Raw genomic sequence first — 72,089 nt, forward strand, 5'->3', positions numbered from 1 at the left:
GCCCAATCAAGTGAATGCTGCTTAATCATAAACTTCATTTTCTTAGCAACGGCTATTTGATCACTTTGATAGCCCTTATCAATCTTTTCCCAGATCTCTAAATCAATTGAGGAAAAGGGAACCTTAATCAGTTTTGTTTCTCCATCAGCGGTTATTGCTTGCCTTAGCGGTGCTTGTATAACCTCTCTGGTTTGTTTTCGGGTTCTTGATGCTATAGGTCCTTGTGGGGGAAGCTTAGGACCTGGTGGGAGGGGTTCAGGTTCATCCCACTCACTGTCACTGCTAGGCAGTGGTGGATAAAATTTGGATGGTTCAGGAGTGGGTGGAGAAACCCCTACCTCAATTGCTGTCCTCCTGAAGGAAGATGAAGCTAAAGATCAAGTGGGGGAGGTTGGAGTCGATGATGGTTCTGAATCTGAGTCCCCCACTACCCTCCTCCTTTTTTGCCTTCTAGGGGGTGGTTTAAGTATTTCTATTCACTCTAGGAAACCATACAGTGCAGTCAGGCAGTCCACCCAAATTGCTGGTTATTAATTACTTATCAGACTAGGTCCTCTGTTATGCCTTGCTCTTGACATATTGCTATTAAAATATGTTTAAAAATTGCAAGCAACCTTCCATACACAGTAGTGAGTGTGCAGCTGAGAGCTAAGCGTATCTCTTGCCATGCTGTAACTAAATGACAGATGGGAACCTTGCAAAGTATCAGCCGAGTTTCAGTAAAAATCTTGTGATTCCACGCTGTACTAAGAGCTGTACAAATTACGGTTATAGCCTGTTCTAAAGCTTTTCGGATTGCTGACCAAGTCTCTGCCAACCTTTGATCCAAGATGTTACAGAACACAGTTAGGAAAATTAATCCACAAACACCAGAGGTTTATGTCCAAAAAGGAGACAGAGGAGTCCTTTTACTTTATTCGAATAAAGGGAGAGGCCATGGGGCATTTCCCCTGGGGTCTCTCAGTTTTTCGGAGGATGCAGCCTCCTTTTTATCCTAATTTCCTGGCTGCATTTCCCTCTCTCTTTCCCCATTGGCTGAGGTACTTGAGAGGTACAGACTTCCCGAAATGCCTAAGACCTAAGATTCCCCTTTTAATTTATAACCCCCCCCTAATTTTTAATTTTTATGGGATTTATGGGTTTTCCCCATTGTTGCTTTCATTTTTCAATATTCAATTTCATTTACAAACAAATTTATGGTTTGTTTGTAAAGGCAAGTATCTTCTTTTCCATTCATCAATCAGTAGAATCCTTCTCATTGTTTCTCTTATCTCTCAGTGCTAGTTTTATCTACCAGCATACTCAGGGCTTGTTTGTAAAGACAAATCTTGTCATTCCTCTCAATCCCTCCTCTTTTATTTTAATAATTGTCTTTACAAATTTTAGTTATCACTGACTTAATTTTCTGTTCTTGGGTCTTTTTTGGTTTTGCAATTATTTGCAGTGTCATCAATTTCTGTCTTTTTGTAGCCATCTCTGGATCAGTAGGCATGGCTACTACCTGCATCCCTTTGATCACGTGTTGAATAAGTTGTACCAAGCAAGGGATCATGCATGGTAAAAAGATGAGAGTTGCTACAACACTTAAGAGGAAAGAAAAACATTTGTTAAACTCATAGTTCACTGGGTAACTATGAAAACATGTCCCATTCTACCTTTTTTTATGTTTGGACTGGCACATGAGCTAACTTTTTTATTCCTTTTGTTATTTGTTTTACTACTTTTCTATTGTCATCTCTTTGCAAACAGCAGTTTGAGTCATTTAATTTGCCACACACTCCTCTTTCTTCTGCTAATAAATAATCTAATACTATCTGATGTTGGAATATTGCATTTTTAAGCTCTCACATAAGGTTTCTACTTGCAGTTACATCCCAGATCTGTTTTGCTGGATCTGAACTAGAACCTATTAAAAAGGGTCCGAGTTCTATTCCGGTGTTGCCATTTCTACTGATAGTCACAGACAACATGTGTCCCACTTGTGGAATTATATCAGGGGTAGCTTAAAAATAAAGGGTAAAAAAACCCACCTTATCCTTCCCCACTGCTTTACAGCCTTCAAAATATTTTTGGTAATTATGGAAGGAACACCTTACCCAGCTACTATTAGTGAGCTTAACATGTGTTTGATTCTATCTGCCTTGATATCTGGAACAATCATAAGGAGGGCAGTTGGGGGGCTAACAATCTAAACTTAAAGTCCAGTCACAAACACTTTTCCCCACATATATGCTTCCTGTTCTATTTAGACAATAAATGCCTCTTTTAGAAGAATGAAGCTACCATGGACTTCCTTCTTCTTCTTAAAATCCTGTTCCATTATGGACCTCACTTAGGGTGCTAACCCACTATTTGGGTTTGACTGGGCTGGCCACCCATGGCCAGTCTTTAGGTCCCCCTGACCCTCTGCAGACCTAACAATTGCTAAGGTAAAAGGTTTTTGCTACCTCTTCTCCTAAGGTTAAAAAATTATTTTCCCACTTTTGGCCTTAACCTAACTGAAAATATAAAGGTAAGATTATTAAGAGAAACATTCTAATGGTGTAATCTAATCTTCTAACTTAATTTTCAGTTTCACATTGTCCTCTACACCACTTGTGGCGAGCAAAGGCACAGAAACAGCTTAACATAAAGAAAACAATGACAGCGAGGATTGGCCCCCAGTGACTGGAGATCTGAGAGGAGGGATGCCCACATAAACTATTTCAGCAAGCAGTCTGTGGGTAGGCACACGAGGCTTCCCCCTATGTCGACGCACTGGCTACTGCTCCAGTCCACTCCTGCAGAGTGTCAGTCGTGGCTTCCCATCCTTCTCTTCCAGCTGAGATGTCCAAATCTCTGGGGCCTCAGAGACCTTGACCCGAGTGTGGTGGGTCCACCCATGTTCTGCTGTCTTGATGGCTGTTTCTGTGGTCAGCTGTGTCCGGTTGTGTCCCCACTCCGGGTGGGAGCTGACCCCCAGCTAGCTCGGGTCAACACAGACACAAAGTTTCCAGTTTGTTTTGGCTTCTCGGCTTAGCAGCTGGACCCAAAGGTGACAGTCAACAGCAGCAGAAGAGAAAAGGCTGGCTCTCAGCTTAGCAGGTTAAAGGATGTTTATTAGCAGAGATCTCCAAGCTCCGAGGCGAGCGGCTGAGAGCTTCCAGGCTGAGAACCCAGCGGCTGAGAGAGCCTCTTCCTCCCTCCTACCCCTTATAAGCGGGGGAGGGTCCCAGGGAGGATACAACAAGACAACAAATCAGGGAATTCAGGGGGTAACAAGGTGTGCCCACCCCCAAGCTTCAGACCACTAAAATCCAGAGCCAAAGGAATTTCCCCCAGGCTACCTATCACCTGAAGCCCTCTGCCGGAGATTTCACAATCCGGGAGGGACCCTGGGAGTGATAGGCAAGCTGCCCCAGAGAGGGGGGTTGGGGCAGAGGGGATGTTACATGTCATGTGAGGTATGGGATGATTGACACAAAACACCTTATTATACAGACAACACAAAAGGGATACAGAATTGGGGATACAGTGAAACGAACCATAACATAAACTTCTTACAAAAATCTAATAAAACAGTTCTGCACCACCACAGTCAGCAACACTTGGAAAGGTCTATGCCACTTAGCCACTAGTGGTACTTCTTTCCACTCCTTAATTAGGACCCAATCTCCTGGTTGGATGTTGTTAACAGCAAAGTCCAAAGGTAGGGTCTGTGCCAGCTGAGCTTCCTGTCGAAGACATTTCACAAGAGACAGTATCCTGGCCACATATTGTTTTAAATATACATCACTTATCTCTACCCCCCCACTAGGCTGGGAATTGTAACGGTAAGGAATTCTAAACATCAGTTCAAAGGGAGATAACTGAATATCTCCCCTGGGTCTAGCCCTTATCCTTGCTAAAGCCAGTGGCAAGAGCCGTACCCATGGCATCTTAGTTTCTATTACTAGCTTCAAAAGGTGTTTCTTTATTTCTCCACTCACCCTCTCTACCCGGCTGGAACTCTGGGGATGCCAGGGGGTGTGGAGATTCCATCTTATTCCTAGAGCACTCATAACTCCTTGAAGAATTTTTCCTGTAAAATGAGATCCCCTATATGAGTCTATTGTTTCTACAATCCCATATCTTGGAATTGTTTGTTCCAAAAATACTTTAAAAACTGATCCTGTAGTTGCTGAAATGGCAGGAAATGCTTCTGGCCACCTTGTTAACTGACATACTATTACCAGAAGGTATTTAAACCTTGCCACTAGTGGCATTTCGGTAAAATCCACCTGGCATCTCTGGAAGGGACGTATAGCCCAAGGCCTCCCTCCCCTGGCAAGTTTCTTTGTAACTCTGTTATTGGTTTTAGCACAAATCAAACCTTCAACAGCTCGCTTTGCCAGGGTAAAAAAACCCACAGCAGCATACATTTTGAGAAAAGCTTCTGCCAGTCCTCGAGAGTCCCAATGGCTCCCTTTATGGAGTTGTTTTAATAATTGAAAGGCCAGAGCTTTTGGTATCCACTGTTTACCATCCCTTGCAAACCAATTACCCCGTTTTTCCTCTGCCCCACTCTTTTTAATTATCTCAAGTTCTTCTGGTGAAAAAGACAGTTTTTCTGGCAGTGATGCAGTTAATGGGAGCAAGGGGAGGATCTTAGAGATTTCTGGAGACAATGCAGCTTTTTGAGCTTCTTTATCAGCCAGTCAGTTTCCTATTGCCTCCTCTGAACACTTTGCCTGGTGTCCCAAATGTGTATTATTGCTACCCTTGTTGGTTAAGTTCACCACTTCTAATAGGCGGGAGATTAAGTTCTCATGAACTAACTTCTTTCCCCTGCAGGTTAATAAACCTCTTTCTTCCTATAGTTTCCTAAATGCATGTATCACCCCATATGCATATTTAGAATCAGTAAAAATATTCACTGTCTTATCCCGGTGTTATAAATAAATAGACCAAATTCGATGTATCAAAAATTTAGAATTTTATTGTGAGACAAAATATCAGTCTCAGAAAGCCACAATTAAAAGGACAGCGTCGAGCCCGGGATCGCCGCTGGGTGAACACGGATATCAGCTTCTGCCAGCCTGGTATCCCCCCAAGTTCACAATTTTGGTCTCCAGCCACCCTTTTTTATACACTAGATCGCGGAGTGAAGTCCGAGATTCTGACGTTATCCTCTTCGAGGCGTCTTCATTAATTATTCAAGTCCCGGTATCGGGAGTCTGAATGGACCGGTAGGGTGGAACAATGCAGCTGATGGCCGAGCCCGGGTGTGTCGTGGATATGTTAATTTCGACGGAGACGAGTAGAGATATCCATCTGAAGTGATTATCTTGGTCTCCGGACTTGTATCTCCGTCTTCCGTGGTTCTTTGTCTCTTTTCAGGGATTCCCGGCAGCGATAGTTTCAAGGCCCCCTCTCTGGTAATTCCAATCATACTTTCCTCGTGTCCCTCCTGTGCTTCCCAAGCTGAGGAAATTTTCCATTTTGGTTTCTACATTTTACTTTTACCTATGTTAGTTTGAGCACATCTTTGACACTCATATTCATACAGTTAACATTTACCCTTTATAATTTGATAACACGAATTAACTTTAGCACATATATCACAATCCCCCCTCTTCCAAATTCACCAATTTAATTCGTGTTCTGGTTATAGTCTTTTTTCTCTGTCAAGATAAAAAAGCCTCTTAACCATTATTCGGTTAACCTTTCCCCTGTCGTTTTGCTCCAATATGTTCTTTCTATGTTTCCCTCCTGTATCTGAGCTTCAAATTTTTCTAACACCTGGGCAGCAGTACTCTTTTCCTCAGTTAGGTTCATAATTTTTGAGGTAGCTTTGTTTTTGGCTAATCCCCCTGAAGCTAATTCGGGGTCCATAGGAAGGGCTGCTATTTGCATTCCTTGGACTACGGTGTGAATTAGTCTTATTAGGCAGGGTATTAAGCAGGGTAAGAACACTAATCCGGCTACAGAGCACAGGATAAAGAATCCCACCTTTTTCCACCAATCTCCTGCTCCAAATATTTGATCCCACCATGATGCTTTTAGTATCGAATTCCATTTCTGCACTGGGACATGTGCCACTTTCTTGATTTCTGCAGCCAAATCTCTGATAGTTTCTCCATAGTCATTTATTTCGATACAACACTCTGAGTCATTAAACTTTCCACAAACGCCCCCTTCTTCCGCTAATAAATAGTCTAAAGCTATTCGATTTTGGTATACGAAAGCTCTCATCTGCGAGTGTTGTTTGGCTAACAACTCCAGGGCGTCTGAGGTGTGGTTAGACACTATTTCTACTACAGCTTGTAACCTGATTAGCCGGTTCAATAAGTATACTGGGGTTCTGTATCCCCAGCTTCCATCCTGTGCCCAGGTGGCTGGACCATAGTATTCTATGATGCGCTCTGCAGGCCATTCTTCCTCTCCCCATTTCTGATTCCCTCCCACTTGTGGGAGTTCCTTCTTCACCTCTCGCTTTCTCCTGCTGAGGGTCTCATACAAAGGAGCCCCTAGTAAATTGCTACCAGTTCTGGGGAGTGTAAAGAAAGAGGGTCTAATCATACCTAGGGTACAGGACCCCTTCCATCTCCGGGGTAGCTCACTGTATGCTCTTTTCCCACAGATCCAATAAATTCCGCTGGGTGCTTTCCATTTAATATTTATATTTTCCGGCTTGTCCCAAAATTCCACCAACTCAGTTAAGGAGTAATAAGGGTTAGCGTTAGTGAATTCATGCCAACAGAGTTCAATTTCCTCTACCCAGTTACATTTTTCTTGCTTTTCCTTTCCCCAGTACCCATTAGGGGGTTCTGGTTGCCATATCTTGGATCTATTGTTGGAATTTACAGCTAGAGTGGATAGACAAGGAGTGTATCCCACTACATCACTGTAAACATTTCCTTCTCTGCTTATACAGATTGTTCCTATTACTCGTTCGTCCAGTGTCCATCCTCCTGGTCGGGTCAAAGTGTTTAAGATTTTGTTATCCCATTTTAGCAACTGTTCAGGAGTTAAACTCTCACCTTTCCAGGGCCATCTTTCTGCGGATTTTAATCCTCCACAGATCCAACAATTAGTCAGCCCTAATTCGGTAGCAATTTCTTGTACCAAATCCAGGAAAAGGTTTTTGCTGGAAGTAGCCAGGCTCCAATCATTAGATTGTTTTTCTAATTGTTCATATTGCTCACTTAGTGTTCTCATTCTTTCCTGCTCCATTCTCTTTTTCTTAGCTGCCAATTCCTGTCGTTTAAATTCTAGGGCTACCTTTTGTATCTTGTTCTCAGGGTCTAACCCTTCCTCATCTTTAGAAAAACAAAAAACTTTGTCCATTCTTAAACAAACCCTTTCATCATTTTCCCCCAACATATCGAGTAATATAGGTCCATTGGCTAAAGCAGCTGTTTGTAATTTCTCATTTTGTCCCACCCAATATGTTTTCCCATTCAAGGCACACATTTTCAGTTTTCTCTTATCATAACATAAGGGGTTAACTTGTAGATATCCCACAAAAGTACTTTCTCTTTTTCCTCCAATCCAGACAGTTTTGTTACATTCTTTGCAGGTTGTGATCAAAGGAAGACTGCTTACCTCCCTTCTTTTCCTAGCCATTGCCATCGGGTGATTGGATTTGTTCAATTTAACCCCTTCATTCCATTTGTGATTCTCCCCCCTTTTTAGTGTAAACCAGTCTACTCGTACCCTGGATTCTGAAACTCCGTTCCTGGTAAGGTTTGAAGGGACCGTGGAGAGATTAGTTCCCTTCCCCATCCCCTCTTGGGGTTTGTGGAGGCCATTCGTGGGGTACATGGCTCGACTCAGGATCACCAGGGTTACCCATAGACCTATCCCTCTGCTCCACCCTTCGCCCGTTGGGTTGCCACCAGCGGCGGGGTAAACCATCTTCTTGGCAGCAGGGATATTCTTCCGGGTCCCTGCCGGTGCTTCTCTGAGCGTATCGCCTTTTGTACTGTTCCCACCTAGTTCTTCTTATTTGATCTGCTCTACAGGGTACTTTCAACGTTCTCCTGCACTCAATTACGAGTGGATCCGCCCTTTTATTTAATCCTCCCCTTATCCCTTTAGTGAAATAGTGGAACCACTCAGGAGAATCCAATTCGAACAATCCCGATTCTGTGGCAACGTATAGGAATAGATTGGTAAGCCTGACTTCCTCCTCGTAACAAGGTACACACAAATTCCAAGGTCTAGCTCCCCGGACACAATGAGTTACCCAAACTTGCTCACAATACCCGCACTTAAAATGAACAAAAGGATAGCAGGGACATCCTGCCTGGGTGCAACTTATCCGATAAGTGCTGGTCATTGGGTGTCTCGATGAATTCTCAGCTTTAAATCTCCAGGCGCTGAGGTGATTTTCCACTGCGGAGAGCTGCTGTGTTGTTCCACCTTTTTCACTCGGGAGGAATGGGTCCAGCCTTTTTCTGCTGTTCTCACGGCAGTATCTGTAGTGAGGAGGACGAGGAAAGGTCCCTCCCAATGCGATGACAGCGGTGCTTCTTTCCACGCTCTGATCAGCACCCGATCACCCGGCTGGATTTTGTGGATAGCAAACCCCAGGGGGGTGCTTTGTGCTACCAGTCCACGTCTCCGGAGTTCCTGTAAATTTTTGTTAATCAAAACAATATAAGACTGGATCTGACAATCCTCTACCCGGGGGTGTCCAACTGGCATTCCATGCTCATAGGGCATTCCGTACAGCATCTCGAATGGAGATAATCCCGAACCTGAATGAGGTTGTGTCCTAATATTTAGGAGGGCTAGAGGGAGGCATTTAATCCATGTCATTTTAGTTTCCAGCATAAGTTTTGACAACTGTGCCTTCAGAGTTTGATTCATTCTTTCTACTTGACCTGAACTTTGAGGATGCCAAGGTGTATGATATTCCCATCTGATTCCCAGAGCTTCTGCCAGGTTTCTTATGACCTTAGATGTAAAATGGGTTCCCTGATCTGAATCTATGGAGTCAGGGATCCCATATCTGGGTATTATTTCCTCTAACAACCTGCGTGCTACCGTTTGAGCTGTAGCCCTGGGGCTAGGGAATGCCTCTACCCAATGTGTTAATTGATCTACTATCACTAGCAGATATCTATATCTACCTATTTTTGGTAACTCTGTGAAATCCACTTGTATTCTTCCAAAAGGACGATATGCTAAGGGGCGTCCCCCCAATGCACTGTGCCTGACCTTTGACTTATTAATTTTCTGGCATACTAAGCAACTCTGAACCTCCTGCTTTGCTAACTCAAAAATACCTTTGCATCCAAAGAACTTTAGAAATTGTTCTGCTAAAGCTTGAGTTCCCCAATGGGTTTGTGCATGTAATCTCTTCAATATGTTCCTGGCATAAGCCTTTGGAATCAATTCTCGACCGTCAGTCAATTTCCATTTTCCATTTATTAAACTACCCCCTATTTTCTTGAAATCCTCAATCTCCTTTTCTGTAGGATGAGGAGAAAATTCTCTGGGGTTTTCTGTTCTGCTTTCCGGGGTGTCCAGGGTGAGGAGAGCTGCTTTCCTAGCTTCCTGATCAGCCAGATTATTTCCACGTATTCTGAACTGCAATCCAGCTTGGTGACTTTTTACATATACCACTGCAATAGCTTTTGGTTCCCTTACTGCCTTGAGAATTTGCCTTATCAAATCCTCATGTATTAAACCTTTCCCTCTAGTGTTCACTAGTCCTCTCTCCTCCCAAATTTTTCCAAAAGTATGCACTACCCCAAAAGCATATTTTGAGTCAGTAAAAATAGTCTCTATTTTTCCCTTAAGTTCTTTGAGAGCTTGCAATACAGCATACAATTCACATGCCTGGGCTGACCAAGAAGTGCCCAAGGGGCCTGATTTTATTACTTCCCCAGTTTTTCCATCTATAATAGCATATCCTGATTTTCTTTTCCCTTCTATAACTCTGGCTGACCCATCTACGAACCATTTTTCCCCTTCTTCAAGTTCCTCGTCCTCCAGATCCTCTCTAATCTTTGTCTGTAATTCTATTAGGTCTGTACAATTGTGTATAGGCTCAGATGAAGCTTCCCCAAACAGGAACCCAGCAGGATTACTTGCTTGTGTTGTTTTTAATTCTAATTCTGGAGCATGAAGGAGGATGGCCTCATATTTCAAAAGTCTTGCATCCGTGAGCCATTTCTCAGCCTTTTGTTGCAAAACTGTTCTTACATTATGTGGGGTATAAACTGTGATGGGAGCCCCAAAAGTAATCTTTTTGGCTTCCTCTACCAATAAGGCAACAGCTACTATTGCCTGTAAACATGTAGGCCACCCCCTGCTTACAGGGTCCAATAGTTTGGAAAGGTAACCTACAGGCTTTCTATCTCCAGCCCATTCTTGTGTCAATACCCCATGTGCTGTGTGGTTCCCTACATTTACAAATAATTGGAATTTCTTATTTATATCAGGGAGGCTTAATACTGGGGCAGTTACCAAAGCACCCTTTAATTGTTCCAATTCTTTATCATCCTGTTCTGTCCATTTTATCTTTTCTGCAGTTAATTTTTCATACAAAAATTTAGCCTTTTCACTATACCCTTCTATCCATTGTCTACAGTATCCTAACAGCCCCAATAGCTGACGTACTTGTCTTTTGGTTTTAGGGGGGGGCAGTTCTATAATCCCAGCTATCCTTGCAGGATCTAATTTCTTTTTCCCTTTTACTAACCAATGCCCTAGATATTTCACCCCAGATTCAGTGAACTGTAACTTTTGTTTTGCTACCTTCAATCCTTTTTCCCCTAGAAAGTTCAATAAATCAATAGTGCATTCTCTTACACCTTCCTCTGTTTCACCAGCCACCAATAGGTCATCTACATATTGTAAGATCTTTGTCCCTTTCCTAGGGGAGAACTGACTTAGCAACTGTTCTAATGCTTGTCCAAATAAATTTGGGGAGTCCACGAATCCTTGGGGAAGTGAGGCCCACCTTAACTGTTGTTTCCTGTTAGTATCTGGATCCTCCCATTGAAATGCAAAAAAGTCCCTGCTGCCTTCAGCTAAAGGGCAAGTCCAAAATGCATCCTTTAAATCTATAACACTGTACCAAGTATCCTCCGGGGAAATCCTATTCAGAAGGGTGTAGGGGTTAGCCACCACAGGGAACCGGGTTCTTGTCCTTTCATTTATGGCTCTTAAATCTTGCACTAACCTATAATTCCCATCTCCCTTTTTAATGGCCAGAATCGGGGTATTGTGTCTGGACATACACGGCTCCAATATGCCCTTTTTTATTAAATCCTCTATTATAGGTTTCAGTCCCCGCCTCCCTTCTAAAGGGATTGGGTACTGCCTGATCCTTATGGGATCTTCAGGCTTCTCAATTTCAATTGATATAGGTTCCATAGCCAATTTCCCGGCTTCCTTCCCTGTATGCCATACCTTGGGGTTAATTTTGTCCTCATCTTCACGGGTTAGTTTGTATATGCTAACCATAATCTGTGAATTCCTTACAATGAGGTTAATACCCAGTGCAACAATCAGGTCCCTACCCAGCAGGTTGTAATCAGCCTCTTCTACTAACAACATGTCCCCCAAACAAATTTTATTCTCTGATTCAATTTCCACATTTTTTACTATGGGTACCTTAAACGGTTCCCCTTTAGCTCCTATAACCACTATAGATTCTTTGCTTATTTGGCATCCTGGGGGCAACTGTTTAAATGTACTTTTCTCAGCCCCCGAATCTACTAAAAAATCCATTTTTGTTCCTTTGGGTCCTATTTTTAATGTTATCAAGGGCTCTCCCGATGTTATGGACCCCAAAAGATAGAGCCCCTGACGTCCCTAGTCCTCCCGAAACATCTTTTCATCCCTTATCTTCTTCGGACAATCCCTTTTCATATGTCCCTTCTTTTTACAATAGAAACATTCCAATCCCTCCATCCGATTCCCTGAGGTCCCTTTCTGTGGACGTGTTGCCCCCTTCGGAGGTGCTTTCCTTAAGGGTTTCTCCGAAGCTTGTGGGCGTTCCTGTTTCTGGGCTTCCCTTACAGCAGCCACTAACACCCTAGCCTGTATTTTCTGTTTTTCCTCATCCCTTCTCATATAGATTTTCTGGGCTTCCCGCAGCAACTCCTGCAATCCCTTCTCCTGCCACCCCTCAATCTTTTCCAGCTTTTTCCTGATGTCCTCCCATGATTTTGCTACAAACTGGGTTTTCAACAGTACCTCCCCCACGGGAGAATCAGGGTCTGTCCCTGAATATATCTGGAGGCTTTTTCTCAATCTTTCTAACCATTCTGTGGGAGTCTCATCTTTCCCTTGACATTCCCTGAAAACCTTACTCAGATTTTGTCCCCGGGGCACGGCCTCTCTGATTCCCTGTATGATAATGTTCCTCATATCAATCATACTTCTCCTACCCTCCTCGGTCTGAGCATTCCATCGGGGATCTTGGCTTGGCCATTTCTGATCTCCAGGAGTGCTCTGAGGGTTTCTCCGCTCCCATTCCCTTATCCCCGCTTGTCTGATCATTTCTCTTTCTTCCGTATTGAACAAGGACCTGAGAATGGCTGTGAGATCTTCATATGAATAGATGCTAGTTCCCAAAAACTCGTCTAACTTTTCGGAGACCCCTAAAGGGTCATCCATAAGTTTTCCCATCTCCTTTTTGAAGGCTCTTACATCGCTGGTATTAATCGGGACGTTTACGTACCCGATAATTCCCGGAGCAGTGGGTATTTCCCTTAAGGGGAGAAGATTGGCTTTTTCACCCTCCCCTTCACTCTCCACCTCATTCATTCTCTTTAGCTGTCTTCTGGTCCTCCTAGCGGGAGGTGAGTGTTTTGCTTCTGCCCAACTCTGCTGTGTATTTGCAGGGGAACTAAAGAAAGCCGCCAAATCTAAATCAGGCAGCAGGTCATCCCGTGTTGGTGCAGGGGTGTGTGTACTCTGTGTCCTCCCTCCCAGTGGCTGAGGGACCTGCACAGGTTCTAGCGGGGGAGGGAGCCCAACCGGTGGGAACGGGGCCCCTGACTGTGACTCCAACGGAGGGGCAGATGGAAGAGACGGAGGCATAGGGACTCCCCGTCCCAAAGGAGGTCCCAATCTCCCAGGGTTTTGCGGATTATTTTGCTCTGGGAGGGGAGGGGGCGAGGGCACGATGTATGGTGGAGGTAAATTGTCTAAGGGTTCCCATTTATCCCCTGAGACAGCGGTAGGGTTTTTTTATCTTCACAGGTAACAATCTTGCATCTATTTTTCCCCAGACCCCAGCATATTCCTGCTCTTCCGCATTTCCCTTTTCTCTGACATAATGCACCAGTGCCTTACATATCCATTCCTCAAACGTTCCAAACACGGGCCAAGTTACGTGATCCCGTATTTCCACCCCTCCCCACACTTCTATGCAATAGTGTATCATCTGTTTCTTGGATTTTCTCTCCCTTATGGGACATTCTTCCCAATGTTCTAACATCCATCCCAGCGGGCTCTCAACTGGGATTTCGGGGATTCCTTTACCGGTTCCTCACTTAATTTTTCTTAAATTCCTTTTACTAGCCTTGCTTTTTGTTTGTCCCATGGTGTGGGGTTTTTTTCCAGATACTTACCCTTTGTGGGTGATCGCTCCCCCCCCGGGTTTTTTCTGGTGTGTGTGAGCTCTCCCTTCTCCTTACTTCCTCCCCGGACCGTTCCTGGTCCAAGGCTGAAAGGTTTACCAGTCCCCGGAACTCTTGTAAGGACGTAACCTTCCCTTTCAGCCTTCCTGTGACCGATCCCCCCTTTCCGAAAACTCCCCGAGTTTTCAGGGCTTAACGTGTGAGGTGCGTTCTACCCCCGAAACTTTCGCTTCCCCCGCAACCGACCACGTCCCTCGCGGGACAATGGAACTGCGATTTTGGGGTCCCACTCGCTTCGTGATAAAATCACGTCTCACTCACACGCTCGGTCACTCCCACTCAACCACGCAATACTTACGATCCTTTTCCTGCGTGGATTCTTCGTGCACGTAGATTTTTATGAGTAGATTTCTTCGCCGCGGCTCCGGAGGTTCTGCTTCCAAAGAAAAACCTCCCCGAGTTCCCCGAGAGCTCTGACCTCGCCTATCTCCCTTTTAAATGTGGCTTTTGCTGTTTTTGTTCGTCGTGTGGTTGATCGGTTCCACCCGGCTACCCCAGCTCCGCCAGGCCGCTGAATTCAGCAGGGCGCCTCCTGGTCAGAGACGGGGGTCCCACGGGGGTCCCGGTATCACTCCAATCACGTCGGGGTCACCAGAATTGTTATAAATAAAATGGACCAAATTCAAAGTATCAAAATTTAGAATTTTATTGTGAGACAAAATATCAGTCTCAGAAAGCCACAATTAAAAGGACAGCGTCGAGCCCGGGATCGGCGCCGGGTGAACACGGATATCAGCTTCTGCCAGCCTGGTATCCCCCCAAGTTCACAATTTTGGTCTCCAGCCACCCTTTTTTATACACTAGATCGCGGAGTGAAGTCCGAAATTCTGACGTTATCCTCTTCGAGGCGTCTTCATTAATTATTCAAGTCCCGGTATCGGGAGTCTGAATGGACCGGTAGGGTGGAACAATGCAGCTGATGGCCGAGCCCGGGTGTGTCGTGGATATGTTAATTTCGACGGAGACGAGTAGAGATATCCATCTGAAGTGATTATCTTGGTCTCCGGACTTGTATCTCCGTCTTCCGTGGTTCTTTGTCTCTTTTCAGGGATTCCCGGCAGCGATAGTTTCAAGGCCCCCTCTCTGGTAATTCCAATCATACTTTCCTCGTGTCCCTCCTGTGCTTCCCAAGCTGAGGAAATTTTCCATTTTTGGTTTCTACATTTTACTTTTACCTATGTTAGTTTGAGCACATCTTTGACACTCATATTCATACAGTTAACATTTACCCTTTATAATTTGATAACACGAATTAACTTTAGCACATATATTACACCGGTATAACTCACAGGCTCTCACAAGTGCATACAGCTCTGCTGTCTGAGCTGACCAGGTGGATGGTAACCTCCCCCCTTCCTTTAGTTGCTTTCCATTCACGATAGAGTATCTTGTAAATAGTTTCCCTTCTACTACCTTTGAAGACCCATCAATAAACACATTTTTTCTTCCTTTTGTTCTTACTCAAAGGCAAAATACTGTTTACTATCATCTGTAATTGGACACCTCCAGAAAGCATCCTTTAAGTCCAGTACTGAATAATACTGGTGTGAAGAAGGGATCTGATTTAGGATTGTATAGGGATCCGGAACTGTGGGATGCCTTGATTTGACAATTTCATTTATTATTCTTAAATCCTGCACCATTCTGTAGGTTCCATCTGGTTTCTTAACTGGCAGGATAGGGGTGTTACAGGGAGACATACACGGCTCCAAAAGACCCCCCTTTAGCAGGTGTGGTGGTGTGAGAATTGTTTTTATTAAGTTATTAAGTTATTTTTGTAAGATTTTTAAGTTATTTTATAATGGTTGAGTCCACTGTATACCCCTGTGTTCTTCATTGGTTTTCCCCTTATGAGTTAGGACGTTTTCTGTCATTTATTCCTTCCCTGCACCTGTCGCTGTCAATCCCCCCCCTCTCTCCTCGTGGTCGCCCTGTCTGTCACTCGGAGACCCTTCCCTGGCTTCTAGAAAACTCCGGGAGGGGTGTTGAGTGATAGGCTGGTGCCCGGGAGACCCCCTCCCATCATTTTGTGGTTGGTCCCCAGTTCTATGGTTCACTCCCCCGGTTAACCCCCCGATTCCTGTGACTGGCTGACCGGTTGTCGCCACCCCCGTTTCCACCCCCCCTTAAAAACTGCCGAGCGCCTGCCCTCAGGGTCTCTCCTGGGCAGCAGGTTGCAGCGTGCAGAGCCCCGCGCTCCCTCTGTTTCAATAAACCTACGTTACATCCTGCTCGGGAGAGTCCGCCTTTCTCTTAGCTGCCGGGGTTGCTTACGTCATCTACGTGCCCGTCGCTGGTGGTGGGATCCAAGTTCCCACAGGGAGGAAGCGGCGCGCTTTGTCTGCCGCTCCGACCATACCACGTTGCCGCAGTGAGACACTGAGCTAGCCTGTGGCCGCGCTGGTCAGTGCGAACTGGACACTGTGACAGCAAGCAGGGACTCAATGACAGGCTGTAACCCCTTCTTTCTCTCCCTTGAATGAGGGTATTGCTTTTTAGACACCACTTTTCCTGGTTGTTTCAAAGTAATTTCGAGAGGCTCTATGTTTAGTTTTCCATATTTTCCTGGGGCTGCCCACACTTCTGGATTTATTTCAGCATAAGCCTTCTTAGACATTTTACACATAGATATCACAGTGTTGGATTCTGTGTCATTTTTTACAATACTAATTTGCATTCCCACTTTAGCCATCAAATCCCCAGTAAATTACAATCACAATTAGGAACAAACAGGAATTCATGTATTTCAAACCTGTCCCCCACATCTATTAATATTGGTTGAATAAAATACACTCGTTCATCCTTTCCACTCACTCCTTGAGTGACTAATGATCTTTTTGATAATTCTCCCCCCAGGTATAAAATTTAAAGTGGATCGAGAGGCCCCTGTATCTATCAGAAAACACACCTCCTCTCGACCCGGACCCACCTTAAAAGTTATCAAGGGCTCCTGAGTGGTGGGTCCTTGATATAATGGGAGCCCCTGACACCCCTAACAATCCATTTCCATTATCCTCTGGACTTCCTCCTCCTGAGGGTCCAGCTGTTTCTGCAGACACTCCCTTTTCCAATGCCCTTCTGCCCAGCAGATAGCACACTGGTTCCTTCCCAACCGCTGTTTGGGTCACCTCTCCCCTGCCGAGGAGGGAATACCTCTGCCACTTCCTTGTGGTCTACCACGTCCCCTCTGTCCAGGGAGACCCCTTGGACCCTGTTGTTTATTCTTCCGTGGCTGCAAAAACTCTGCCATCATCTTTGCCTTAGCCTTTACCTTTTCCTCATCCCTCCTTACATATATCTGCTGTGGTTTTCTAACTAGTTCTTCTAGAGGCTTGTTCTGCCACTCTTCATCTTTCTGTACCCCTTTCCATATGTCAGGCCAGGCCTTTGCAACAAATTGTACCTTCAACAGTGTGTCAAAGGCTGGTCCCTCCGGATCCATCCCCCGTGTTTCCGCAAGGCCTCTCTAATCCTCTTTAACCAATGAGAGGGGCTTTCATGTTTCTCCTGTTCTAAGGACATAGCCTTAGCTATATTGTTACTTCTGGGAACTGCTAATTTAATTGCCCTAATCAAATAAGCACAGTGATTGCAGAGGCGAGCCAAACTGGTCTCCTCATTTGGGTTCCACTGGGGGTCCACCTGGGGGATGGCATCATCCACTGTAGGTACATTAGGTCCAGCCCCCCCTGCTGCTTGTGGATGTTTATCCTCCCACAGCTGCCGAGCTTTCTGCAGAATCATTCATTTCTCTGATAACCCAAATAAAATCCCCAGGAGAAAATCCCAATCCTTCCATGTATAATCCGCATTTCCCAAATATCCTTCTATCTTTTCCCCCACCCCTGTGGGATAATCCAAATATGGGGATAATTCTTTTTTCAACCCCCTTATATCCTGGGTAGTAAGTGGTACAATTACAAACCCAAACCCTCCCCCTTGACTCCCCAAAGGAACTTGGTGGAGTAGCATCTGGTGTACCCCTGTCTCTTGGGTCCGGGGGGCTTCTGATGTGCTCAATTGATTTCCTCTTCTAGTTCTACATGATGGTAAGATAGGCTGCTCCCTTCCCCTACACCATTATTATTCTCAGGTGGGGCCATAGAAACAACATTCCCCTGATCCCTTTGCTCTGGGAGTTGAGGATACAGGGGACTTGCAGCTGGTCCTGGTTCAGCTGGCAACACTGGAGGACAAGACGGGGGAAAGTACTGAAGAACATCCCAATTCTCACCAGTTCCTCTTTCCTCCCTTTTTTCCTCTTCTCCCTTTTTCTTTAACACATAGGTTTCTTTTGTTGCTTGTCTAAACCATATCAATCCACATTCCCTTTCAATCCATCCTTTCCAATTCTCCTCTAAATACTTCAACAAAATTCTACACAAACGAATTCTATCTGTTCCATAAGGTGGCCACGTAAGCCCCTTTGGCAACTAATACTCTGGCCACACAAAATAACAATATTTTACCATCATCTCCATAGTTACCTCTGGGTGAATGCATAGTCTGTCCCAAGACCTCAGCATTCTCCCCAAGGGACTCTCCAGGGGTATTATGGGATCGTCATCCCTTTTGCCAGGGCCCCTTCCCGGCTTTACCCTACCAACCCTCCATGGGTGCTGTGTTTCACTTGTGCTACCCTCCATGGGCGCCCTCCCAGGTTTGCTCCCCGAAGATCCCATTTTACTCACCAGTGAGATTTTCAGTGGTCCTTCCCTGCGGACGCTTCACAGACCCCTCTGGTCTGCCACTCGTCTGTCTCCTGGACAGTCTCGGGAACCCAATCGATCGCGCGGTGCCGGCCGCCACCAAGGGGAGCTGATCACCAAAACTGGGTGAGGCGCGCCTTCAGCTCCGCTCGCTGTCCGCCGCCCCGGACGGTGGAAATATCCCGGACGAGAGCCCCCAAATTGTTAGGAAAATTAATCCATGAACACCAGAGGTTTATGTCCAAAAAGGAGACAGAGGAGTCCTTTTACTTTATTCAAATAAAGGGAGAGGCCATGGGGTGTCACCGAGACACACAAAGCAATCACACACAGACAAGAGATTTTCGCAGAGGTTCTTCTGGTCCAGCTCCTAGCTGAGAGAGCCAAGAGAAGAGAGCCCCTTTGTTTATTTCTTACTTTTTATACATTTGTGGGTATAGCAGAAGATTGGCTTTTTGGGGTTTCCACCCCTCAGCCTCAGTGGCCAGACCAATTGTCAGTTACAATTGTTTTCAGGTTAGAAATATGCAAAAAAAGGCCAGAGAATGAAAAACAAAGGATTTGTTTATGTTACATCTGTGGGAAAGGTAGAAAACTGCTCTTAATATTGTACAATAACTAAAAAGATCTAACTCCATTTAAGAAAATCAAAAGGCTCAGAAAAACCAGGGTAACAATGAGGCATTTCCCCTGGGGTCTTTCAGTTTTTCGGAGGACGCAGCCTCCTTTTTATCCTAATTTCCCAGCCACATTTCTCTCTCTCTTTCCTCATTGCCTGAGGTACTTGAGAGGTACAGACTTCCCAAAATGCCTAAGACCTAAGATTCCCCTTTTAATTTATAACCCCCCCTAATTTTTAATTTTTATGGGATTTATGGGTTTTCCCCATTGTTGCTTTCATTTTTCAATATTCAATTTCATTTACAAACAAACTTATGGTTTGTTTGTAAAGGCAAGTATCTTCTTTTCCATTCATCAATCAATAGAATCATTCCCATTGTTTCTCTTATCTTTCAGTGCTAGTTTTATCTACCAGCAGACCCAGGGCTTGTTTGTAAAGACAAATCTTGTCATTCCTCTCACCAGGACCATCCTGCCTTTCCAGTCACCAGCCCCAGAGTTTCCACCGTTCCAGCTTGGTGCTCTCGGAGTCCCAAGAGATCAGACTGCCCTGGGCTTTGTGAAATAAAGCCCCTTGAGGTTTCTGGTTCTGTTTATTATTATTGCTGTAGTTGTTGTTGTTTGTTTGCCTTGTTATATTTACTAATAAAGAACTGTTACTCCTTTCCCCATAGTCCTGCCTGAAAAAGCCCATTTAATTTTCTAAATTATAATAACTCGGAGGGAGGGGATTGGAATTCCCCCATTCCTAGAGAGGCCACACCCCTCCCTAGTAGATACCTGTCTTCCAAACCAAGACAGATGTTGATTATGAGAGAAAAGTCCCTCCCACTGTAAGACAAAATGGGGTTCATGACCACCTGAGGAACATGAATATACATCAGTCTATGGGACCCAGTGAGATTGAAACATGATTTTAAAGAGTTGAGATTTTAGCTAAGGGTTAGAAGCAATTTATATTGCTCAAGATGTAAGTTAGATTAGCAAATGGTAGGTTAATGATTATTAGATGCCTAAGCTAGAGCTAACTGTTATAGTATGAGCTTGTTTATAGAAAAAGTGGAGTAAGTGAACTGTCATAAGAACAGATCGAAACCACTAAGAACAATGGCCAGCACCTGGACTTCATACCAATCAATCACGAAGCAGGGGACCTTGGATTGTGCCAGAGGGTCACAGAGACCTGATGAAGACCCTCCTGACTTCATCCTTTGAGACCACTGACCCAATTTGAGACCACTGACCCAATTCAAGAGAAGAACTGCGCATGCATGAAGGACTAATAGCCTCATTTTAATACAGAGCAGGGATGGGAGGTGCTGGGGTTATGCATATATATTGTATGTAAGATTGTGGAAAATAAATAGAGAGCAAAGAGCCTTGTTTGGGGTGGCCACGCCTTTCAGAGATGACTCCCGTGCTGTCCGCCAGTGAATAAACATACCGCTTTCTAACTTTAATTAGTTAGAGGGTCTTTGTCCGTGATTATATCAGTTTTCAATGACTCAAGATGCATCCTAGACTCCTGAGGGAATTGGCTGATGTAGTTGCCAAGCCATTCTCCATGATATTTGAAAAGTCATGACAGTCAGGTGAAGTCCCAGGTGACCAGAAAAGGGGAAACATTGCCCCCATCATTAAAAAGAGTAGAAAGGTGGACCCTGGGAACTACCACCCTGTCAGCCTCACCTTTGTGCCTGGGAAGATCATGGAACAGTCCCTTCTGGAAGCTCTGCTGGGGCATATGGAGGATGGGGACATGATTCAGGACAAGCTAGCACGGCTTCACCAAGGGCAAGTTGCTGCCTCCGCTGAGGCGTAGCGACCTGGTTCCAGGAATGACACGGCAGCCACACCCAGGCTGCTCGGACCACCAGCTCACAGACACCAGTGTGGTGGACGGCTAATGGCATTTATTAACTGGTTACATGGAGTTATAAAACCTCTGTTTGCTACATCACATCCGTCTGCTTACGTTACAAGTTAGGTGTTGCTTACCTTATCAAGGACACTAACCAACTAAGTATTGAGGGAGGGGTTCTGTCTGCCCGTACAACGCGATATCTTCCGACCGCCTGTCCCTAATCTCCCACAGCAAGTCCTGCCTGACCAACCCAGTGACCTTCTCTGATAGTGTGACTATATCAGTGGAGAAGGGAAGGGCTACAGATGTTGTTTGTCTGGACTTCTGTAAAGCTGTTGACACAGTCCCCCACAACATCCTTCTCTCAAAATTGGAGAGAGGTGTATTCGATGGTTGGGTGGTCACATCCAGAGGGTAGTGGTCAACAGCTCAGAGTCCCGATGGAAATCAGTGACCAGTGGTGTCTCTCAGGGGTCTGTATTGGGACCAGTCTTATATTCTCATTAGTGACACAGACAAAGGGATCAAGGACACCCTCAGAAAATTTGAAGATGACACCAAGCTCAGTGGTGCAGGTGAAACACCAGAAGGATGGGGCCATCCATAGGGACCTGGACAAGCTTGAAAAGTTCACCCATGAGAATTGCATGAGGTTGAACAAGACTAAGTGCAAAGTGCTGCATCAGGGTTGGGGCAACACCCAGTATCAATCCAGGCTGAGGGATGAACAGATCAAGAGCACCCCTACTGAGAAGGATGTCAGGGTGCTGGTGGATGAGAGGCTGTACATGCAGAGAGACCTCAACAATTTAGAGAACTGGCCAATCCCCAACCATATCGAGTTCAACAAGGGTAAGTGCCTGATTCTGCACCTGGGACAGGGAAACCCTGAATGTACGGACAGACTGGGGAATGAGATGCTGGAAAGCAGGGCCAGAGAAAGGGACCTGAGGGTCCTTGTCAATGGCAAATTGAATATGAGTCAGCAGTGCCCTTGCAGCCAAGAGGACCAACCATGTCTTGGGGTGCATCAGGCACAGCATCACCAGCCAGTCAAAGGGAGGTGATTGTCTTGGGGTGACTTTATGATACTGTATCCCCTATCATCTGCTTTATGCCTAGACCTAGGTCCTGTAGCTTTAAGCTAGGCCTGGGGAAGGTGGGAGGGGGGACCGGAGGAATTCTTTTGGTGCTGTTTTTGCACATCCTCCCCCAAGTTCTATCTTGACTGTGTTGTCTAGCACAGATAGAGAGAGGACTTTTGCTTTTTAGCTAGTTTCTTTTTTGTTAGCTGAGGCAAGAAGCTTTTTCCTGGGATTGTGGCTTCTTCTTCTGAAACTGTTTAACTCTGCTCTGGTCCAAAACACCAGAACATCGCCTGGAGCCCCATGTCGCAGCCCAGAGGGGAGGCCCTAGGATGCCACACCCCAGCTCCAGATTTTGGGAGAGAAAGAGCAGAGCTCTAAAAAACGCACCAGTTTTCTCCACAATTAGAAGGTTTATTATCTAACATTATTCATTTTCTTTTTCATGCTTGTGTGCACCCTGCTTGTTAAATAAAAAGGTTAGTTTTTTTCACTTTCCTCCAAGAAATTCCTTTTGAACCAGTGGGGGAGGGGCTGCTGAAACCTGCCTTTCATTAGAGGACACGCTCCTCTCAGGACATTTCCTCCTAATTTGTTTCAATCCGAGACATTGTCCCAATCTGCTTTGTGCTTGTCCTGGTTTGGGACAAATTTGGGAGAAAACCCCTGTAGAGGATCCCTCTAAGAAAGCAAGCCCAAGTGGCCCCTCCCTCCAACCGGTCCGAAAAAAAACCTCTTTGGAGAAAAGTGGAAAAAACTATTTTACTAAACAAATGAAGTGCATACAAGTATAAAGAATGAATAATATGAAACAATAAAACCTCTCCTTCTGAAGTGAGATGGCAAATTGAGAAAGTCCTTGCCGTGGGCGTAGCTCGGCTCTCTCTCGGACTCTCCTCAGTCCCAGTCTTTCCGGCGCTGCTGGAAAATGCCGAGGTCCAGGCCCCGGTGGGCCGCAGGTGCAGCCCCCAGTGCTCCCCTGGGTTTTCAGTCCAGAGTGGGTTTAAACAGTCCAAAGAAAAAGGAAATAAACAGTCCAGGGAACTTCTCTGCCCTAGCTAGCTGAAACTAACTAAAAGCAAAAAAAAAAAAAGATCTCTGTCCTGCAGTCTCTCCAAGCCTCCGCCGAACACGCTGTCCGCAGAAGAATGTGGAGGAGTCAGGCAGTTTTCTCAAAACAAACTCCGCGCTTCTCCTTGCTCTTAGAACCAGTCTTAAAGGCACAGGACTCAATATACAGCACAAACAGAACAGACGACTGGGGATACAAGCATCATAAAGTTACCCTAGGACAGTGCTGAGGTCGCCTCACCTCAAGTCCTGGGGGCAGTTTTGGGCACCACAATATAAGAACTATATAAAGGTAATAGAGAGTGTCCAAGGGAGGGCAACAAAGATGTTGAAGGGCCTTTAGGGAAGCCATACGAGGAGCAGCTGAGGTCACTTGGCTTGTTCAGCCTGGAGAAGAGGAGACTGAGGTCAGACCTCATTGCACTCTAGAACTTTTTCATGAGGGGAAGAAGTGGGACAGGTACTGATCTCTCTGTGGTGACCTGGCCTGAAGTTGTCAGGGGAGGTTTAGGTTGGATATTAGAAAAAGATTCTTCCCCCAGAGGGTAGTTGGGTGCTGGAATGGACTCCCCAGGGAAGTGGTCACAGCACCAAGCCTGACAGAGTTCAAGCGTTTGGACAATACTCTTGGGCACATGGTGTGACTCTTGGGGATGGTACTGTGCAAGGCTAGGAGGTGGACTCGATGATCCTCATGGGTCCCATCCAGCTCAGCATACTGTGTGATAAGTATTCCTATGAGCCAGCAATGTGCACTTGCAGCCCAGGAACCCCATGTCCTGGGCTATCACCGCTGCCAGAACCTTTGTGGTAGCTCAGTTTTCCGCAACGGACAATTTTGAGTGGGATACATCCCCCGAACCAAGCTACGGGCGGCGCGTCTCAGAGCTTTTTTGGCTCTATGGCTGGAATAATCTTTGCTTGGCGCAAGCTGGAAGCAAGGATTGAGAGAGAGGTCTGGTGTCTATGATCCAAATGAATTTATTTCCCCGAATCATCAGTGGCAGACAGACCCCAAGCGCCGGGCGCAGCAGGTTTTAAATGGACAGGATCCAAGGCGCAAGTAGCAGCTTCCTACCAATGAGGGGAGAGGGTGGGGAAACTCGGGAGAGTCTCAAACAAATAGAAAACCAGCAAAAGGAAAACAAATTATACGGACAAATGATATGACAGCGATTGGTAGAAACTTCAGGAAAAAGGTTGAGGTCTGACAGAACTGACAGCTCTGAGGGAGCAGACAGCTTTTGTGACAAAACCCCAGACTCAGACTAAACACAGGGTACAGAACTGTCCCGGAACAATACAATTTGAACAGACTGCAACACTGGGTGGCATCCAAAGCAGCATGGGCAGCAGGGCGACTGAGATTCTGCCTCTCTGCTCTACTTTGGTGAGACCCCACCTGAAGAGCTGCCTCCAGTTCTGGGTCCCCAGCACAGGAACTACATCAATCTGTTGGAGCAAGTCCAGAGGAGGCCACCAAGATGATTAGAGGGATGGAGCATCTCTGCTATGAGGGAAGGCTGAATTGGGATTGTTCACCCTGGAAAAGAGGCTTTGGGGTGACCTATTTGTGGCTTTTCAGTACCTGAAGGGAGCCTACAAGAAAGATGAGGAGAGACTATTTACAAGGGCCTAGAGTGACAGGACAAGGGGGAATGGCTTCAAACTGAGAGCAGGTTTAGAATAACGTGTTGGTTTAACACAGCCTGATTTTTTTTTTTTTTTTTTTTTTTTTTTTTTTTTTTTTTTTTTTTTTTTGGGGGGGGGGGAAGCCACAGAGGTGGCTTCTTTGAGAAGCTGCCAGAAACTTCCACTGTGTCCGACAGAACCAATCTCCGATGGCTCTGAAGATGGATGTGCTGCTGGCCCAATTAGAGAAGTTGGTAACACCTGTGATGACATATTTAAGAAGGAAATCAAAACCACATGCAGCTTTTTTTTCCCCAAGGAGTGGTGAGGTGCTGCTGCTGGGATCATCCTTGTGCCAGGCACAGCCATGTGGCTACAACGGCCACATGGCCACCACCATCTCGGCGTGGCCCGTGGTGAACTTTGCCTGCCTGGCTGCCCCAGCCAGCTGCACCACGAGCAGAAGGGCAGGGGCAGCAGCAGTGGCTTCTCCTTCCTGGCGCCTCACATGAAAAGAAGCATTGAATGGCACTGGCGGTGCAGTAGCCAGCATCGTCCATGTGGTCACGGTGGGGACCGCATGGCTAGCAGCGGAAACAGGGTGAGCGATTCTCTGATGCTGAACCTAGATGAAATCAACTTCTCAGTGGTGCGAGACACTGCAGAAATCTTTGAACTGACAAAATTTGTTAGCAGTGGTACTTTGGAGCAGTAGTTTTTTCCTCCTAGTTGGAGAAAAGAGAAGGAAGTGAGGACATGTGGAGAAAACCAACATGGTGACACCAAGGTCAGTGAAAAGAAAGAGTGGGAGGAGGTGCTCCAAACTTCAGAGCTGAGATTCTTTTGCAAGCCGTGGTGAAGACTATAAGAACACAAACTGTCTCCCTGTAATCCACAAAGTTCATGGGGGAAATGCAGAGATCCACTTGCAGCCCATGAGAAAAGGTGCTCATGCCAGAGCAGATGGATGCTGTCCTAGGTTACAATGTAAAATGTGCCCAAAGTATGTATTCTATCACCATCTACATGAAATGTTGAAACTAAGTTGTGCACCACTGTTTCCCTTGCCCCCTCCCTCCAGACTATCTTCTGTTAATGGCCCATCAATGCCTTCCTGCATGACTCATAGATAACTCCCTCCAGGAGCTATCTCTGTTTAATGGACAATCAAGGACCCATTACAAAACTGATAAAATGATATCAGTCCATTGTGAGATGCTCCGCCCAGGGGGAGGAGCCAAGCATTCCCACCTGGATATAATCGGGGCCTTGGGACAGCACAGGCAGCCTTACCCACTGTATTCCCAGAGGACAAGAGCTACCAGACCTTTCTGCAGGAGCACTGCTTCAACAAGACCACTTCATCTGGACTGCTACCACCACAGTTTCAGGTTGTATTCTGACTCTGTCAGTGATTTTTTGTACCATTGCATGTGTTTTATTTTATTTTACTTTTTTTCTTCCTCTCCTATTAAATTGTTTTTTCTGACTTGGAGTCTCTCGCTGGTTTTGCCTTCAAGCCAGCACAGATGCTAAAAAAGCTGTATTCCAGTGAGAGACCTGAACAGAGAGGGCTTTTGCTTCCAGAGATAGAGAAAAGGGGCCCTTGCTTCCAAATTAGAGCAGCTCATCCTTAAAAGACTACACTCCATGGACTAAATGACCCAAGCTATGCGGTTTTGGGAAGACTGTTTTGCCCATGGGAGGGATTCACGTTACAGCATGTCGGGCAGGACTGCTGCTCATGAAATTAAAACCACACTAAAGGAATTCACAGAAAACTATCTCCTGTGGGAAGGACCCCACGGCATTATAGAAAAAAAGAATCGTCTCCCTAAGCAAAGTGAAGATTTTGAATGAAGAACTGACCAAATCCCCCATGCCCTGTCTCCCTGCACTCTCAGTGGGAAGGAAGGAGGGGCTGGGGAGGAAAAAGGTGTTTTAAGGGCTTATCTTATTTCTCATTATTCTCTTCTGACTCTGTTAATAATAAATGTACTTTATACCTTTAAGTTTGAGCCTGTTTTCCCCTAAAGTGTTTTCTCCTAATCCTTAACTCATGAACCCTTCATTACGATTCTCATGAGTACCTGATATTTTAACCAATATCAAATCACAACAATTAGATATTAGGAAAACATTCTTCTCTGTGAGGGTGGTGAGGCACTGGAAGAGGTTGCCCAGAAAAGCTGTGACTGCCCCATCCCTGGAACTGTTCTAGGCCAGGTTGGATAGGGCTCTGAGCAACCTGGTCTAGTGGAAGGTATCTCTGCCCCTGGCAGGGGGGCTGGAACTAGATGATCTTTAAGGCCCCTTCCAACCCAGGCCATTCTATGATTCTATGATAGCGCTGCCTGGGCAGAAAATCTGGTTGTGAAAGTACATCACATAGATGTTCATGTACTCAAGGGTCAGGCCACCGAAGAATATCGGAGCAACCAGCAGGTGGATCAGGGTGCTGAGATTGAAGTGGCTCAGGTCAATTTGGATTGGCAACATAAAGGGAAGAGATGCAACTTTTAGTTGGAGGAGTCAACTTGTCATGGACACTATCACACAGGTTATCCATGAATGTGAAACATGCGCTGCAATCAAGCAGGGCCAAGTGGTTAAAGCCTCTGTGGTATGGAGAACAATGGCTGAAATATAAGTATGGAGAGGCCTGGCAGATTGACTATATCACACTCCCCCAAAGCTGTGACGGCAAGCACCATGTGTTTACAATGCTGGAAGCAACTACAGTCTGGCTGGAAATACACCTTGTCCCCCATGGCACCACCCAGAATACTGTCCTGGGCCTTGAAAAGCAAGTCTTATAGCAAAATGCCACATCAGAAAGAACTGAGTCAGGTAACAGGACTAATTTCTGAAACAACCTCAGACATTTGGGCCAAAGAACGTGGCACTGAGTGGTTGTATCGCACTCCCTATCATTCACCAGCCTCTGGAAACATTGAAAAATATAATGAACTGTTAAAGATGACACTGAGAGCAATGGCTGGTGGGATCTTCAAACATTGGAATACACATTTAACAGAAGGCACCTGGTTAGTCAACACCAGAGGATCTGCCAATTGGGCTGGCCCTGCACAATCAAAATTTTATGTACTGTAGAAGGGGATAGTTCCTGTAGTGCACATCAAAAACATGCTGGGGAACACAGTCTGGGTTATTCCTGCATGTACATAGTTGTCAGCTGGGGTTAAACCACACCACCTCCCTACAGTTTCCTCTCCCCTGTTATTGTATTTTCAGCAGACATCTGGTAAGTTGAAGTCCCCTGCAAAAACAAAGGGTAATGCTTGTGAGACTTCTCCCAGCTACTTATAGAGTGGTAGTGTGCACTTCAGGAGGACCCAGAGTATCTTAAAATATGTTCAGAGGTATTGTTCTGTATTTCTGAAAAGAAAGTAGCTAACCAAGCTTTTCATATATCTGCATCACAAATAAAGAAAAGTTCCCAGACATTTATTTCTGGAATTGTACACCAGGTATTAAAGTACAACAAATAGAAAATAATGCTAAAAAAAAAAAATAAAAATCAGTATTTATGTACAAATATTAAAACCAATGCAACAATAGCAACTTCCTCTTGAACATCTGATATTAAAATCATGTCCCGATTGTCACGAAATTTGTTGTTATGCACAAGGTACTTTGAATACCTGGAATTTGTTTTATTAAGAGGACTATAACCATACCTTCTGTATTTTACAATTGATAGTATTTTCCTTCTTCCAATGAAAAATAGGAATAAAAAAATAGTAACCTTGTCATTATTTTATAAATTAATGTATTTAGTTTCCCCATCTGTAGACAATGTGCTTGTAGTGCTGGGCAAATAGTGTCCCTGTTGGTCAGTTTATACATTAGTTTACATTCAAAGTTGAAATACTTACCTAAAGACTTTGGTTAAATTAAGTACTATCATTATGTTCTACTTGATCTGACGTTTTCATACATTTTTGATCCTCAGTTTTAAAAGTTAAAAACAGGAAACAATTACACAATTCACTGACCTAATAGTACACAATTTAGTACTTCGACCATGGCAAGAGGAAAACTAAACCTTTAAAAACCTACCATGAGAAGATGACAAAGTAATCAAAGTAAAAGTGTTGCTATAATCACAGCACCAAGTTACACTTCTAAATGAATCAGCTATACCGTTCAGATTCCCCGTACATTAAAAGGATACATTTACCAACACTGCAATTGCCCGTTATGGAGTTTTGGTTTGTTTGCATGAAAAACAATTGTAGCAGAAGACAAAGAATTCATCACAGTTTGTTATAAGAATTGTGCTTCACCATCAAAGAACCAAGGCAATATAATTTCTTCATATGGTTACAATTCAGTTATTTTCATGCTGACTTTCAAAAGACAATTCTTTTAATAAACAGTAACAAGTTCTCCATTTTAAATGTTTCAACTGAGATAAAAAAAATTAAGTCCAGCTTGTAAATGAAAAATTCAATAAATAGCTATTTTACATGGATAAAGTTATCGTGGTACAAATTTATGAATGTCACATCAAGCATGCACAAAAATGTTACTATACACACAAGTAGTCAGAAAATATTGAAATAGATATCTAAAAAGATACGAAGAATTAAATATTTACAAAATCTTGCAAATTATTGCCTCATTTTAACAAGGAATTAAATGATAACAGCTGGCTAGCCAACAAGCTAAATAAGATCAACATTTAGAAATCTATTAGACTAGCTGAAATTCATTTTTCTCCCATAATTTTCTGAATTTTGGTCAGAAGTCTTTATTAAATAACTAAAGTGTCCATTCAACTTGCTGACAACCCAAGGCTTAGACAAGTCTCTGTCTACATTAAGAGCCCAGCAATGCATAGATAAATTGAATATATTATGGCATCAGCTAATGAGAATGGGCATGTTCATTTAAATGCAACTGTTATAAGCATTCAGTCATCTTTGTATAATGATTTTTATACAGACCAGCCACTCACTGTAAACCCATAGACCTGAATGTATAACAATGAAGTATTATGACCAGTATTTTACAAAATTACATAAAATATGTTGATTCATAATGAAAAGAAACAAGGTACACAGTTCAGCACAAAACACAGCAGCAAGAAGCTGACAACTTGGCTAAAAATGTCAGAATACAACATGGGGTGGGGCCAAGGCTATCCATTATTTACTGTGTACTTACTAGAATTCCATATTTCAGATGCATAAGTTAAGAACTGATTACAAAATTATCATTACTTTTGTCCACTGTGCTAAGCTTATTTGTTTTAATATGATAAATGTGATATTGCATAAATGCTTTATAGTAATCTTCATTGCAGTGCTGTAAAGAAAACTCCATACACTGCATCCATAACTCAGAATGTCAATGCAGTTCACAGTAAGCATAATAAATACCCTCTTCCCTTTCAAATATTGAAGTCACTACTTTCTAATTACTTAGCATAACCTTGAAGCAACTATTACAGATATCAACAATGCAAGCTTAATCACCTTAAAAATCAAAACAAGTTTATGGCAATTAAATTTGTAATATGAACAGTGCAAAGAAAAAGTATGGAGGGAAAGGGGCAATCCGACTGATGTTTTCCCACAAGAATTAGAGCTAACATTTTCAAGAAAACGTCATGAATGGCTAAATTGCACTTAATGGTCAAAATAAAAATTTATTGAGTTTAAGTAGTTGCTCTTATGGGAGACATTTTCACTCATCCTTTTCTATTTGACCAAAAGTAGTGAAGTGCCATTTTTGAGCTAATGACTTGCTAAACAAATAAATGCAATTCACACTGAAGAAAAACTTTCAAATACATACTTCAAGGTTCTACTACTTCTGTATAAACTAGATAGTCCCTCAAAACTGTAACACTTTGAACTGCAGTGCTCCAAACAATTTGTCTTCCAAAATGCAGACTGTTTAGTGGTAAATCCTAAGGTGTTCAGACTGTAGCTTTATACATCAGCTGTCTTAGGAACATTAAGTTACACAGGTGCATTAATCTTCAAAGTTGTGGACAAAACTCATCTGAATACAATAGCCTAAAATATATCTGTTTAAGCCAGTAAGTTTAAAGTACACAGATACCTCTGGCAGCATAATTACTTCTGTTTAAGGTAGCCATGGCCTATTATTTTGCAACAGCCTCCAAGTGTAGGTCTTCATAATTTATTCATGTTATGTCCCTTGTGCTAGCTTCCACCAAGATGAAATTGCTGCTTTCTTAAACTGAAGTGCTCTAGTTGAGTATCACATGAGAGAAGGTTCCATTTAAAAAACATCCTTGTATGTTTGTGCAGTTAAAGAAATCCATGCTTGCCTTTATAAGAAAAAAAAAAATAAAATGCTACATTGAGCAGGGATCAGGAACGGTACCTGTAAACACTGTTATTACACTGCATCCATTATGGCAAAAGTAACTGACTAAAAAGCCACTCCAATCAGTTCAGAACTTCTGTGCTGGTTTTGAAATGGTGGCCTCTCTCTACAGCCTTTGAATTTGAAGCAGAGCTTAAAGCTGCACCATAGAGTTCTCTTAGTTCCAAACTCTGCCAAACATTTCCACATTTATGCACTGAAAAAAGAAATTACTCTTGGTAAATCAAGATATAGTTCTATACATAAAAAGACATCACTGATGTCAAAGTTCAAACTTCCAGTGAAAGACTAAGCAAACCTGATAGTTCCCATCAAGTTTACTACTACTGCATAAAGTATCTACTCTTTGTTTAGTTTTCCACAGTCATTCTGAGTGAAGGGCAGTATGTTGGTGAAGAGTATGGGTATTTATAAAACCATTTGTCTCATTTGCAGATAGACTGCTGAAGTCAGCCACTGAAACAGCCATTTTGGCACTGGCAATATGGTGTGCGTGGTTCTCAAAGTCCACACCAAGGTTGTTTACAGAGATATCATTCATGAAAGATTCTGGGACAGCAATCCCCATTTTCAACCTCTTTGCAGGTCTTTCTGCCTCCTCACTGCACATGTTCCCTGGGTTTAACTCTGAGTGATAAAAGCCAGTCTCAAATAAATTAAAACAATCACTTTCACCATTGCTAGGCAAGTTAAGCAATTCTTCTGTTCCAACAGGAACATGATTAACTGGTGCCCGGGGTAAACTGTCCATAGGAGGGAAGGCATCATCCAGGCAGTTCACAGCTGAAGTGTGACAGACTGTAGCTACACTGTTTGTCAATGCTGGAAAACAGATGAACATAAAATGTAAATGAAATAGTCGTTTATATAGTTACAACAAAAAGTTTGTGGGTTTTCTTTGTTTTTTTCCCCTTGATTTACCTGTCAACTCATTGGCAGTGATAGAGTTCAGAATGCTTAGCTGTTGATCAGGAATGCTTTCTGTTCGAGTATTAGATGTTAAGGCTGAAGAATGTACTGCTCCACCAAGAGCTTCTGCTTCATCTACCAAACGATCCATGTAGTCCCTTTAAGAATATGGCATTCATAATGGGTTATTTAACAAGAAAACAAGGCCTAAAAATGACGATGGATTTATTCTCAGTTGCCATAGCCACTGCAGCTTTACACTGCAATGATGGGAAGAAAAACTTATCTTTTACATTTATAATTTGCAACAGAAAGCATATTCCAAGGACATTTTACTTACGTAACTCCAGGATGATGGTTATACCTCTTCTTTCCAAATCTTGTTTGCTGAGCAAAGTAATCATAACGTTCTGACTTTTTCCACATGTAATAGAAAGCCACACACTCAGCAACTGTTCTGGTTCTTACCTAAAAGAAGGCAAGAAGAATTGACAAGATAAATGCAAAGCATTGTTTTGTCATCTTCCCAGTCCCCAAATTCCTGCAATATTGTTAGTTTTACTGTTCTAGTATCTGTAACAAATTAAATCAAATGACCTGAAAAAGAGATCTACAGTTTCAAATTTCTTTACCGAGAGGGTGGTCAAACACTGGAATGGACTTCCTAGAGAGGTGGTCAATGACTCAGCCTGTCATTGTTTAAGAGGCATATGGACAATGGCCTTAAAAACATGCTGGATCTTTTGGCAAGCCATGAAGTGGTCAAGCAGTTGGACTAAATGATCGTTGTAGGTCCCATTCAACTGAAACAGTATATTCTATTTTAAATAATTACTACATATGTTCTATTGTATGTATTATTGTTGTTTAGGTTTGGTTTTTTAAACTAGACGGAAACTGTATCTACACCTGAAGCATTTCAGTTCATAACCTACACAGCACTTTTTTTAACTATGGGACAGACTCTCTTAAGGAGTAAAACACTGAGCAACTGAATGACCCAAGAGAAGTAAAGCAGAAAAGACATTGGGTACTTGAAAAATTCTGGTCCATAGTGACAAACCAACTCATATGCTTTGTTGCACTTTGGAAAAAATATTTTTAAATTATTTATTTGTATCTCTGGTGAATTACTGTTTACGGGTAAGGTCCATTTAAAATTTGAACCACCCAGATATTTAGCATAGGACAGGTTAAGCCAAGTGTTGGAACAGGATTAACTGACTGTTGTTGAACAGCAACCACAATCCTATAAAGTTTACCTGAAATACAACAAAAGCACCAGTCTCCTAAAGAAAAAACTTGTGGTTTAACCCCCACCAGCAACTAAGCACCGCAGAGCTGCTTGCTCATTTCCCCCCTCCAGTGGGATGGAGGGGAAGAATTAGAAGGGCAAAAGTGAGAAAACTCATGGGTTGAGATAAAGACAATTTACTAAAAAAAACACAATTGCTAAAAAAGAGGAAAACAAAACCCAAGAAAAACAAGTGATGCATAAAAACCCAACAGCTCACAATCAACCAATTGATGCCCAGCCAGTCCCCAAGCCACAGCAGCCCCCACCCACCAACTTTCACCCCCAATTTTATTACTGAGCAAGATGTCATGGTCTGGAACACCCCCCTGGTCAGTTGGGGTCAGCTCTCCCAGCTGTGTCCCCTCCCAAGTCCTTGTGCACCCCTAGCCTCCTCACTGGCAGGATAGTCTGAGGAGAAAAGGCTTAGACTCTACATAAGCTCTGCTCAGCAATAACTAAAACATTAGTGTCTTGTCAACACTGTTTCCAGCACAAGTCCAAAGCATAGCTACTATAAATAAAATTAACTCTATCCCAGTCAAAACCAGTACAAAACCTCAAGGTGGTATCAAAACATACAGGAGATGTACAGAAAGTTTGGAAACGCATACTGGCAACTGTACCAAATGATATATATACTTGATTAAAAAAAAAAAAAGCCAAATTCCTATTCTTCAGGCACAAAGGAGTTAATCAGAAGCAATTCAGATCAAGATTAGAACTCCTTTGTTGGTCAGAAACCAGAGTACTGATGGATGACTACACTTTCTGAAAACACAAAGAGCTAAGCCCGTTTCTGTAGAATTACACCTTCTGAGTGAAAAAAATAGACGTATTTTCCCCTCTCACAGACATGGTAGGAAAATAATACACCTCTAGGAGAGACAGACATTATATCTAAATTTTAAGATAAATGCATATATGGAAGCAATATCAACATGAGTTGATTTCAAAGATAACATATTGATGCATGTTGCAACACCTAGCTTTTCCAATGGCATCAGAGGCAAAATTAGCACGGAAACACCAAGCTGGTTTTAATATGTTGGCTCTTATTTCACTCTTTTGCATAGATTCTGAAAAAGGCATTGCTTTTACAAACATTCAGCATCATATCATCTACCAATTCTTCCATTTAACTGTAAAATACTAACCTTGTTTTTCTGTATGAGATGAAAGTCTTTTCCATAAATCAGAAGTGCATGTTCAAAGCTTCTGCATTCTTCTTCTGTCCATGCTGTCATCTCTTCTAGGCAATTGCAAAAGTAGCATGATAAACTCATTTTCACTCACTAATCTTTGTGGTGCTAATGCCTGAACATCCAAACACACTCTAAGAAAAACCCAACAGTTCAGTTATTTTGACCCATGTTCTTTCCTCTAATGTAAAGATATCCTACCTGAAAGCTAGTATTCCTGCTTATAAAGACTCATAAAAGAGTCTGATTACTGAAGTATTTTACCCTGGAGAGCAAAGGACATTCAAAAGACTTGATTTATTAATTCTTAAGAAGTTTGTCATTAAAAAGCCCCAAGATTTGTTAACATTGTTATTTTTCTGAATGTTCCTTCTTGCATCAGATACAAAGAACAGTGACTGTTGGAACAAAAGAGTGAAGGAACAACCTCTGACTTTTTTAAGACAGAAGTGAATTTTAGTTTTACAAATTAAACAAAACAAAACACACTAAAAAGGAATAAAAGCTTTAAAATAAAGTAGCTCAAACTATTTGAGTAGGTCAGTTTTGTCTCAAGTATTGTTGCTTCCCTATCTTGATTATGGCTTTGTGTCTATATATAATAAAGGAGGGATATTTCAGGCATCTTACATTCATAGTAGTGATCTGTTCAATTGTCATTTAAAGCCAATGAGGGTGAAGAACAAAAAACAACCAACAATCAGATTTCAAAACATTTCTGGAAGCAGACATTTGAACAAAGACCTTGCTGCTTTCAGATGAAGGTGATAATCATTCCACTACAAGTCCATTAATGTTGCACTCCTTACTACAGAATTCTCAAGCTTCAAAGAGGAGATCCCCATGTAAAGTCTCACTGTTATGAAATTATCTTGGGAGATGTAGATTTTGAATGCATTTTGAGAATAGTAGTGAACTTCAGTGGGTATAAATCATTGCACAATGATTATTCTAAGAGACAGGAATCAACAGTATTATCATCCTTCACCATTTTTAATGAGGATATAAACCTCATCTGACTTGGGGCCTGGGAGAGGATGAGCACTAGACCCTAGGACAGAATTTGGGTCTCTAACGCACAGTCTCTCATAAAAGAGCTTTCTGAAATACTGCTCTGATATTCCTTATTGTTCCCTTCACTTTTATCTTAGATACTTAAGCTCTTAGAGCACCTAGCTCATAAACATTCGAATTCCCCTTGGATCCAGTTCTGAGTAGGGAATACCCACCAGAATACAAACTTATACCAGGGCTCATAGGCCATTTCTGCTTTATGGAACATGAGTCAAATTATAGGACAAAGAACTGTCTTTGCTAAATGATGCACTGATTTTTATTTAAGGGAATAATAAAGTTAGGGACAAACAAAATTGTTTTCCACTGTAAACTCAAGCAAAACTCTCCACACTCTACCATAGACCTAGAGAATTATAGAGTAGAACCAAGTTTAGGGTTGACATAGCACAATGTTAGCACAGTGATGAAGAGTGGGGCTCACTCATATTATCAGCTATGTTCTCCTGATTCTCATATAATAGTCATCAGTTTATAATTGATCATTATCTCAAAAAGGTACTGTAATGTGGGGGAGAACTGCCTTATGGGAGCAAAATTACAACTCCCCTCTTCTCCTTAGTCTGTATCATTCTTAAAATGGAAAAACGGAGGAAAGAAAATCTAAAATTTGATCCTGCAACCTTTATACAAATTGCAAACTTCTCTAACAGAATTCTCCATCTGGTCAACAGTCAGATTATACCTAATTTGAGTTATATACCTAATGGGAATTATTGAAAGACATCTGAAGGACAACACAGTCATTGATCGTAGTCATCAATCACAGTCATCATAGCCAGCACAGCTTTATGAAAGTCCTGCTTATCAAACCTGATTTCCTTTTATGACAAAGTTACCCACCTAGTTGATCAAGGGAAGCCAATTGATGCCATATTTTTTGGATTTTGTAAAGCTTTTGATACTGTTTCTCCCAGGATCCTTCTGGACAAAATGCCCAGCCCACAGCTGGATAAACATCATGCGATGTGTGAGCAACTGGCTCATGGATTGGGTGCAAAGGGTCATAGTGAATGGGGTGACATCAGACTGGCCACCTGCCACTAGTGGGGTTCCGCAGGGCTCCATCTTAGGCCCTGTGCTCTTCAACATCTTCATTAATGACTTGGACACAGGACTGGAAGGGATGCTAAGTAAGTTTGCATACAATACAAAACTGTGAGGAGCTGTAGACTCCCTTGAGGGCAGAGAAGCCCTGCAGAGAGACCATGACCAATTAGAGGACTGGGCAATCACCCAACTGTATCAAGTTCAACAAGGGCAAGTGCCGGATTTTGCACCTGGGATGGGGCAAACCTGAATGTACGGACAGACTGGGGAATGAGATGCTGAAAAGCAGGGCCACAGAAAGGGACCTGAGGGTCCTGGTCAATGGCAAGTTGAATATGAGTCAGCAGTACCCTGGCAGCCAGGACAACCAACTGTGTCCTGGAGTGCATCAGGCACAGCATTGCCAGCCAGTCAAAGGGAGGTGATTGTCCCAATCTGCTCTGCACTGGGGTGGTCTCACCTCGAGTCCTGGGGGCAGTTTTGGGCACCACAGTATAAGAAAGATATAAAGCTAATAAAGAGTGTTCAAAGGAGGGCAACAAAGATGGTGAAGGGCCTTGAGGGAATCCATATGAGGAGCAGATGAGGTCACTTGGCTTGTTCAGCCTGGAGAAGAGACTGAGGTCAGACCTCATTGTAATCCACAACTTCTTTGTGAGGGGAAGAGGAGGGGCAGGGTACTGATCTCTTCTCTGGTGACCAGTGATAGGACCCAAGGGAACAGCCTGAGCTGTGTCGGGGAAGTTTGGGCTGGATTTTAGGAAAAGGTTCTTCACCCAGAGGGTGGTTGGGCACTGGAACAGGCTCCCCAGGTAATGCTCATGGCCCCAAGGCTGCCAGAACTCAAGGAGCATTTGGCTGGATTTTTGGGGTGTCCTGTGCAGGGCCAGGAGTTGGACTTTGATGATCCTTGTGGGTCTCTTCCAATTCAGTATATTCTATGATTCTATGAGTAATCTGTGCTAAAGACATCATGGAAAGGGATATGCTTATTAATCTGAATCTTACTCGTGTTTTCTACCCCCTCCAAAGACATGTTTCTTAAAAAGCAGATACTCTCTCTTACCCTGAGATGCCTTTCCATTTGAGCAGTATCTCTCAATTGCTTCTTTAACATTATGGCTACTTTTGAGAAGTTCATAGAGTGCCTATAAAATAGAAGTCATCTTTAGAAATAGTTAAAGTTTCCAAATATCCTATCTAAATTTCTGAAACAAGCCTTTCAGTGAACATATCAAATGTAAAAAGAGGCTATATCTTTATACAGGATGAAAATGTTAAAATAATCAAAAGCAAAACCATCCAAATGTTAAGGCAAGGTTTAATTAGGCAAATGTAAAACATTATATGTAATAATTAGAAAAGCTGGATTTGTCAACAGGATGCCAATTGAAAACATCATAGATCACACTGGCAACATTCAAATACTCAGTTGTAAGCATGTATTTAAAATTACAAATAAGATCCTGACTCTAGCAACATCCAACTAAAAAAAAATATTGCTGCCTTTATAATACAAAGCAGAGAAAGAGAACACATTAATTACAAAGCAATGTGTCACAAATGGAACAGGATATAAAATATACTTGTTCATTGTCACGTGTATGTAGTCCTTCAGGTATTCTGCCAATCATATTTTCATTTCCTGCTCTTAAGGAGGTTTCAAAAAGGTATTCTTTAACTTTACTTTCTGAGATCACATCAGGTTTCCAAAGTAAATGGTCTTCATTTTCATAGGCTGTTAAAACAGAATGAATTTATGGCAAGTGTGACATTTTTAAGGCTAGAAAATAAAAAGCTATTTCACAAAGAACAGGAATACAGAAGTAATCAAATCAAATACTGTCATGCCACTTTCAAATTGTAGCTCATTTTTTCCCCAAAAAGCATTAGTTTAGAGAGAGACCGCAGTGTGGCATGGTGAAGAGATTCAGCTTCCATGAGGATAAGGGACTGGCTCTTGAGACAGAATCTCTACAGAGGAGCAACTTGCTGACAGGTAGATGATTCAAGTCAAATTATGCATATGTATTAATCTTCATATAAAAAAAACTAGCAAAACCACTCAGTTTTATTCAGATGTTTACAACAAATAAGCTATAGTTTACAATAAAAAGTGTACTTTAATATTTCAAATACTGCATATAAAATAAAAAAGAGGTGGCAGCTAACTGGTCATTTTCAACTAAAATTTGCTAAAACTTACTTAGCAGAATGGAAATCTAGGTCACAATGTGGTAATTTCTTTTTCCATTCACTAACAACTGAATGCTGTTAACAGGATGCAATCAGGATGTATAGTCCCCCTTCACAGTATACTGAAATCATGTGTGCACCTCTTAAGTAGCTTATTTGAAATATACTGGAAATATTCAAGAGTTGGCCTGAACCCTTGTCTATGCACACATTTAAATTCTAGATTAAACTAAATCCTTTACTCTGATCAATAGATGTGTTTACACATAATGCCTTATGTACTCTCGGCAATACAAATTAGAATTATTAAATTCAAACACACTCAAGTATAATGGCAGTTACACTAGAAGAGACGAAGAAGATTCTCAAATCTCTCATAACTGCAGGAAAGAATATTAAGCTAAGGTGAAGAATAAAATTGCATCTCCTTCTAAAGTTCTGTTATGACTTAAGAACATTGAAAGCTTTCAAAGACATGTTACAAGTGTAAGGTTTATAGAAGAGCAGAACTGCTTTCTAGCACAATTTCAGTAGCTGAGACTTCACAGCAGAAATATAAGCCCCTGTTTGCCATCAAAAGCTCTTCAGGGAGTACAAAAGGGGCTTTTACAGAATCCTCCACTCTCTCCAAGCATTGCTGAGCTCAGCTTCAATCTCCATTATCAACCAAGACAACCCAGTACCTTTTGCTGGAATCCATGCCTGATATTCTCAAGAGGAACTCCTCAGGCTCTTCCATCTGGTAGCTACCTCTTTGCTCCTGGCTATGCCAGTGAACAATATTCTCTCTGGTTCTCTCTAGCACCAGCTGGTTCCAGAGAAAGTTGTCAGATTAATGCCTTCCTGATCATTCTCTGGTTATTGGCCCTTCTCTATGCCATGACCAAGGAGAAGTCAAGATGTGTAAATAGTAAAAGGACTATTCAGATAAAACTGATTTTTACTCTTCTATTTCTTTCAACCAGTAAGCATCATGCTCAAATCATAGAAAATAGAAAACTTCCATAGATCTCTTAAGCAACACAAGAGATGTTCACTTGCTAATGCTTCCAGCCAGTGAAGGTTTCTAAAGGTACCAAATAAAACTCTATTAAATGAAGTTATTTCTTCTACTCTGGCACAACTTCAGTTTTTAATCTAAATTTACACAGAAATAACATCATACTTAAAACATCTTTTTTTTTTTTTTTTTTAAGACAAGGTATATCAAGACCTACATCTTCTATTCATACTATGGAAAATTCAAATAGTTCATTGCTTTGTTTTTCATAACCATTTTGTAACCCACACTGTTGTGCTTGCTAAAAAAGAAGCAAAAAAAAATACTGAAGGTCTTCAATGTAAACATATATGTTCATAGCCCAGTTATGATATTCTGATGAAAATATTTACTTCTTGACCCACAGTTTTTTGCCTCCTAATATTGCTAGATACTTCAGAATTAACACTGTAATCCACCCTCCTGTCTTCTTGAAAATATCCTCTCAAAGCTGTAGAATTGCACTTTTAAGATATAATTATGTGGTTGCATTACTTCAGTTGACTAGGGTTGGTTGGTTTGGTTTTTTTAACTGTCACTGAATTTATCTTATAAATTCAAATAGCATTTTTCCATCAGCTGCTATGTATAAATATAAGATAAAAACGAAAACAGAATAACTTACCCTTTTCATTATCACCATATCTGCCAAGGTAAGGTGGAATTTCAGCCTGATACTGTGAACCAACCATTATTTCCTGAAGGTATAACAAAAATCATAGGAAAAGGGTATTAATATTCTGTGCATGAAAGCATTACAAATTCCATTACCATGAGATTTTGCAGATAATTTCAGAATTAAGGTACTATTTTAGATATGTACTATAAATTTTAACACATTTTTTAATAGTAAAAGTTTTCTTAACTTTTTCTTAAGATATAGTTATTACCTTTCTCAAATCTTCAGATGAATTACCATTGTCTGCCTCTATGTCTTCACCATCTGATTCTTTATCTCCATCACACGTAGTGTTTGCTTCAGACACAAATAAGTTGGTTTTAGCTAGGAAGAATTTTCAGTTCAAACACAGAACTACAAGATATTCTTTACTTTTGAAAGGAGCCCTGATTTTTTTTTCTGAGACACTCATCACCAGTCTGTTGATCTACATTTCTATCAAACTAGAATGAAGTCAGAAAGCATTGGTGCTTGCATATTGCAGAACCGAAACATTTACCATTATTGCAACTAAGACAATATTTCTAACAGTCAAAAGGAAATTAGATCATTTTCTTCATTGATTTTCTTCAATAAATGCTTACACCTTATAGAAAAGGTATGAGAAAACCAGAAAACTTCCAGGGCTATGACTTAGCCATGGGTTAATCACAAAGCAAGTTGAAGGCAAGTCTTTATTACCTACTGAAGCCTTTCATCTGAAGTTTTGATTTGCAGTCAAAACATTCCTTTAAACAAGGCTACCTCAGCAAGGACTAAAGATATAGTAGATATACAGAAAACAGAATAATCAAAAGATAACAAAAGGCTGCTTACTCCTCTTTAATATTTTTTTCCTTAGGAAGAAATACAGCAGAGCACTCCAAGTAATTCAAATACAGTACTCCACAGAATAACTCATATGTTAGAATTTGGAACACTGTGGTTCTAGGTTCTGTAGTAATTCTATTTTTTTTATTTTATCCCCAGCAGAATGGAATCTATAGTTCTGATAAAAGCTATTTCATATTTTTAATTTTCAGTAATAACATGCTCATAAATAGGGTTTCAATTTTAGTTTCATCACAACTAAATAGAATTGTCAACATCAAAGACAATATCCAAGATGATAGACTGAGGCTCCTCTTCTGTAGTCATTACTAGAATCACCAGTCTATTTGCTGTTAGAAACAGCAGGCAAGAAGCTAACATGAATGCGCAAAACGGCAATATGCCTGGATAATAATATGCAATTATTTTTCCAATTAATCCAAATTTAACAAAATGGCCTATGTGTTAGACATGTTTATCTTAAAATTGAACGTTAAGAGAAATGGACAGGGATCAGAAGAAAAAAAGATGGAACTGTCAACAGCACAAAAAACTGACATTTCCCTCCTGACATGGTGGATATTTGATTTTAAAATGCCCAATCAAAAGTTCTACTAGAGAAATGGCAACATTCTGATAGAAAACCACAATAGCTGAAAGCAAAGATGACTATTTCTTAATCCTGAGTAAGATGAAGGGGCTAATAATTTTTTTCCATAAAGTTGCTACACTTTCAGTGTCATAGTCATTAACAGTTGATAAGTAACGTTTAAGTGCCAGCAAGATTGGGGTTTGCTTAACTAAAAAAGGGCATTATAATTTTTAAAGATTTTTGTATCTCTCTCAAAAATGCCTTACATTACACAGTCAGCAGCATGCAAAGGGCTTCAGTTGCTGATGATTGAGACAGCACATGCCCTTTATCATCCCCTTTCTCTAGAGGGATGAAATCCCCCAGAAAAAGCTCAAAATACTTGCCAAATTAAAACTGTGATAAAAATCCTCCACATTATCTATTGCAGTTCATTTGTTAACTGGTGTACTAGAGTTGGAGCAATGAGCAATATCTTGTCAAGGTTGGATAATTGATACAGTGGCTCTTGGATCTTTCCCATAATAGTTCCATGGGTAGTGAAATTTTGGTGGTCATGGGTTCATAGGCCTCATCCCATATAAAAACACTCTAGCTCATAAACTCCTATGGAAAACTATTGAGTGTATGAAGGGAAATAATCACAAAGAAATCAAATTCCAGTTCACATCTATAGGCTGAATAGAGGAGTCACTGGCTTAAAAGTAGCAGCAAAAATTTTAGTAGAGAAACACTAATTTAAAAGAATGGGTTACATATTGATGCCATTCACCAACACACAGAAAATTACAATGTGTTCCTTGACACACATTAACTATTAATTATGAAAAGCTACTGTATTTTTAGAAAAATTATTTGTGCTTGTGCTTTGAGCATCATATTAAATATAGGTCTTTTAGGTAATCAGTAATACCCACCAAAGACAATATTCATGTACAACATCCTGCAAAGCACTGTTTCTCAATCCCACTCTGCAATTTTGATATTTTAAACTAGAAAGCTGTATAGTTTATAGTATATGGTAAGACTTTATGAGTGCTATTATAAAATCAGGTTTCCTACATCTTAATGGCCGAGGAAAGAAGTCAGTAGCCTCATGTGAAGTAACTGATGGTGTCAAGTCATCAGCAGAGGACTGTGTTTCTTCATCATCACCTGACAAGAGGTCTTTAGCTATTTCCTCCTGTATCATTAAAATAAAAAAATAAAACTTCAGACAGACTATTAAATATGGACTGGTAAGCATTTAGATTCAGCAAATTGTAAGTCTCATTAATTAAAATGAATTATTTTACCATAAGCAATTTTAGCAGACTGTTCACAATTAAAAAGCTAATCCACTCCTAATTCTCAAAACAAATATAACCATTCATTTCAGAGTTGAACACATAGGTTTATTTCCCCCTTGTCTTCTATTAAAATAAATGCAGAAGTAGTAACCCCTGCAAGCATCAAATCTCAGATGTTCATCCAACTACTTTTAAAGAAAAAAAAGTGAGTGGAAACATTTTAAATTCTGTCATTCTTTACATCACAGATACCCCTTAAATTCAGGGGAAGGGGGGGGGTTATGGGTGAGCAAACAAAAGCCAGGCACTTTCATAGATTTTTCCGGAGAATTACAGATAATAGACAAAAGATAATAAGGGGGGGGGGGGGGGGGGGGGGGGGGGGGGGCAAGCAAGAACAAGCAAGGGGGGGGGGGTGAAAGAAAGGGAGAGGGAGCAAGAACACGCTTCCTCCACTACCAGACATGCTTGAACCCCTATGTATAGTGATTAGGGAGGCAAAGAACTGTATTAGACAAGAAGCAAAGTATATTTCTGTAGCCTCAACACAATGGTGACTCCTAATGAGAATCAGATGTGCAGAGCCATCATTATACTTTACTTTCTTTGGAGTTTATAATTTTGTCATGGAAAGCAAAAAACACATACTTACTACCTACAGATTTTATAATACAAACTACTAGCTACATGCCTTATAGCCAACAATCAGATTCATCTCAGAATTCAAAGTTAGGCTGTGAATCATAAAAACTGTAGTTTCGTGTTTCTTTATTCAACAATGCGATACATATAGTAATTGCACAGAAAACAATCTCTCTCTCATCCCCCAAAGATGAGATTTTTACAAATTGTATGCATTTGAAAGAAACATTCCAAAGCACCCAGTAGTGCACTTTTCGAGTTATCCACAAAGGTTTGATACATGACATATATGTTCAAAGCCAAAATTATTATTTCTGGACACTGCATACATTAAAATAAAATACAGAACTTTTCAGAAAAAAATCCCACTTCTATAAAATTAAAAAAAAGGAAATCTAAAGTTCTCTGAATGTGTTTTAGAAGAACCATTACCTTATTCATTTCTCAATTGTAATAATACAATGCCACTAAAGTTGTTATGCATTTGTGTGATAATTATAATTAAATTCAGATCCTAAATATCTTTGAAAAAGAATTAAAAAGTACAATCACAGAATCATTTAGGTTGGAAAAGACTTTTAAGGTCAGAGTCCAACCATAAACTTATCACTGTCAAGTCCACCACCAGTACAGTAACTCTTAATTGTATGTTGAAATTGACAAAGATATGTATTTTGTAACGTCAAGAGACAGTGAAATATAAGTTAAGGTCACACTGATTTCTACTTTTAAACCATAATACAGGGGAAAACAGTTCTGACTTACTTTATCTAGAGTCATATCTGGAAGCTCATCTGCAAGTTCACTTGGAGAGCTATCCACACTGGAACCAGCCATAACTGGAATTGTGGGTTCATAGCCATAGAATGCCAACAAATCTTCCAACGGCATGTTTCCTTCCTAATACAAGATTTACAAACATTTCAACATATTGCCAAATACTTGTAAACAGTTCAGGCCTAAAAGGATAAGATATATTTTGAAAAACAAAAGTAAAAAACAAACAAGAAAAGCTTAATTGAAAGCATGAATCTTGATTAAAGATCTAAAATATTTTCAGGCATGAGACAGAAATAATTCATAACTGTCTCTTGGCATATAATGAAGTCCCATTAAACTATTGAAGAAAACCAGTTAATGGATGAAACTAAAGAGTAATTATTAAAAATTTGCTCCTTATCTGACTCATACTATAGAATATGATTTGCCTATATTTCTTCAAGACAGAAGACAGACTAGGAACATTAACAATCCCCTTACAACAAATGCAGAAAAACTTGAAAACTTTAGTCCTATATAGTTACAGCTGCAAGTGTGCAATATACCACAGAAGTAAACCAATGTAGCAATCTTTTATCCCTCCTTTCCATCTTCTGCACAATACATTTTATAATGACTGTAGAGGTGTTGTAGTTTAACCCCAAGCAGTAACTAAGTACCACACAGCTGCTCACTCACTCCTCCCCAGTGGGATGGAGGTGAGAACTGAAACGGTAAAAGTGAGAAAGAAACTCATGAGTTGAGATAAAGACAGTTTAATCATTAAAAATAAACTTTTTTTTTTTTTTTCTGCAAGGAAAATAGGAGGAAAAAGAACAACAAAACAAAGAAAGAGGTATATAAAACCCAAGAAAGACAAATAATCCAAATGAAAACAATTGCTCACCACCAATCAACTGATGTCCAGCTAGTCCCCGAGTAGTGGCTTCTCGCCACCATTCAACCACTTGGCTTGTTTGATCGTGGCATATATTTAACATTCATGGATAACCTGTGCAGTGGCATCAAGTCAAGTTGACCTCTCAATTATGAGCCCATTTGTATGCTGCATCCCTTCCTACATATCCTGATGTACTATGGGCCCATGGAGCTATAAATAGGTCACCCTTCTGTTCCCAGTCCAGATCCACCTGAACCACTTCAATCCCAGCAGCCTGATCCACCTGCTTATTGTTTCAATGTTCTTCAGTGGCCTGACTCTTGAGTACATGAGCATCTATATGACATACCTTCACAACCAGGTTCTCTGCCCAAGCAGCAATATCTTGCCACAATGCAGCAGCCCAGATGGGCTTATCTCTGCACTGCCAGTTATCCTGCTTCCATCGTTGCAACCACCCCCACAGGGCATTTGCCACCATCCCTGAGTCAGTGTAGAGATAAAGTACTGGCCATTTTTCTTGTTCAGCAATATTTGTAGCCAGCTGGATGGCTTTCACCTCTGCAAACTGACTCGATTCACCTTCTCCTTCAGCAGTTTCCACAACTCGTCGTGTAGGACTCCACATGGCAGCTTTCCAACTTTGATGTTTTCCTACAATATGACAGGATCCATCTGTAAACAGGGCATATTGCTTTTCATTTTCTGGTAGTTTATTATATAGTGAGGACTCTTGAGGCCGAGTCACCTCCTTTGGCAACACTGAAGTTTCGACCAGTTCACAATCACTTTCAGAAATCCTGGGCGGTTGGGGTTTCCCATTCAAACTCGTGTGATCAGTGCAACCCACTTACTCCACGTAGCATCAGTTGCATGATGTGTAGAGGGGACCCTGCCTTTGAACATCCAGCCCAACACAGGAAATCGAGGTTCCAAAAGGAGCTGTGCTTCAGTACCAACTACTTCTGAAGCTGCTTGAACTCCTTCATATACTAACATTTCTTTTTGAGGCTGCCTCTTCTGATTTGCTCTCCTGCTCCCTGTTAGGAGAAGCTTCTTCATTTCTTACTAAACAAGTTGACTTCTGCTTCCATTGTTTCTGCCTCTTTGGAATAGCCAGGGCATCTTTTTCTTACCCCCCAAATATTCTATCACTTCATCAGGATTCCACACTTGTTCAGGAGTGAAGTTCCAGACCATTGGAGGTGTAAACCTTTCTAGACACCTGTCCATATTCTCCCACATGCCTTGCCACCCATAATCACACTGCTGCAGGGCCTGGGTCTTATTCCTTAATAGTTTGTTAACCTCATTAAAAGCTGAAGTAATATTCCTAAGAAATACAAATAGAAGTATTTAGACTACCCAAGGAGGTTCAAAATACTGAAGAGTTATTGTAACAAGGGAGGAAACATGACGAAAGGTGGTGGTGAAGGTGCCATTCTCTATTACCTCCACAAAATAAATCTCTCAGAGGAAGAAGTAGAATTGTTAATTGTCTCCATGAGATGGTACCTGAAGTACATTAATCTTCAGTACAGAGCCCAAATACCAGATTAAGCTCAAGGCTAGTGTTTTAATAATAAATTTTGCAGGCAAAACATCACTAAGCACTACAGAGCATAGCAAACTGCAAAATCCAACACCAATCTTTAACATGTACAGTAAAAAAAGAGAGTATGGCATTGATCAGAAAAGCTAATATCAAGAAACAGATAAATCAATATCATGACCAGGAAATGTTAATAGATGTAAATTCTTCTGAATGTTATGGTCAAATCTGTTATCTCAAACCATTTATGCCCTGTTGTGGCTTAACCCTGGATGGCAACTAAACACCACAGAGCCGCTCGCTCCCTCCCTCCCCCATAGGATGGGGCAGGGGGAAGAGAATTGGATGAGTGAAAAAGAAACTTGTGGGTTAAAATAAAGACAGTTTAATGTTTAAAAAGACATAATTTTTAAAAATTGTAAGGAAAAGAAAAAATAAAAAGAGGGAGGAAGTAAAGCCCAAGGAACACAAGTTATCCAAATGAAAACAATTGCTCACCATGAACTGACCATTGCCCAGCCAGTCCCCGAGCAGCAGGGCAGTGTGAGAAGCAGAAAAGGCCTTGGCTCTGTGTAAGCTTTGTTCAGCAATAACTAAAACATCAGTGTGTTATCAACACTGTTTAAGCACAAATCCAAAGCATAGCCCCATACTAGGTACTAGGAAGAAAATGAACTCTACCAGACAAGACCAGTACAGAAAGTAATAGGAGAAAACCAGCTAATGATACAGAAGCAAAAATCAAGAGAAAGGCTTAGTTTATAACTTCTTTTTTTCCAACAGCTTTTGATCAAATTATTTAACTAAATATCATCATACTTGCATCCTAACACAATTAACAAAACAAACTGTGGATTTTTTTTTTATTTACCTAATTCAAGTTATCAAATAATTAGAAATATTTTCCAATAATTTATACCTTTAAAAGTTATATTACCTTAAAAAAAATCTTGTTGAACTTATACACTGATTAAACTACTAGTTTTCTTTAATCAACTAAAGTTGATTAAATTCATGTCCAAGTCTTTCCAGGATTGGGACATAAAGTACTAAAGTGTTTAAGATGAGTGGCTCTCGGTTCTTTTTCCTTCTTTTATAGAAGCAGTAAGATCATTTTGTGGAGTACCAACTCCATTTTAACCACCAGACATGGCAAGCTGCTTTGCTAATATAATTGCAAGTTCATAATTAGCAAAAATATAACTGTAAAAGGTAGCAAGGCAAAATCAAAAACAAACAAAAACCCCAGAAGTTAAGAAAATTTGTTTTTAAATGGACTACAAAAACACAGCCTCCTATTTAATGCTAAAAATTACACTTTTCTGGAAGTCTGCTGATCAAAATCTGCAATTATGTTGAGTGGTATAAGTGGGTCACTGAATGGTAATGCAAGCAGCATCAGTTTGTGGCTATTTAGCATTCAGCAGGCATTTAAAATGGGTGATGCACTGACACAGATGAACAAGAGGTAGAAATAGAAAAAACATGTAATTAAAGAATATAAAAAGGAACAGAAAAAGCCAAGGAGCACACTGGTCATTTTGTACACCCAGCAAATGCCAAACTGACGAAACAGATATAGAACTACAATATATGTAGCAAATGAATGTGAAAAATGTATAAAACGGGACTGTACTTCCAGATTGGAAAACCAAAAATTGACAAATAGAATGAAACAGAGCTAGCTGTCACTTAATGTACAATTTAAACTTATTTCCAACTTATAAAAGTTAAAAGTGACAAGTGATATTAGATAATAAGACTTTAAAATCTGCTTCAATAATTTCTTTTCCAACATGAAAAAGTTATTAAATGAAAGACAAATCTGAACTTAACACTAATAAATTTGAGAAGCTAAGGTCAGCCTTTTTGTGAGGAAGCACTGCTATATCCTAACCAAACCCGATACTTTTTTCTTTAAAAAAAAATATTCCAAAGGTGTTTTGCAGAAAACTGCATGCATTATGCAATACAAACTAAAGAACAAGTTGAGTGTTCTCTTTACTAAAAAGCAACAACATACATGGACATTTAGGAGAGAGCAAGTCACTCTTACCTTTTCTAAATCTTCAATTTCAGAGCTGAAATTTTTTTCTTCCATCATTTCCTCTTCTTCATCAAGAGTTCGTTCATCATCATAATCATGTGCCAGCATTTCAGCAGAAGGGTCAAAGTCATGATCCTCAGAGGATAAAGAGCCAACTATCAAAAAACCCTAATTTGAGTAATTTTTTTTCCATACCAACATATGAAATTACATCACAGAAAAAAATAAGGCCGCATGAGTCCTTATATACATAGTTAGAACTCTCAATGGAATAAGTGGAACAAATTCTTAACTACCTGACAAATTCAACTGTTTTATCTGGCCTTCCCTTTTTGTATTGTAATAGGTACAGTTTTCTCTCTTGCAGTATAGAGTACTTGGGAAAAGTATCTAAACTACTGAAACAAAGTGTCAGAAAGTACAATACCAAATTAATATTTTAGTGAATAAAAGATTGTTTTAAAGATCCTGGAAATCATCATTAAAGTATAACATCCACATGTCACAAGATTTCAGATGCTGCAAGACACTGATTTATAGACTCAGATTCTATTTATATTATTTATATGGTAACTAGCATAGCTTTTCACTGATTAACAGCTAACTTAGGTTGCAAACCAGTTTCCTAACAACAGCAAAATAAGCAGCAAGACTCACTTCAGATTAGTCTCACGGATGAGATCTTTTAATATAACTAATTTAATTCTTATTAATTGATCTAAAAAGGAAGAACAAACATAGCAGAGTTTCAAGAAATATAGAGGAAAATATACCAGAAATAACAAAACATTTATAATGCATCACAGTAATTAACAAGTCATTATGACAGCTCTGTGGTCCAACAGACACTTTTTCATTACCCAAGAGGATACTCATAAGTCATAAAAAAGTAGTTGTTATTTTAAGTGCATTTCTTAGAAAGCACTATATTCAACAAGTTTTTAAGATGCAAATATTCTGTACAGCAATGTCAGTGTTCTACAATGAAAATTACTGAAATGCAGGGTTGTTTTGTTTTTCAGTGTTCACTTTCTTAAGACTTTCATGATGGAGAAGAAAAACAGACTAGGATATTTCTCTTTCACCTCTGGTTTCCCCTTCTAGTTCTTACATACTAGAGCTCAGCCAGTGCCAAGAGCAGGTACACAGAAGCAAATGCATTCCCAAAATATTTTTCAGGAGTAGCCCTGCTGATGTTAAATAGGCTTCCTTGTATAAATATCCCAAAGAACCTTAACAATTACATATCATTATGATTTTAAATGTTTTCTGATATTATCAAGAAATCAAAAATGTACACAACCCTGCAGTTATCAGCAACAGAAGTGATCTCTCTCCAGGCTATATGGTTTTACTGAGATGCTGTCTTAAAAATGCTACAAAACTTTATTTTCATTTTGGGTTCTGAGCAGCCAATTACTAACTGTGACCAGAAGTAAGGGGAGAACTCCACAGAGCAGATCTCTTAAAAATCAGGCAGGCAGTTAGTTATATGAACATGAAGCATTAGGAGAGCTACGAGGCAACAGAAGGTAAGTTTGGGAAGGAGGAGGAAAAAGAGAGCAGCGTGCAGGCAGCAGGCTAGGTACTAGGACAGAAGGTGGGCAAAGACGAACCTGGGCTCGAACTCCCAAAGGAAGCCTGCAGAGAGAGAAAAGAGTGAGATGAGACACGGACTCCATCCAACCCAGCAGCAGGTAGGTAGTCTCTATTTCATGCCCCCTCCCATCCTCTCTCCCCCGGAGCTGCTCCCTTCCCCCGCCAGGCCCCGCCCTACTCGCCCTTCCATCGTGTTCACCCTATTCCTCCTTCTCTCGCTCGTTCCCTGCCTGTCACTCTCCTTTTTTCCTCCTCCCCTGGCAAAAGCCCCCCAAGGAACCTCGCCTAACCCGGCGCTCCCACTCCTTCCAACCCCGGCGGGACATGACAGTGGCAGGCAGAGGGAGCCGGACCAGCAGCCTCTTCCCTGCTGCCAGACCAGGGCTCACTTCTCCTCTCTCCCACCGAGCGTTTTTCCATCGCCCGCGCTGTGGCGGCGCCGCCACTGGCCCGTCCCGCGCCCTCCGTGGCTCAGTGAGGCGACCGCGCGCCTGGCCACGGCTTGTCAGCCGCCCGCGGGCGGCGAACTCGGGACCCGCGCTGCTCGGCACCCGCCGTGCGGCCTAGTCACGCAGGCTCCCAGTGTCCAGGCGTTGCTGGTCGCCTCGCTGGCCATCCCGCGTCGCCGAGCCGTCCCAGAAGCGCCTTACGGGGATGGTGAGGCGGGCGAAGAAGGCCCGCCAGCAGCGGGACCCCGCAGGGAACAAGCCGAATTCCAACTCCCCAACCCACTTTCCCCGCTCACCTCCGCCATATTGGGACGATCGAGCTGAGCAATAGCGTTGCGCCGAGTGCCCGGATGAGGCCGCTAAGCCAATGGCAGCCGCCGAGTTCTAGCCGGAGACAGCCAGGGAGTGAAGAAACGTAGATCGGCAGGGCTGAGCTGGGGCGGAGGAGGTAGTATCGGGACCCCGCCTCCAGCGGCGCCGCGGCCTCCCACCCTGTCTAGTGAAGGCGCTCTGCCTGCCCGGCCCGGAGAGGGCGCTGGACGCCCGCCGCGGAGCCTAGGCTCGAGGGTGCGGCTGCGGCTCCGGCTCCGGCGCCTCGCCTCGCCTCGCCTCCAGCCCGGGGAATCCTCGGCCAGCAGAAGCTGCCCATCACGGGGCGAGGTGAGCGGGAGTCGCTGGGGCCCTGAGGCCGGCTGGAGCCAAGGTAACTCGGACGTCCCCTGGTTTCGGCGCCATGCCGCGCCTGTCTGAATCAGCTTGTCTGTGACTGCTGCGACTTGCAGTCCTATTCCGGGGCCGTCAATACTGTGTGGAAACATTACCCTGTGGCCAATACCCGGGTTTGTGACTTGGCTTTCTCTACCAGCAGACCCACAGTTTGTTTGTAAAGACACTTCCTTCTAATTTCTTTCAATCCCTTCTCTTCTTATTTTCTCAATAATTGTCTTTACAAACTTTAGTTACCATTAACTTAATTTTCTGTTCCTGGGTCTTTTCTGGTTTTGCAATTATTTGTAGTGACATAATTTTCTGTCCTTTTGTAGCCATTTCTGGATCTGTAGGCATGGCTACTACCTGCATCCCTTTGATCACATGTTGAATAAGTTGTACCAAGCAAGGGCTCATGAATGGTAAAAAGATGAGAGTTGCCGTAGCACATAAGAGGAAAAAAAAACATTCGTTTAATCCATAGTCCACCAGGTAACCACAAAAACATGTCCCATTCTCATCCTTTCCACATTTGGACTGGTACATGAGCTAACTTTCTTATTTCTTTTGTTATTTGTTTCACCACTTTTCCATTGTCATCTATTTGCAAACAGCAGTTTGAGTAATTTAATTTTCCACACACTCCCCCTTCTTCTGCTAACAGGTAATCTAATACTATCTGGATGTTGAAATATTGCATTCCTGATCTGAGTTGATTGATTGACAAGAAGGTCAAGAGCTATAGCTGTCTGCTTGATTATTATTTCAAAGACAGTTTGTAACCTAATTGTTTGATTTAAATTTTAAATGGGTTCTCTGGCGCCTGATATTAATTCATTTGGATTCCAAGTGGTTGGTCCATAGTGTTATATGATTCGCTCAGGTGGCCATTCATCTTTTCCCCAGTTTTGGGTGCTCCCTCCAGCCGGGGATGCATTAATTGATTGCTTTTCTCTAATTAGATCATCATATACCTTGATTCCTAACTGATTTCCCTGAACTTGTGGTAGCAAAAAGAACAACAGTTTAATATACTCTACATAACATATCCCTGACCAGTTTGGAGGTAACCTGCAATAAGCATGTTGACCACAAATCAAATAATGCCCTTACAAAGCCCAGGTCCCATTGGCAAAGGGGCTTTCTCAATTTTCATCATCAATTGGTGGGTCAAAATACAGCTTGTTTCCTGGGCCTAACGGTCCTCCAATAATAGTTGCCCCACCATAAGGATCACAATATTTGCATTTCCAAGCTCCCACATGAGGTTTCCACCTACAGTTATATTCCAGATCTGTTTTGTTAGATCTGGACCAGAACTTATTAAAAAGGGTTCGAGTTCTGTTCTGGTGTTGCCACTTCCACTGATAGTCACAGACAACATGTGTCCTACTTGTGGAATTATCTCGGGGACAGCTTAAAAATAAGTGGTAAAAAAACCTATTATTCCCCACTGCTTTACAGCCTTAAAAATCCCTTTGGTAATTATGGTAGAAACACTTTACCCAGCTACCATTAATGAGCATAACATGCGTTTGAGTCCATCTGCCTCCATTTTGGAACAATCGTAAGGAGGGCAGTTGAGGGTCCAACAATCTAAACACAAATATAAAGTGCAATTACAAACACATTTTCCCATGTATACGCCTCCTGTTCTACTTAGACAATATATGCCTCTTTCAGAAGAATGAAGTTGCCACGGACTTGCTTCCTCATCCCAAAATCCCATTCCATTATGGACCTCACTTAGGGTGCTGACCCACCATTTAGGTTCGACCGGGCTGGCCATCCATGGTCAGTCTTCAGATCCCCCTGGCCCTCTGCAGACCCAACAATTGCTAAGGTCAAAGGTTTTTGCTACCTCTTCTCCTAGGACTAGAAAACGATTCTCCCACCTCTGGCCCAAACCTAACTGACAATATAAAGGTAAGACTATTAAGAAAAACATTCTAATGGTGTAATCTAATCACCTAATCTAACTCTCACATTGTCTTCTGCACCACCTGTGGTGAGTGAAGACACAGAAACAGCTTAACATAAAGAAAACAAAGACAGTGAGGGTTGGCCCCCAATGACTGGAGATCCGAGAGGAGGATGCCCACACAAACCATTTCAGCAAAGTCTGTGGGTAGGCACACAAGGCTTCCCCTGCTGTTGACGCACTGGCTACTGCTCCGGGCCCCTCCTGCAGTGTCAGTCACAGCCTCCTGACCTTCTCTTCCAGCTGAGATGTCCAAATCTCCAGGGCCTCAGAGATTTTGACCCGAGTGTGGTGGGTCTACCTGTGTCCAGCTGTCTTGGCAACTGTTTCTGTGGTCAGTAACACTTGGAAAGGTGTGGTGGTGCAAGAATTGTTTTATTAAGTTATTAAGTTATTTTTGTAAGATTTATAAGTTATTTTTGTAATGGTTCATTCCACTGTGCCCCCCCCGTGTTCTGTAATGGTTTCCCCCTATGAGTTAGTTATATAACCAGACGTTTTATGTCAATCATTCCTCCCCTGCACCTGTCCCTGTCAATCCCCCCCTCTCCTCTTGGTCGCCCTGTCTGTCACTTTGAGACCCTTCCCTGCCTTCTGGAAAGATCCAGGAGAGGCGTCAAGTGATAGGCTGGTGCCCGGGGAATCCCCTCCTCCCCTCTTGTGATTCGTTCCTTGTTCAGAAGTTGACACCCCCTGTTACACCCCTGTGTTCCCTGATTGGCTGACCCATTGTCACCACCCCTGGATCCTCCCCCGTTTATAAGTGGCCGCAAGGCTTTGATCTATGCTCTCTCTGGGCAGCAGTTGTCTGAGGCGGAGCTCCTTGCCGGACTCCCCTTAATAAACTACCTTTTACCCTGCTCAAAGAGAGTCGACCCTTTTTCCGCCGCCGTAGTTGTGACGCCATCAGGTCCACCCGCCAGTGTGGGGAACCAAAAACCCACCGGGAGGAGGTTACTCGCCCTGCCTGTAACCCCGACCAATCCACGTTGCCGCAGTGCAGAACTGAGCTAGCCTGTGGTCAACACCTGCTAGGCGTGAGGGACACTGTGACAGAAAGGTCCATGCCACTTTGCCACCAGTGGTGCGTCTTTTCACTCCTTAACTAGGACCCAATGTCCTGGTTGAATGTTATGAACAACAAAGCCCAAAGGCAGGGTCTGTGCCAGCTGAGCTTCCTGTCAAAGAGATTTCACAAGAGACAGTATCCTGGCCACATATTATTTTCAATATACATCACTTATTTCCACACCCCCGCTAGGTTGAGAATTACAAGGATAAGGAATTCCAAACATCAATTCAAACGGAGATAACTGAATATCTCCTCTGGGTCTGGCCCTTATTCTTGCTAAAGCTAGTGGCAAGAGCTGTACCCATGGCATCTTAGTTTCTATCACCAGCTTCAGGTGTTTCTTTATTTCTCCATTCATTCTTTCAACCTGGCCCCAGCTCTGGGGATGCCAGGGGATATGGAGGTTCCATTGTATTCTGAAAGCAGTCATAATCCCTTGACAAATTTTTCCAGTAAAATGAGTTCCCTTATCTGAGTCTATTGCTTCCACAATCCCATATCTTGGAATCATTAGTTCCAAAAACACTTTCATAACTGATCCTGTAGTTGCTGAAACAGTTGGAAATGCTTCTGGCCATCCTGTTAACTGACATACTATTACCAGAAGATATTTAAACCTTACCACTCAGGGTATTTCAGTAAAATCTACCTGGTATCTATGGAAGGGATGTACAGCCCAAGGCGTCCCTCCCCTGGCAATATTCTTTGTAACCCTGTTATTGGTTTAGCACAAATCAAACAACCCTCAATAGCTCTCTTTGCCAAAGTAAAAAGACCCACAGCAACATAAATTTTGAGGAAGGCTTCTGCCAGTCCTTGAGAGCTCCAATGGCTCTCTTCATAGAGTTGTTTTAATATCTGTAAGGACTGTTAGGAAAAATAATCCACAAACGCCAGAGGTTTATGTCCAAAAAGGAGACAGAGGATTCCTTTTACTTTATTCAAATAAAGGGAGAAGCCATGAGGCATTTCCTCTGGGGTCTCTCAACTTTTGGAGGACGCAGCCTCCTATTTATCCTAATTTCCCAGCCGCATTTCCCTCTCTCTTTCCCCATTGGCTCAGGTACTTGAGAGTTACAGACTTCACGGAGTGCCTAATACCTAAAATTCCCCTCTAATGTATAACTCTCCTTTTATTTTTAATTCTTATGGAAATTATGGGTTTTCCCCATTGTTTCTTTCATCTTTCAATATCCAATTTCATTTATCAACAAATCTACAGCTTGTTTGTAAAGGCAAGTATCTTCTATTCCACTCATCAATCAGTGAAATCCTTCCCACTGTTTATCTCTTAGTGCTAGTTTTATCTACCAGCAGACCCATTACTTGTTTGTAAACACAAGTCTGTCATTCCTCTCAGGCCAGAGCTTTTTGTATCCACTGCTTACCATCCCATGTAAACCAGTGGGCTGGCTTGAAAGCAAAACCAATGAGAGGCTCCAAGTCAGAAAAACAATTTAATAGGAGAGAAAAATAAATAAAATAAAATAAAATAAAATAAAATAAAATAAAATAAAATAAAATAAAATAAAATAAAATAGTACAAAAGATCCTGGAGGGAGTTACATGAGTCATGTGGCAAGGCATTGATGGCCCATTAACAGAAGATAGTCTGGAGGGAGGGGGCAAGGGAAACACTGCCCAACCTAGTTTCAACAGCTCATGTAGATGGTGATAGAATACATACTTTGGGCACATCTTACATTGTAACCTAGGACATAATCCACCCCTTATTCTATGACCATCTACATCACACCCAAATCAATACACTTTTACAGATATATATATATATATATATACACACACACATACATACATACAGAATGAAACCTTACACACAGTTCTCAGTTAAAATTAGGTCTCCTTGTGGTACACAATGGGTTTCCCCATCTTTCTGCATTACCCATTAAGTGTAACCAGGTCCTTGAGCAAAAACAATCCCACGGATGGGTCTGCTTTTTGCCTGAGGTGAGATTAATCCAAACAGTCTTTCTTAAAATACCTTTCATGTGTACCACAGGGACTTTATCTCCATCCACTGTGTGCAAGGGTTCAGACTGGGCAGGACCAGCTCGATTGATCGACCCTCAGGTGTTGACTATCTAGGTGGCCTTTGCTAAGTTCACTTCTCAATTTTTGAAGGTCTTCCCACTAAGCGCCTTCAGGGTAGTTTTAAATAGTCTATTGCACTAACTTTCCTGGCAGTTGGTGCATGATAAGGGATGTGATATATTTATTCAATGCCATGTTCTCTAGCCCAGGTGTTTATAAGGCCATTCTTGAAATGGGTTCCGTTGTCTGATTCGATTCTCTCAGGGGTGCCATGTCACCACAGGACTTGATTTTCTAGGCCTAAGATGATATTCCAGGCAGTAGCATGAGGCACAGGGTAGGTCTCCAACCATCCTGTGGTTGCTTTCACCATAGTCAGCACGTAGTGCTTGCCTTGGTGGATTTGGGGAAGGGTGATGTAGTCAATTTGCCAGGCTTCCCCATACCTGTACGTCAACCATCGTCCACTGTACCACAGAGGCTTCACCCTTTTGACCTGTTTGATTGCAGCACAGGTCTCACAGTTGTGGATGACCTGTGAGATGTTGTCCATACTAAGTTCCTGTCCTAGGTTACAATGTAAGATGTGCCCAAAGTATGTATTCTATCACCATCTACATGAGCTGTTGAGACTAGGTTGGGCAGTGTTTTCCTTGCCCCCTCCTTCTACACTATCTTCTGTTAATGGGCCATCAATGCCTTGCCACAGGACTCATATGTAACTCCCTCTGAGAGCTATCTCTGTTTAATGGGCAATCAAGGACCCACCACATGACATAGAATGATATCAGTGGGAGGAGCCAAGCATTCCCACCTAGATATAATCTGGGATTTGGGACAGCACAGGCAGCCTTACCCACTGGATTCCCAGAGGACAAGAGCTACCAGACCTTTCTACAGGATCACTGCTTCAACAAGACCACTTCATCTGGACTGCTACCACCACCCTAACTAACAAGGTATCAGATTGTATTCTGACTCTGTCAGTGATCTTTTGTATTATTGTATTTATTTTATTTTACCTTTTTTTTTTTTTTTTCTATTATTAAATTGTTTTTCTAACTTGGAATCTCTTGCTGGTTTTGCTTTCAAGCCAGCACAGGTCCACTCCTTGGTCACGGGCCCATTGGTATGTTGCATCTCTCCCCTGATGACCAGATGCATCATGGGCCCAACGGGCTAGGAATACTTCTCCCTTGTGCTGCCAGTCTAGATCCACCTGTGATACTTTCACTTTGGCAGCTTTGTCTACCTGCTTGTGTCGGGGTCGGGTTACCGGAGCCGCGGGAGAAATGCCTCATGCTGTCATGGTCAGCAGATCTCACTTTATTAAGGTTGCATTACATTTTTATACTTTTCATAATTAGCTCATACATATTGCAAAAGCCAAGCTCATCATTGGACATAACTAATTAACGCAAGCATTACTTAGCATCGACCTTAATAATTGCAAAACAGTTAAAGTCAGTACATCATATCTTTAGTTTTCCCATACTTGACTAATTTCACATCCGGCTTACATCCTGTTCTTCACATAAGCCTTCCTTCAAGGATAGCATATCCTTGACGCCTAAATTCTTACTAGTTTAATCATGTCATGTCCCTTTTCTGCGAGCCACTGCTCTGATAAGCTCTCAACACTTCCCCCGTTTTCTTTTATGGCAAACATCGACATTTTTACATTCTCTACCATTGACATCATCATGCGTTGTATACATTGGAAAATGCATGGTCCTAAAAGTAATACTAACAATAACAAAAGCACAGGGCCGGCAAACATTTTAATCAGCCCTCCCAGCCATCCTGATATGCCTATCGAAGCAAGCCAGCTGTCTAACGGGTTGTTCGTTACTTGAATGCTTTCGGTATGGCTCTTAAGCCACTGCAATTGTCCCTGAATAGATGCAGAGTTTGAGGAAAGGTTAAAGCAGCACATACCCTCAAACTCTTCACACCCATGACCTTGAGCGAGAAGCAAAAAATCGATAGCAGCCCGATTTTGCAAAACAGCATGTCTTAAACTATCCATATCTTGGGAAAGTTCTGACAGTATTTCTGTAGTAACGTTAGATTGCTTCACCATCCAACAGGCGACCCTGGCAAGTGTGGTGAGTGCGTGTGCGGTTCCTACCCCTGGAACAAGTGATGCGAACGCTCTGGCTGTGGGTCCCCATAATTCGACTTGATCATTACAATTTGGAGATAAATTCACACTGCGACGATGACGCTGCCCTGTCTTGTTGAATAAGTAGTTGCTCACATCCGATATGTTGGGCATAAACAAAGTTAATTTTCCAAGATAGCATGGCCCTCCGTGAGCATATCTAGGAACTCCTTGCCAAGCACGGTCGCCACAGATCAGAAAAACATCCTTGGGTAATGCCATCGCACTATCATTAGCCCAAACCTTGGTGTCATTTATGTCCCATCCTTTTGACCCCCCATCTCCGCACATATATGTTGCGTTCCAGAAAGGGGGGGCTTTCGGGGTGAGCCACACAACGGTTTGATTGACACCCTGCCTCATAGCACCTAGCTTGACACATCCTGTTTCACTGCTTGCATTTAATTGCCTGCTACCTAAGAGGTCTATCTCTTGTGGATCCCATGGCAATGATGTATTCAAGTGGGCTAATAACTCAAGTGTACATTCACTGGTAGTTTTACCAGTGCAATTACCAGTGGAGTACTTGAGGAATTCCCTTTTGTCAAGGGCTGGGACACCTATCAAACAGGTTTGAAAAGGGTCAGTAGCAGATGCCATAGAAAGACAAAAGGAAGTGGTATTAGTTTTGTTGGCCCATGTAACCCACATATTCTGTCTAGGATTGATGCTTGTAATTGTATTGACGCCGCCGGGCATTATAATCAGCGAACCGACGGCACAAATAATCCCACTGATTAGGGAGCACTTGTCATGTTGTCGGAATCCTAACATCCTTCCCACATCTGACATCTAGAATGACAGACTTATTGGTAGCTATTGCCCGCCGTAGAGCGTGTCGTACTCCCCACAAAATCCACCTAAGTTCCAAATCCTCCCTATTTTCTATTCTCTGGACAGCAACGGGAAATGGCAGTCCTGTACTCTCAATTAGCGTCCTCTGAGGGGATTCTCTCTGCCAATCAAAGGAGCAAGTCAAACACCACAGTCCTCTTCCCAGAGCTCCCTGTGAAATCCAATAAATTTTTCTACAACTGCCACATAAAAGCTTAAGCCAAGCACTATGATTAATTTGATTACAGTTCAAACAGCACCGTGGCAAACAGCGCAAACAAGTATTTAAAGCTGGAAGAAGTCCAAACTGCACGTCCTCTCCAGAGTTAATTACGAACTGAGTCCCAGTCAGTCCCGGCAGGCTGTCAGCCTGTATCAGCAGTGGTTGGAGCGCCTTTCTTAAGCGATGAAGCCTCCTCCCTTCGGGGCTGTTCATTTATTGCGGCTCGCGTCCATCTAGCAGGAACCCAGGCGGGACCTGTTGGGGACGAAACACAAACATATCCTCGGCCCCAGTAAAGCACTTGTGCGGGGCCCTGCCATATTCCTGTTTTTGGGTCCCTATACTGGACAAAAATAGGTGGTGTGGGAGGGGACGCTGTCTGGAAGTGGGTAATAACAGGAGGGACTGTCCTATCTCCAAAAAGACACAAATGGTTTAACACAAATAAGCATCTCAATAACTTCTCTTTCGGCTCTGTAATGTCTGAGAATTTGAGCAAATAGCGTTTCAAGGTCCCGTTAGCCCTCTCTACTACGGCCTGTCCCGTGGATACATGCGGGATTCCCCGTGTGTGCTTAATATTCCAAAACTGCATGTATTGTTGTATGCGCTGGCTACAGTATGCCGACCCATTATCTGTTTTAATGTTCTGAGGTACACCCATTACTGCAATACAGCTGTTAAGGTGCTTTTCAACATGTTTGGCTTGTTCCCCTGTTTGTGCTGTAGCCCACAAATAGTGACTAAATGTATCGATGGTGACATGCACATACTTAAGCCTCCCAAAAGCAGGAACATGCGTGACATCCATTTGCCATAGTTCATTTGGAGACAATCCTTTCGGATTTACTCCTAATCCTAATCCCACCCCTCCGTTATGATGGCTGCACACAGAACATGTTCTAATAATTGCCCTTGCTTCATTAACTGAAATATTGAATTCTCGTGCTAGCCCTTTTGCATTCTGATGAAAAATATTATGGCTCTCTTTGGCTTGTAAGGTGCGGGGCAAAACAGTTTGCTGACTAATAGCCACTAATCGGTCAGCTCGAGCGTTCCCTTCTCCTAAACCTTCTGTCCATTTGTGGCTTCTGACATGCATAATAGCATACGGACATTCTCTTATTTGTAAAGTTCGTTGGAGCTGTACGAACAGTTCACCCAATCGAGGATTATTTACTTCCTTTAGGCTAGCGTCTTCAATCCTGGAAGCAACTCCAACTACATAAAGAGAATCAGAAACAACATTAACGGGTCCCCAAAAGGTTTGGAACACCCATAGGACAGCTAGGAGTTCCAATGTTTGAAGGTTATCTTGTGGTGTTGCCAGGATAATGTGATCGTGCCATTGTCCATTTTCATTCCATGTTGCCGCTGCTCGGCGGGAACGCTTCCCGGCATCAGTAAACACTGTAGTTGCTCCAGGAATGGGGTGATCTTCTCTTAACGGCTTAGTTATCAGCTGCCATTCTCCGAACCAATGCAACAATTTTGGTTTGAGGGGGCCTGTAGTAATCAAACTGGGTGATTGCAATAATGCTTCAGCAAGGTTATTAGAGTTAAACAAGAACCAGTCCAAAGATGCTTTTTCCATTGGTAGTTGTATCGCGTCGGGCTCTTTCCCACTAAGTTCGATTGCTCGAAGACGGCCTTTGACAATTAAGCCAGCTAATTTTTCAATTTTTTGTGTTATTGTTTTTCTTTGCTGCAAAGGAGGGCTTAACCATTCTATTATTCCTAAGTCTTTCCCCTTTTCTGCGCTCTCCCCCGTTTTCTTTTCTTGCGTGATCGCCCCTAGCAAATGATTTTTGCTATTCCAGATTGTTAAAGAAATGGGGCTGGAGGGGTTATAGCGTGTAACGAAACCATTGGCAACACACCATAAAATGTTTTGAAGCGCAGTTTTCTGTTGAGGTGTCAGTGTAATAGGAGTAGACGGGTTAGTACCTTTTAGCAGGGGACGCAGTTCATCTAAAAGTGTATTTGGGATGCCTACTACGGGCTTGAGCCACTGTAAATCCCCTAACAATTGCTGCGCTTCATGTAGGGTAGTTGGTTCAGTCTGAATGGTAAGTTTTTGTGGGCGCACTTGTTTTTGCGTGATGGTCCATCCCAAATATTTCCATGGGGCTTGTAGTTGAATTTTTTCTCTGGCCACAGTTAAACCATAGTCAGTCAATGTAGCGACAATAAATTGTACCTGGGATACATCAAATGGGTTACTCTGAGCAAACAAAATATCGTCCATGTAATGATAAATGATTGTGTCAGGTAAGGCTCTCCTGACAGGCTGTAAGGCTGTATCAACATATAGTTGACACGATGTAGGTGAATTACGCATGCCTTGCGGCAAAACTGTCCATTCAAAGCGTTTGTCAGGCTCACCTCTATTTAAAGAGGGGAGAGTAAATGCAAACCTCTTAGTATCCGTAGGGTGTAGGGGAATTGTGAAAAAGCAGTCCTTCAAATCAATGACTAAAATAGGCCAATCTTGTGGTAACATAGCTGGATTAGGAAGTCCTGGTTGTAAAGCTCCCATGGGTTCCATTTGTTGATTAACTGCTCTTAAGTCCTGCAAAAGACGGTAACTTCCTGATTTCTTCTTGATGATAAAAACAGGTGTGTTCCATGGGCTGGTAGATGGTTTAAGGTGTCCAAGTTGTAATTGCTCCGCTACTAAATGGTGTGCCTGTTCAAGATTTTCCCTTTTTAGCGGCCATTGCTTAACTACCACAGGATCATCAGTTGTCCAGGTCAGCGGTAGAGGGAATGTCCAAGCAATGGCCGTCATGATAAAGGGCGATCAGTAAGCACGTACCCAAGCTGAGTCAAAACATCTCGTCCCAAAATGCAATCAACTTCTGCTGGCAATGGTGTCAACGAAAACACTGCTTTGGCCAGTTTATCGTCAACTTCCACAGTGAGGAGAGGGGAGCGTTGTGCCAATCTGATGCCTCCAATGCCTGAAACCGTAGTATTAGATGAAAGGAGAGGCCACATCTTTGGGTATTTAGTCAAATCAACAATACAAGTGTCCGCCCCAGTATCGAGCAGCGCTTTATGCAAGGCGGCTGTTTGTCCTTGATAATGTAAATGGCAGGTTCTCTTAGGTCTTGTAGATAAGTCTATAACGGGAAGAGTAATGGCTCCTGAGGAGCCAAGGCATCCGGTACCGCGTGGCTCCTTGGATCGTGGCAAAATGTTCGCAGTCAATTGTGGCAGAGGTACAAATTGAGCAATCCTCTGACCCTTTAGAATTTTCATTGGTGGATGAGGAGTACTGGCAATAACAAAAATTTCTCCTTCGGAGTCAGCGTCTACAACTCCTGGTTCAATAAACAGGCCTAGCACCGATCCCGATGAGCGACCTAAAATAAGTCCTCCTGTAGGCTGTCCATTAACAATAATGGGGCCAAAAACTCCGGTAGAAATGACATGCGGGCTGTTGTTGAACAAGGTAACAGTTACTGCTGCTGCCAGGTCCAATCCGAGGCTGCCGGAGGTTGCTGGCACGAGCTGGTTGTCGGCAGAGCAGCTGGAGCTACTTGTGTCTTGGCGCGGCCCAACTTCGCGCTGGTTTTGCAGTTTCCCGATCCGGACCGGGCACAGGCGGCGCTGTTATGGGTGTTAGAGCAGCATTTCTCGCACCAGATACCGGTAGCGTTGCACTCACAACGGATATGCCCCAATTTTCCGCAGCGAAAACATTTCATTCTTCCTCCTGTATTAGAGCGCTGACGTGCCGTTGCCGCTTGGAGGGGTGCGAGGGCAGCTAAAACCTGAGTATGTGCTGAGGCGGTTTGCTCCCTAAAAGCCTGCGCTTGTTGCTGCAGTCCCTCCCCTATTTTCTGTAGAGCTTCTACCATAAAAACTTGAGTGCCTGAAGGCATGGATTCAGCTTTGTCTAACAAATCCTGCACATTCCAATGACCTGGGGCTGCAGCTATAAGGGAACGGGTATTAGCATTCCCATTTTGTAAAATACATTGCTTAACTAAAGCATCCTGCATATGATCAGCAATACCTGCCTTGCTTAATGCTTCAATTATTTTATCAACAAAAGATCCTAGGGGTTCATCTCTACCTTGTTTGATTCCCATATATATGGGGGGTACCGCCTGGAGCTCTGATTTTGCCCATCGCTCTTCTTGCTACTGCCATAGCCTCTCTTAACTTCTCCTGTCCTAAAGCTACCTGTGCCTCGATTCGATGAAATGGTCCTTGCCCCATAAGTTCATCCATTGTAAGTCCTGTCAAGGGATCACCCTGAGGTCGCGGCAAGGCAGCACTCATGGCTGCCTCTTCTCGCCAGCGAGCCTCAAATAGTAGCCGCTGATGTGGCGTATAAATAAGTTTAGAGATCCCTCTAATGTCCGATGGCAAAAGGAGGTTGGCATTAAACAAAAACTCTAACATTTGTTTAGCAGGCTCACTCGTGACTCCGTAGCTGGCTACAGTAGCTCTAAGCTGAGAAAGCAGCTTCCAGTCAAGATTTACAAGCTCAGCTCTTTGGCCCCCTTGCGGATTAGGTTGAAAAATAACAGGAAAAGCGCAAGTATCAATCTGTTCCTGGGCAGCCGCCGCAAGCTCAGGGTCTTCCCTTTGCCACCCCTGTTGCGCCAGAGCCGCCCATGTCTCCCTCCTGCCCTGTGCCATAGCCTCCGCAAGGTCCGAAAGGGCTCCGGGGAACGGCTCCGTGGCGGGGGGGTCAGGAGGCGTGGGAGACAGGGGGTCGGCATTAGAGGGCAGTGGCGGGGCCGTCGGCGGCGGCTGCGGTGGGGGCAAGTCAACAAAAGCCACCCCCGGGGGATTAGGATCAGAAGGGTGACCATAATAAATCTTATTTTTCCCCTGTGCTTCCTTAGCAGCTACAACCGCCTGCTTCTCAGCCTCACATTTAAGCAGTTCATTCTGTACAATCTTCCAAAACTTGCTCATTTTCTTAGCAGATTTATCATCATCTAAAACTAATTCCCACAACTTGTCCCCATATTTACGCCATTCTGCTAATTCATGCACAGCATGAGGGTTAGCAAAGAACCCATAAGAGGCAGCATGCCCCAGGAGAGAAGGAAGATCCTTATCTAAATCAAGACCCTTCACACCCCGCCTTTTTAAAAGGGAAGCAAAGAGATCATACGCTGCTTGCCTGTCCATGCTTACCGGTACCGTCAAAACCCTCCAGGCGTCGGCAGCGCGTGTCAGCAGGGCACACCTTTATGTTCAACCCGGGTGAAAAAATCACCGTCGCAGAGGACCTGAGCCCAACGCAGCTCTGAGGAGGGAGGGGGAGAAGCCTGTTCGGGCGCCAGATGTCGGGGTCGGGTTACCGGAGCCGCGGGAGAAATGCCTCATGCTGTCATGGTCAGCAGATCTCACTTTATTAAGGTTGCATTACATTTTTATACTTTTCATAATTAGCTCATACATATTGCAAAAGCCAAGCTCATCATTGGACATAACTAATTAACGCAAGCATTACTTAGCATCGACCTTAATAATTGCAAAACAGTTAAAGTCAGTACATCATATCTTTAGTTTTCCCATACTTGACTAATTTCACATCCGGCTTACATCCTGTTCTTCACATAAGCCTTCCTTCAAGGATAGCATATCCTTGAGGCCTAAATTCTTACTAGTTTAATCATGTCATGTCCCTTTTCTGCGAGCCACTGCTCTGATAAGCTCTCAACAGCTTGTTGTTGTGATGCTCTTTATTAGCCCGACTCTTGGACACATGTCGAACCTTCACGGTCAGCTTCTCTACTCAGGTGGTGATGTCCTGCCAAATCTCAGCAGCCCAGATGGCTTTCCTTCTGTGCTGCCAGTTGGCCTTTTTCCAGAGATTCAGCCATCCCCACAGAGCATTAGCTACCATCCACGAGTCGGTGTAGAGATAGAGTCTTGGCCACTTCTCTCGTTCGAAAATATCCAAAGCCAGCTGGATGGCTTTAAGTTCTACAACCTGACTTGATCCACCTTGTCCCTCGGTAGCTTGTGCAACTCGTTGTGTGGGGCTCCATACTACAGCCTTCCATTTTCGGTTAGCACTTACAATTCGGCAGGAACCATCAGTGAAGAGGGCATATTGTCTTTCAGTCTCCGGTAGCTCGTTATACAGTGGGGCTTCCTCGGCACGTGTCACTTCTTCTTATTCTTCTTCTGAAGATAATCCAAAAGTCTCACCTTCAGGCCAGTTAGTTATAATTTCTAGAATCCCAGGGCGATTCGGGTTTCCAATACGGGCGCGCTGTGTGATGAGGGCAATCCATTTGCTCCATGTGGTGTCAGTGGCGTGATGCGTGGAAGGAACCTTTCCCTTGAACATCCACCCCAGCACTGGTAGTCGGGGTGCCAAAAGCAGCTGCGTTTCAGTGCCAATTACTTCTGAGGCAGCTTGAACTCCTTCATAGGCAGCTAAGATTTCCTTCTCTGTGGGAGTGTAGATGGCTTCGGACCCTCTGTAGCTTCGGCTCCAGAATCCCAGTGGTCGGCCCCGAGTCTCCCCAGGCACCTTCTGCCAAAGGCTCCAGGACAGACCATGGTTCCTGGCTGCAGAGTAGAGCATATTCTTCACATCTGGTCCTGTCCTGACTGGGCTAAGGGCTACTGCATGAGTGATCTCCTGCTTGATCTGGGCAAAAGCTTGTTGCTGTTCAAGGCCCCAGTGGAAATCATTCTTCTTGCGGGTGACCAGGTAGAGAGGGCTCACAATCTGGCTGTACTCAGGAATGTGCATTCCCCAAAAGCCTATGGAACCTAGGAAAGCTTGTGTCTCCTTGTTGGTAGGTGGAGACATTGTGGTGATTTTGTTGATTACTTCTGTGGGGATCTGGCGACGTCCATCTTGCCACTTGACTCCCAGAAACTGGATTTCTTGAACCGGTCCCTTAGCCTTACTTCGCTTAATGGCAAAACCAGATTTCAGCAGAATCTGGATAATCTTCTCTCCTTTCTCAAAGACTTCCCTTGCTGTGTTCCCCCATACAATGATGTCATCAATGTACTTTAGATGTTCCGGAGCCTCACCCTTTTCCAGTGCAGTCTGGATCAGTCCATGGCAGATGGTGGGGCTGTGTTTCCACCCCTGGGGCAGTCGGTTCCAGGTGTACTGCACTGTGGTGGTGTGAGAATTGTTTTTATTAAGTTATTAAGTTATTTTTGTAAGATTTTTAAGTTATTTTTATAATGGTTTAGTTCACTGTATACCCCTGTGTTCTGCATTGGTTTTCCCTTCTGCATCGGTTGTTTTGTCTATTGTAAAACCCGACATTTTCTGTCATTCATCCCTTCCCTGCACCTGTCGCTGTCAATCCCCGCCCCCCCCTCCTCGTGGTCGCCTGCCTGCCACTCAGAGACCCTTCCCCGGCTTCTAGAATCCTCCGGGAAGGGTGCCGAGTGATAGGCTGGGGCCCGGGAGACCCCCTCCCCTCATTTTGTGGTTGGTCCCCAGTTCCATGGTTCACACCCCCGGTTAACCCCCCCGATCCCTGTGACTGGCTGACCGGTTGTCACCACCCCTGTTTCCACCCCACTTTAAAAGCTCGTGCACGCCTGCCCCCGGGGTCTCTTCTGGGCGGTGGGTCAGATAGTGCTGAGCCCCATGCTGCCTCTCCTCCTGAATAAAATCCTGTTTAACTAAGCCCAGAGGAGTCCGCCTTTTGATTGGCTGCCGTGGGTTGCATTTGTCATCTGCTGTCCGTCGCTGTGAGGGGAACCAAGACCCCACAGGGAGGAGGTGGCTCGCCTGGCTTGCCACCCCAACCTCATACGTTGCCACGGTGCACGAGACTGAGCTAGCCCGTGGCCGCGCTCATCAGCGCGAGGAACAGCACCACGACAGCGGTTTGGTGCCCAGCTCGGGGCCCCCACCCTCAGGACACGAGGCGGACCCCGCGGCACGGACTGAGGCTGCAAGAGCCTGAAGAAAAGTCCTTGGACGCCCCGCTGCCCTTGGTCGAGCGGCTTCGTAAGATCACGCTCCCAAGGGACGAAGAGGACAGCCTGAAGCGCCCAGCAGGTCCTCTTCAGGCAGCTGATCTCGAGACCCCAGGCTTCATCGCATCCCAGGAGGGGGTAAGCCTTCTTCGTGAGGGGGCTTACTTTCGGAGGGTGCTCCCGGTGTGGAGACCCTAATTTCGGGAGGGATCCTCCAGGAGTGGGGGGGATCTCAGGCTGCGCAGCTCGGGGCGGTGGTGGTTAGCCTCATCCCCCTGCGGGTTACTCTCCTTGGGGTGCTCTTTTGTTCTTTTTCGTTTTGTAAACTTTAAGTTTCGGGCAGTTGTCTTTTGGGTGGAAGTGTCCACAAGGGTTTTAGACACTGCGATTTTATTTTTTGGTGCGGACCCCCCGGGTTTGGGTTTCAGGTTTTGCCCGGTTTTAGGGGAGTGACCTCCGCGTTCGTTTTCTGTTAAGTTTGCTTTTGTCTGGGTGTCATCGGGTGGGCAGCAGGCAAGGGGGATTTGTTCGGGTTGAGGTGTCCCCGAGCCCCTGATTTTGGTTTTTCGGTTTCGGAGAGATGGGCGCAAAACTCTCCGCTGCCCAAAAAGGTGTGTATCATAGTTTTAAGTCGGTTGTGGAGCTCGCCCAGTTAAAGGTTTCGAGGGGCGAGCTCAAGGGGTTTGTGAGGTGGCTTTTCCTGCACTTTCCTCATGTGTCCCCGGAGCAAGTGTACAGCCCCAAGCTTTGGACGGTTGTACAAAACAAAATCCATAATTTGGCACTCTCAGGGGACAAACAAGCCTCCAAATTCCTCAATTTGGCTTTGCATCTTTCAGCTGCTGTTACACAAATGAATAGGAAAGTGCAGAAACAGCCACGTCCAAGACAACCTGCCCTTTGTTCTCCCTGTCCCTCTGTCCCTTCTCCTCGTCCCCAGAAGGGAATTCTGAAGGGAGCAGCAGGACCCCAACCTGCTGGCTCAGGCTCCCCCAGGAATTCTCGACCCCCCCCGCCCGGGCAGTCCTAGCCAGACTGCTCGGGGCTTCTTGGGCAGCCCTGGCTGGGCTGCTCAAGAATTCCACCCTTCCCCATCTTCCCCAGTTAATAAACCTCGTGTTAGATTTAGTTTAGCTGAGACTCCCCAACCACAAAATGGCTCCCCTACCCCTTATCCCCAAGATGGAGGAGACCGCATGGCACGGTTCTCCCCATCCCCCTCTTCCTCTTCTCTAAATCCTTTTCTTCCCGCCCCAAACTCTTCCAACCCCTTCCTTTCCTATACTCCTCCCCTTCATAAAAGGGCTCCGCCCATGCCTCCTCCCTCACCAAAAACTCCACCCTCGGCTCCTCCCAGTTACTCCCCTCATGGGAACACCCACTTTACATCATCAGGTTCCCAAACCACGCCCCCTGCCGGAAGACCTGCCTCCTGGGCTTCCGGTTCCCACGTTCCCCCTGCTGGTTCCCACGCTCCCCCTTCCGGTTCCCACGGTCTGGGCCCGGAGGGGGCGGGGCCAGGGCCTGAGCCTGCAGGGATGCATCAGCCTTCCCCTGTTCCTTCGGTATCCCCAGTCATTTATAAGGGCTCCCGAGGAGGGCAGCGGGTCCGAGCGATCCATCACCCGTTCCCCCAGTCCACCATCCGGGATCTGTGCAAGGCCCATCGAGATTATGGGCGGGACAGCCCCTATTTCAGGGGTTTGCTCCATTCAGATCTCGATGCCGCTGTTGTTATTCCTGCGGACCTGAAGCAGCTGTTCTCCTGCCTGCTTGACTCAACAGAGTTCAAACTGTGGGTAGCGGCATGGAGGCAGCAACTCAGGGAGGCCTTGCCCAGTCTCCTCCGAGACCCGGAGACTGCGGTGGACGACAACGGGAACCCCCTCACTTTAGAACACCTTATGGGTGAGGGGAGATGGGCCGACCCATCGAACCAAACCTCAGATATCCCCATCAAAGCCCTCCAGATTGCCAGGGAGCATGCGGTCTCCGCGTTTTTTGGAATGGTGCCAGACGGCCCGGTCGTACCCTATTACAAGATCATGCAGGGGGCCAAGGAAAGTTTCACCAAGTTCGTCGAGCGGCTCACCCAAGCGATCGAGGTGCAAGTAACGGAAGTGGCGGTAAGGGATGGGATCTTGAGGGAGATGGTGTTTGCAAATGCAAATAACATGTGCCGGAGTGCAATTTTGAGTCTCCCTCTGGACCCCCCTCTGACCCTTCCAGATATGCTCAGGGTGTGTCAGCTACAGGTCCCCTACATGCAGGGAAACGACCGGGAAGGGAAATCAATAACACCGAGAGTTTCAGCAGTGTCTGGCACCCAAGGACCGACACGCGGACCATATGTGCCCCAGAAGAACCGGTGTCTAATCTGCCGGGAGCCCGGGCACTGGGCGAACACCTGCCCACTGCAGGATGCCGTTGAAGCTTTAAAAAAGAAAAGGGGGGAAGGCGGGGGGAGTGGGAACAGGGGAGGGTGGGGAGATAGCTCCCGACAGTTAAACTAAGGGGGGAGCACAGGTCCGCCCGGCGCGAAGATAGAAATAGGGCGGACCGAGCAGCGGGGGAGGGGGAAGAAACATCTAGCGCCAATGATACGCTGCCTTTCACTGAGACAGACAATAATACCGGACGTGACATACCAGATTTGACATACAGTACTGACCATGACCTTTCAAAGCCAACTTTAGTAACATCATCAAGGCATGAACCTTATCGGCTGCGGCTCACCGAAGCGCTCCATCTGAGGACGGCGGATTGGACCTTCCTTTCCATAAACATCAAAGAACAAGGAGCCTGGCCAGTCCAAGGAAAGGAGCTTGTCATCATCGGGGACTGTAAGTACACCCTGCAAGAGGTCGAGATTCTTCCAGGGGTTCTTGTCAACAACCCTGGAGATCTCGTCCTCTGGCTGCGCTGCACCCATCCACCCACATTTATTCCTAAGGGACAGGTGATCGCACAAATCATCCCTACCCGGGGACTGAACAACACCCCAGTGGCTTGCCCTGTGCAAGCCATCACTGAAGAAAGGCCCCGGGTAGACTGTGAGTTCAGGGTGGGCAGGGAAACAATTAACATCATTGGTCTTTTAGACACCGGGGCATATGTGACGGTCGTGCCAGCGAAAGATTGGCCGTCACATTGGGCTCTGCAGGACGTGGCTGGACACGTTCAAGGTGTCGGAGGGTTGAAATTGGCGAGACAATCCAGGAGCATAGTGCAAATTAAGGGGCCAAAAGGACAATTGGCTAACATCCGTCCTTTTGTTTTAGATTACAAGGAGCCTCTGCTTGGCAGGGATCTCATGGCTCAATGGGGGGTCAAGATTGACATACCTGACCCCTCAGTGGACATTTCCACGGCGACCATTGAAGAGCGTCCCACCAAAATCTTAATTGGCTCACTGATAATCCAGTTTGGGTGGAGCAATGGCCGCTCTCAAAACAAAAATTAAAAGCGCTCGAGGAGCTCGTGAAGGAGCAATTGGCCAAGGGCCACATTGTAGAAACCGACAGCCCTTGGAATTCCCCAGTTTTTGTGATTCAAAAGCCGGGGAAGGACAAGTGGCGGCTCCTTCAGGACCTCCGCCAAATTAATAATGTTATCGAAGACATGGGGTCTCTCCAACCTGGGATGCCTTCCCCGACTATGCTCCCCCAAAATTGGCAATTGGCTGTTATAGATATAAAGGATTGCTTTTTTCAAATTCCTCTGCACCCTGACGATGCCCCACGTTTTGCTTTCTCGGTTCCCACCATCAACCGGGAAGCCCCGAGGAGACGCTATCACTGGTGAGTTCTCCCGCAAGGGATGAAGAACTCACCTGTTATCTGCCAGTGGTATGTGGCCTCCTTGCTGTCCCCTGTCTGCGCAGCCGCGGGACAGGCCATCATCTACCACTACATGGATGATGTCCTGGTGTGCGCCCTGAATGATGACATGCTTTCCCATGTGCTTGGTCTGACAGTCGATGCACTGGTTGCTGCAGGGTTTGAGCAACAGGAAGAAAAGGTTCAGCGGATGCCGGC

At 43.6% G+C, this 72,089-nt stretch overlaps 1 protein-coding gene across 6 annotated transcripts; it reads right to left on the reverse strand.

Moving 5' to 3' along the window:
* Positions 1 to 28,063: 28,063 nt before the first annotated feature.
* On the reverse strand, positions 28,064 to 51,470 carry LOC120764932 (mesoderm induction early response protein 3-like). Of its 6 annotated transcripts, XM_040089100.1 has the most exons (14): positions 51,377 to 51,470; positions 50,649 to 50,673; positions 49,042 to 49,187; positions 46,016 to 46,087; positions 44,539 to 44,673; positions 42,905 to 43,025; positions 40,652 to 40,737; positions 40,387 to 40,459; positions 38,113 to 38,264; positions 37,593 to 37,674; positions 34,358 to 34,452; positions 32,247 to 32,374; positions 31,919 to 32,064; positions 28,064 to 31,819 (listed from the first exon to the last, which is right to left on the reverse strand). In XM_040089100.1, the coding sequence occupies exons 1-14, from the start codon at positions 51,383 to 51,385 to the stop codon at positions 31,362 to 31,364; spliced, it is 1,728 nt and encodes a 575-aa protein (XP_039945034.1). In that variant the 5' UTR covers positions 51,386 to 51,470; the 3' UTR covers positions 28,064 to 31,361. The 6 variants fall into 6 exon arrangements, with proteins under 6 accessions (XP_039945034.1, XP_039945035.1, XP_039945036.1 ...); XM_040089101.2 differs by lacking the exon at positions 46,016 to 46,087; XM_040089102.1 differs by lacking the exon at positions 46,016 to 46,087 and having other exon boundaries at positions 29,257 to 31,819; positions 34,358 to 34,449.
* Between the last annotated feature and the right edge of the window lie 20,619 nt (positions 51,471 to 72,089).

The sequence above is a fragment of the Hirundo rustica genome, chromosome W, assembly GCF_015227805.2.
Source record: "Hirundo rustica isolate bHirRus1 chromosome W, bHirRus1.pri.v3, whole genome shotgun sequence".
NCBI lineage: Eukaryota > Metazoa > Chordata > Aves > Passeriformes > Hirundinidae > Hirundo > Hirundo rustica.

What these genes read in the sequence shown, in the direction of transcription:
- LOC120764932 (XM_040089098.1), bottom strand. Translation starts at nt 46,061, where the DNA reads ATGTGGAGTCCTACACGACGAGTTGTGGAAACTGCTGAAGGAGAAGGT. An exon ending in CAGAGAACCTGGTTGTGAAG is followed by an intron (nt 44,674 to 45,782) that starts GTATGTCATATA and finishes ATCTTGTATTAG; the next exon opens with GAAGGAAACATGCCGTTGGA. An exon ending in ATATGGTGATAATGAAAAGG is followed by an intron (nt 38,265 to 40,386) that starts GTAAGTTATTCT and finishes CTGTTTTAACAG; the next exon opens with CCTATGAAAATGAAGACCAT.